The following is a 71504-nucleotide window of genomic DNA, read 5'->3' on the forward strand; positions in this document are numbered from 1 at the left end:
GCCCAAGTGTCCAATGATTGGTGAATGGATAAAGATGTGGCACATATATATAAAAGTATATTATTCGGCCATAAAAAAGAATGAAATCTTGCCATTTGCAACATGGATGGAGCTACAGAGCATAATGCTAAGCAAAATCAGAGAAAGACAATTATCATATGATTTCACTCATATGTGGACCTTAAGAAACAAAACAAACCAAGGAAAAATAAAAAAGAGCAAGAGAGACAAACCAAGAAAACAAACTCTTAACTACAGAGAAGAAACAGATGGTTACCAGAGGGGAGGTGGGTGGGGGACATATGAAAGAGGTGATGGGGATTAACAAGTACACTTATCATGATGAGCACTGGGTAATGTATAGAATTGTTTTTAAAAAAATTGTATATGCTGTGGACTCAGCTTATAGGTCATTTCCTTATCTCTCCATGTGTAACCAGAATTGACATAATAAATGGCAGGGCGCCCCACATGCATCTTTGGCCTGTAGGACACTGGCTATCCCAGAGGCCAAACAGAAGCCTTTGAAACTGCTGTGCCCTCCCTTCCCACACCCACTGGCCAAAACAGTATATAACGTGCTCCTTTCAGATTATAAGCAGTTCACATTCATATTTAGCAGACAACATTCATGTACAATTTTGCTCCAGGGCCATGTTAACTCTCCTGACCTCTGTCAAATTTGAGAGTTCTGGACATCTGGTCACTCCACAGAACATATATCAACACCTTTAAGCTTATCGAAATAAATGCGACAGAAGTGGCTAGCACAGTGGAGGCCCTAAGACACACTGTACCAGTGTCCAGTGTGGGAGAGAATATGTAAGAGTCGGTTTCCATTTCAATTCCTCCATAAAAGGGAAAAATGATTTTGAGGCTCACAGAGCACACTTAAAAGAAAACCAAGTAACAAAAACAAGGGAAAAAATGCACTAGTGGTCACCAGTGGAAGATAGTAGTGACATGACTGACTTTGAAACTTGCAAGGAATCATTTATCCTGTTTTTCCTCTGCAATTCTCTACTGCAACTAACAAATGAAAGCATCATCACATATTACTGCTATTCTGTAACCCCTAATAATTGGTGGATAAAGGCACTGATCATTAATGGCAAATAATAATCCAGGAAGAGAACAGACATTATGTGCCACCTGATGGAAGAATATCAGCATCTATGAAGCAATGCTGCACCTCTCTCCACAGAAAAGCTAAACCTGATGAAGTCTGTGGATCCAGGATAAATTTATAGGAAATATAAAGGACCAAGGAGTTAGTATCAAAGGAATGTGAACAGCAAAATTTGGTAAACTACCGAACAAAGAACCTGCTTTCCTTATGAACTAATTACAGGGGGAAAAATGAGAAAGAGAAATGAAGTGGATGCTACTGCAATATGGATTTTAATTGGATCTTGAGTCAAACAAATTGTTTATAAAATTGAATTTGTTTAGGGAATTATTCGTTTTTTTGGTGATAATGGTATCTGGTATTGTATGTTTTAAGGAGTATATACTTGAGAGAGTGTGGAAAATGGGAGAGGCAGAGAGAGAGAATCCCAAGCAGGCTCCACGTTCAGTCCACAGCCCCATGCAGGGCTCGTTCTCATGACTGTGAGATCACGACCTGAGCCAGTATCAAGTCAGATGCTTAACAGACTGAACCAACCAGGCACCGCTTAACGAGCATGTATTTTAATATGCATAATATACTGAAATTTTATGAAGAAATGCATATATCCAGGATTGCTTTAATGTATATATGGGGAGGGGGCACATGAGTGGGGGTTATGGATTAACAAAATTAGCCCTGAGTTGAAAATTGTTGAGGTACTTGGACGTTCATTATTTACTGTATGCTTTCATATGTAATTAAACATTTCTATTAAAGAATTTAATATTATACAACCCCGACACCCCCCCCCCCCAACAAAAAGCCAAATCACCACTAGAACTTAAGAACAGTCTTTTTTTTAGTTTTCTCCAGCTAGGCTTGAATGATCACTGAGGACCACCGAGTAAGCATTGAAAAACAAACACTTCTTACACAGGTTAATAAAACAATCAGGCTCAGATGAACAGAACCATGTAGGTAGGCTAAAGTAAAATAACATGGGTGAGACTGATTTCATTTCTGGCTCTGAAGTTTTCAGCCTACATATTTAATACCCACTGTCCAAAGAGTAAGTAATACATTAGGAAACAGAATATACATGAATATAATGACACATTAGTCACTATTCTGTCAAGACAAAAGGCCTCTTAGTCATATAAAATCAACCTAATACTTCATCAACTAAGTTTTAAGAAAGTTATTACATTTCAAAAAAATTTTCCTCTTTATTTAAACATAAAACACATTTACAGCATGCAGGTTAACTTAAAATTATATGGCGTCTTCCCAAACCAATGATCTTTTGAGTGTATCTTCAAGCACTAAAAATAAACCCACATACTCCACAGGTATACTCAAGACTCTTTTCTGTCACCTCATATCAAATTGAAAGTTACAAATAGTAGTTTAAGTTAGGCAAATAATTTAATTGCTCACCATGAATAAATATTATTCTTTTATTTCACTGAGTTTCTCTTCTGAACCATTTATCAATACCATTCAGAGGAACGTTGATATTGTCAAAAAAAAAAAAAAAAAAAAAAAAAAAAAAGACACCGCAAATTGAAATAAGCGTCAATGTTCCAGATGATCAGAAATTTTCATTTATAAGAGTAAATGCTGTTTAATGACCTACCGTAGCAAATAGAGCAGTTCACTGAAAACTAATTTATGAAATTCTTTGTACACTTTGTGAAAGTCTGAAATTATAAATAGAAAAGAACCATTTCAATATTAAAAAACCCTAACATTGTGTATTCTGAACCACATGCTAGTTACAATTGTTTGTTACACAGCACCAATACCCGTGATACATCTAACAAGAGTGAAACTACCATGTTCAGATAAAAGAGAAAAAAAAAAATCTGCTTCATTTAAGAGTACTGCCAAAGAAGCAAGCTTTCTTTTGAAAACAAAATATAAATGTCTATGTGAATGCAGCCAAATATTTCTCCATTTAGAAAACTATCATCATAAATAGGCTATAGCACTTTTTTTTTTTTTTTAAGTTAACTGTATTACTTCAATCTTGCTGCACACCAAGGTTTCATCTCAATTTCTGGAGTGTTTCTTTGATCAAAAGCAACACAATCATTTTAAAGGTTGCATACTACAACAGCAAGGATTTTTGACTGTTAAAAAAATAAATAAATAAATTTATCTTTTAAATCAAAACTATTATAAAAGTGGAAATTACAATAGTTAAATAGAAAAATAAGCCAATTATGATCTGAGTCTTCTGACTATGGCTCCAAATTTAATACAAATATCTGTGTATAAAACTTTTTCAAAAAGTTAATTCTGCCAGCCAGATCCTAACACAGAACTCTCCAACTTTCTTTACTGACTGAATAACCTTAAATCCTCATCCTCTGCAAATTTCTGCTAATATAGCTGTAGTCACCCCACGCACAGATGAAGCAAATATTGAAACCTCTTTCCTTATTACTTTTATAGCTTCTGAAAATAAACTTGACGTCGCCTAATCAGCTGAGAAGAATGGCAAAAACAGGTACACTTAGTACTAATTACAAAATTAGGGGCTATAGCCAACACAATAATTTGAGGATTAGTGACTTGCAGTTTATTATTTCTAGACTAAACAAGAAATTATAGTGTATGACTTGGTGTTAACAGATTAAAAACACCTCAAGGATTTCAGACCAAAATTAATCAACGTGTTTGTAAGTCCACCATATACTTGTCCTGTTCTTCCATACTTTTTCTCAATTTTCACAGGCTATAAATTTAGAATAATCGATACAGCACTAACAATATAAAATGCTGTTTATATTCGTGTAGTATCTTAATTCATTTCACTATATTAAGATGATAAATTAATCTGTCCAATTCTTATATTAATTAGCAGGCTCACCAGAATGAAGCAGGGTATTTTCATTCCATCAGGCCATATTGATTACAGAACTGGGAAGAGTCTCCAAACTCTCTTTCTTAAAGTGAGACTGCTTTTGATATAAAATATTTCTATTCAAGATAATTTAGCAACAGGCATTTCATGAGAGAATTAAGTAGCATTGCTCAGTCTCAAATGCCTACTTATGCAGTTTTAAGGTTTCAGTGCTCAAACAGTAGTTTTCAGAAGCAAACTTCAGAGACAATACAAATAATTTTAACTCTGAAATCATTTCAAGGGATTTTAAAGTACAGTACTGACTGGATATATTTTGTGGGCATGTAGTGTTTTAAGTGGTAAAATTTAAGACATTTAATCTAAATGTTCCATTTTCCCTAAATAAGGAAGACCTCGTAATAAGAAAAGCAAAATAAAAAGCAGTAGCAGCTAGGTAACTTAAACTGAGATTAAAAAATAAACACACACACAAAAAAAGTACAAAAAGCACAATCCTATATGGTACAGTTAGCTTGGCACAGTGAAGACTAAATTTAAGACACAAAAGACAAACTGTGTAATAAATAGGACCACAGTTGTAAACTGTCATTTTTTTCCCTCCTAAGACGCCAAAATTGCACTCTAGTTGTGTTGGGAAGCAGCAGAGTTTACAAGAAGAGTGGGTAGGAAACAGCTGTACAAGCCAGGTATAATTTATACATTAAAAAAAAGTTATAATTCTACAATTCCCAGGGGGTAGAGGTTATAGTCACTGAAAGACTCTGCTTGATATTATGTCCTCTTCATATTCAATTACTTTCAATGCCTGAAAATAGATGAAAAACAGAAAATATTTTTATTTATACAAAACTTGTTTCCAAACAATCATGAAAAAGATGGAAGTAAGTTCATAAAATACACCAATAGTTTAAAAACATTTTAGCCAACAGCTTAGACCACTTTCCCCCAAATTAAAAAGACTGGCAATATTAAATGATTTTATTCCTTTTCCTTTTACTTAAGTTTTAAACAGGGTAGTTTATAAGCAGTATAGTGCTTAAAAGGTCAGCCCTTTATTCTCCCCAAGAGAGTTATGAATGAGCAAATGAAGGAATTACATTTTTCTGTAAAAAGAAACAAATGGTTAATAAAATGGGAGCAGTATACGATATCCATGACATTTTTAAGCCAAGGATCATGAACTAGCAAAGTTTTATACATGGTAGCTGGAAAAGAAAAACAAAAAGTGGGGGTTGGGGACAGGAATAGGGATATACAAGAGATACATGGAGTGGGAAAAGTGACCTTAAAATAAACAATTCCAACTGCTGTTACCTGGAGGCATCTTGTATTAAACTACCTCTTTACCTATGTGTTTAGGAAAACACAACTTGTCGAAAGTATTATGCAAACTACAAGACCAGCCACGTAAAACTGGGTTCTAAAAGAATCAGTATTAATACACTGTTGTCTTTCCCAGAAGTAAATCCAGTGTCTCAAAATGTTTCTTAATAATTAAAAATTTCTCTACATATTATTTAATTTTTCAACACTTATCACTTATGAGACTTGTATACTCCTTAATCATGGTTTAAGACTGCAAGGCTTTAAAAAATAACAATCACTATCCTCTGGCTCAGCAATGAAACAAACCTGCAAACAACTACACTTTTCAAGTAACTTCAAGTCTTGCAAACCTCATCTGGACAGGTTAGCTATCTCCCTCATGTGCTAAACTGCTGTCATTACACTGGGATCACCATTCTACTTTCAAGCTAAAACTTAGTTATATTTAAGTAAGGCCATGGTCTATCTTGTCTATGAATGATAGTGCAAAGTTTACACATGAATTCTGATGTGAGGACAATACCCAAAAAGAATAAACTTTTATCTGTATGTATATATATGCTTTGAAAATCCCTTTGCCTACCTACACTTCCAGAAAAGGCAACTTGCATCTACTGTACAACTGTTGTGTACTAGGTAACACTTTAACTTGTAGAATTCTCAAGCATGACTTTCATTCTTGTGGCAAAGGGGCTTCAACAAGTTAATTACTCCAAATGGAGAAAAGCAGAGGCCACCTCTAATTGGCAGGAAAACCACTGTTTTACTGATGCAATATGATATTAATATTAAATTAATGCAATACAATATTAATATTAAACACATTATTACTTTATGTGGTAGTCTCATTAAGAATGGTTACTTATGCCCAATCTAATAAATGCTTTCATTACAACAAATAGAGGAACAAAGCTACTTACTATACATAGAAACAAACACACCCAGAGGTGGCATATGCTCAAGAGAACTAGCCTAGTCTCTTCAGTAAATCAATGTCATTAAAAAGGGGAGAATTTTTCTAGATTAAAAGAGACTAAGGAGGTCTAACTGAATGTAAACAGCAGTCATGGATTATACCCTGGTTTAGATAAACCAGCTATAAAGGACTTAGGAAAAAAATAACAATTAGAGAAATATGAATATGGACTGGTATTAGACAATGTTTAAAAATATTGTTAGGTGTGATACTATTGTGATTATAGAAGAAATGTTATGTTTACAGATACATTAGTTTTAGATCATAAACACATAATTTATTTTCATACTTAAGAAATTTAAAAGGAGTCAAAACAAGAAAGAAATTATATACAAAAAAAGTAACTTGTTGAAGTTCCTAAAAGTAGAAAACTCAGGATTCAAACTTAGATGGAACTCCGATGTCTGTACTCTTCACTATGTTACTCTCTTTTAAATCCTATACTTTGTGGACAAAAAATTTTTATGAGTTATTGGGATATTTGAATCCTTCAGACTATTGCTTAATTCTCTACTCAAACTGAGAACCATCCTTATCCAATGTGTCAAAGTAAAAATAAGCAAGATGCAAATAAGTGGACTTTAGTATTTGTCAGTAAGTGTTAATAGGTAACGTAATAATTTTAGTATTTTTAGTACCCAAAGCGTGTATACATCTGGGACTTTCTAAACAACAAAAATCTGTGTTTCTGCTAGATGATGACATACTAGGCAGCTTATTAACTAGTCAATCATGTTGTAGAAGAAAATGTTCAGAACACATTGCCAAGTTAAAGAAGGCTACAAAGAAACATGTACTAGAATAGGAGCAGTATGTTATTAGAGTATTTATCAATAGTTAGAAATTTTTAATCTAAAAACTAAAATATGTGGGCACCTAGTGGCTCAGTCAGTTTGACTTCAGCTCAGGCATGATCTCATGATTAGTGAGTTCAAGCCCCCCATTGGGCTGTCTGGTCTCAGCACAGAGCCCACTTCAAATCCTCTGTCTCCCTGTCTCTGCCCATCCCTGTTCATGCTTTCTCTCTCTCTCAAAAATAAATATTAAAAAATAATTATAATATGTAAAGAAAACACCAGAAAGATACACACAATAAATTGTGTGGTATCTCTGGATGAAATGTATCTTCTACTTTGTGAGAATTCTTTACTCTCCTATAAGGAACAGACATTACCTGTACAACTAGAAACAAATAAAAATCACTTGCAATAGGTAAATGGAAAAGGATACAGGAATAACGCAAAAAAAAAAGGGAAATATAAATGAGCCGGTAAATATATGAAAAAAATCCAACTTCTTAATAAATCAATGAGATGCTTATATTAAAACAGAAGTTTAAAAACTATTAATATTCAATACTGGCAAAGATGCAATAAAATAGACAGTATCCCTGGCTATGACGCAATTTGGCCTAGTCCTTCTAGACAGCAATGTACTAGTGTATGTATCAAGAACTTTAAAAATATGCATGCTTTCTTATAATTCCACTTCTGGGAATCTTCTGAAAATAATCTAAAAGGTAAGAGAACACAAAAAGATATTTCACATTTGAAATTTTCCAAACTGAAATTTCCGTATATGAAATTCAAAATGTGAGACATCTTTTTACAGTAAATATAGAAAAAGAATTAGCATGCTTAATTTAATTAAATGTCCCATAAAGGGAATAGTTATAAGCCATGGTATATCCATTAGACAAAATACAAGAGCTTTTAAAAATATTCCAGTATGTAAGGTTAAAGACGTTAGGAACACAAACTTGAATATAAAGTAGGAGATCTAAACTATGATAAAAGACTAGAAGGAATTATGCCAAGTTACTTTTATAATCACATACATAAAAAAAAAAAAAAACAAACCCAATATGGATATCCAAAAAAGCAGTATTTAACAACCAATGGCTGAATATTTCCATGTAGAGCTGTGACTCAAAGCCAGATATAAACTACAAACCTGTGGGTAATGTGTAGAGGTTACACTTGTTTGCCTCCTCCACCTCGAACTGCTACTGGCTGGCTGTTCTGAACAAATGCACCTCCTCCACGAATTGCACTTGGATGAGTTGGAGAAGCTGCTGGATGTTGCCCAGGACGAATAGGTTTAGCTAGTGTGAAAAACAAAAGCTGACTTTAGCATAAATCTTAACACATGACTCTTTATTCACAACAATTCCCAAATGTGGTTTTTCTTTGCCTTTTTGTTCCTCAGAGAATTCTTCTCTTTTTTTCCGTTATAGCCTTTTCTCCAGGACCTATACAATCCCTAGTCTCTTAAAGAACCTAATTCCCGTATCCATAATTATTCTAAAACATGTAATATTGTTGCTAAAAGACTGCATATTCCTGCAAGTCTCTCTGCTTTAAAAATGCTCTTTATAGAGGGGCGCTCAGTTGGTTAAGCTGAGGTCTCAGGTCATGATCTTGTGGTTTCTAAGTTCGAGCTCCGGGTCAGGCTCTGTGCTGACAGCTTAGAGCATGAAGCCTGCTTGGGATTCTGTGTCTCCCCCTCTCTCTGCTCCTTCCCTGCTTACGCTCTGTGCCTCTCTCTCTCTCTCTCAAAAATAAATAAACATTAAAAAAAAAAAATGCTCTTTTTATAGCTTCACCTCCTCCTGACCATTTTTGCATGCTAGTCTAGTTCTTATTTATCTTTTTTTCCTGTGAATGTGGCTATTCCTCAGTTTGCTCTTCATTCTCAACAATGCCACTCTTAGGTAAGTTAGAAATAAAGACAAGTACAACCATGACAACACAGAATCTCTCAATCAGATTACGTTTTCAAGTAAATAAAAACACTCAAAGTAAGCAAGGTTAAAAGGTTTTAATGTGTTCTACTAACCAATTTGTGCAGAATGTCCTCTTCTAGCCATATTCTTTGACCTGACTGCTTCCTTTATACGATCTACTTCTTGCTGATAGCGTTTGCGATCACGAGATGCATTTTCTTTGGCTTCTTTCAGTGCTGACTCCAAAGCTTTTACCCTCTCAGCTGTAGCTCTAAGTCGCTTTTCCAACTTAGGAAGTTCACAGCGAAGATCTGCATTATCACGTACCAACTAAAAGTACATAAAGTTGTATGGAAACCAATTTGACAATAAATTTCATATATTAATAAAAAATAAATAAATAAATAAATAAATAAAAAAGTACATAAAATAAGGATTTTAGCTTTAACAAGATGAATTGAAGAAATATGAATGTTTCATAACTTCTCGTTAGAAAAGAAAACTACATTTTATATTAATGTTTTCCATTTATCTAACAACTTAGGCAGCAATAAGCAAAGAATACATACATCCATACAGATCCATATGTGTGTCTCACAAAATATAACTTCATTTAATTTTGGGAGGGGTTGAGGGAAAGGGTTCTTTCTCCCCACTAGCCAATGACGGGAAATTGTAACATCTGGTAAATACCATGTTAAGTGTTAAAATCAAGTTTTGAAAGCAAAAAAAGGCTAAAATTCCCTTAACTTTGGTGCAAACATCAGGTCTACAATAACGACATGTACAATTGAGTGCACTAAGAAACTTTAAAAATAATTAAGTCACATATCAAGGCACAGAAAGCAAAACAATAAAAACCCACATAGTTTAGGTAACGTGAAAGCATTATTTAAAAAAAAAAAATGAACTGCCTCATTATTTTATTTATTTCACACTCTGGGGCGTTAAATGTAAAAAGACAAAAGACAAAAAAAATGTATTTGTAACTACAAAGACCTATCTATTGAAGATTTTTAAATTACCATGGGGGTGCCTAGGTGGCTCAGTTTACTTAAGCGGCTCTTGATTTTGGCTCAGGTCATGATCTCACAGTTTGTGAGTTTGAGCCCTGCATCAGGCTCTGTACTGACAGTGAAAAGCCTGCTTGGAATTCCTTCTTTTCCCCCTCCCCTGCTCGTGCACTAAGAAAATAATAAAACACCAAAAAAAAATTTAAAGGGCACCTGGGTGGCTAGGTTAAGCATCTGACTTCGGCTCAGGTCATGATCTTGCAGTTCATGGATTAGAGCCTCCTATCAGGCTCTGTGCTGATAGCTCAGAGCCTGGAGCCTGCCTAGGATTCTGTGTCTCCCTTTCTCTTTGCCCCTCTCCCATTCATGCTCTCTCTCTCAAAAATAAACATTAAAAAAAATTTATAAAAAAATGTTTCTTAATTACCATGAATAACTGAGAAAAACTGACAAGACTTAAAATCCTAGAAAAGAAATAATACCATTTTCAATGGCCTCTTGATAAAAGGGTTGTTAAAAATATTAAGTTCCCTAAAAACTGCTAGTGATTTATTTATATAATTGCTTGATTAAAATAATGGAACAGCTCAGGGTATGAAAATTCCTTAGTGCTCTGAAATATATAAACACTCCTCAATTTTTTTCTTAATTTGCAGCTACCATAAAATACACTCTCTATTACCTGTTTGTGCACTTTAGTGAGTTGTTCAAGATTATTTTCAAGGAAGGAGATCTTCTGCTTTTGAGCAGCACTGCCTCCAGTATCATCAGAATCAATCTCGGCACTCTAAGAAAAGAAGGTCAATGAATACTACAAAAACATTAAAGATTAAAAAAAATCTAACCTTAACTACACAGAAATTGTTTTGATAATATAAAATTATTTCACTTATGAACATAAATAATCATAGTAAACACCACTTATATAAATACCCACCTCAGCATTATTTTATTACCTTTTTAACTCTGGTGGCCAAGTCCTGAACAAAGAGCTTACGCAGGTTGTGTAAAGTCTGAAGTTCTTTTGCCTTGAATTAAGAACAGCAATGTTTTTGGAATTTGGTCTTTAACTTTAGTCATAAGCCAGGGGAAACCCATTAAACATCCCACTATCTTATTTATTTTCAAGTTTTTCTTACCACTGTCTCTTCCAAACCTTTCAAGTCTTGTCTTGCTTGTTCTCGTCTATCTTGCATGACTCTAACAGAAGAATATACATAATTTTCAAGTTGAATTTCATAAAGTCATAGTTTTATTTTCAAATAAATTTTTATGCCTTTTAATTTCCTTCTAAATCTATAGTTTATTAGGAAAAAAACCCCTCTTATAGCAGAAGAGATGAAATAAAATGCAGCAGAATTCAAAGAATAAGGAGTGGTTCTGATATTTTAGTGCCACATAGAACACACTGCTATTTATCCCAAATAATTCCTATTAAGTGGGAATTAGAGATTATGAATTATTGAAGACTAAAACATTTTATGTATTTTATATTAGAATTATTCTAAACAAAATTATGTTTGAGATTCGCTAGTTTTTATAAAACCAACTCTGAGTTGATCCTGATCTGTGACCATCCTAATAACAGCAGTTCCACTTACAAATCGTCTTTCATAAATTCAAGATAGGAAAAGTTATAATCATGTGTTTTGTATCTGCTCAGATTCTAGAAAAATAAGTACAGACTATATTTTTAGTATGTTAGGAAAAAAGTAAATGGTGAAAACCTCTGTTCAAGAGGCAAGGCTGAAACAATAATCGTCTTTTATGCAAAATCAAATCTGACAAAAATTCAATTTTTTTGGCAGACCCTGAAATCTTTGAAATGACTTAATGTCATATAAGGTATATTTTTACAATGGATCTTCAACTAATACGGTAGCACAGAAATCTGAATCTTGACTATCAGTGAGAAATACAGTATCTTGCCTTTGCTGAACTACAATAACATATATTATTGCCAAGTTTTAAGGTATAAATCAAACCAAATCAGAGGTTTAAGAAAAATACCCTTTAACCTATACAAACTGAAAAATGTATTCATTGGATATAGCAAGAATAATATCTGCAATCCTCTACTTTAGTTTTTATTTTTAAAAAATTTTTAAGTTTTAAAATTTATTTTGAGAGACAGCGTGCATACAGGGGAGGGGCAGAGAGAGGATCCCAAACAGGCTCCATGCTGTCAGCACAGAGCCTAACTTGGAGTTCGATTTTACAAACTATGAGATCATGACCTGAGCTGAAATAGAGTCAGACACTTAACCAACTGAGCCATCCAGATATCCCTCTAGTTTTCATCTTTTATTTTTTTTAATGTTTATTTATTTTTGAGAGCGAGAGCACGCAAGCAGGGGAGGGGCAGAGAGAGAGGGAGACACAGAATCCGAAGCAGGCTCCAGGCTCTGAGCTGTAGGCACAGAGCCTGATGCGGGGCTCGAACTCATGAGCTGTGAGATCATGACCTGAGCCAAAGTTAGCCGCTTAACCGACTTGAGCCACCCAGGCGCCCCTCTAGTTTTTATTTTTAAACTTGAATTAAAACATTTACTCACGTAAGTTCATGTAGTTTTCTGCTCTTTTCCTGATCTGTAGCTTTCAATTTCTCATGCTCTACTCTCAGACGTTCCTGTTCTAACATCATTTTCTGGTTTTGGCTAACAAAAGAAAAATACATAACACAGTATCAACAGCATTGTTTTCTGAATGGCACCATTAAAATGTTTTCATCAAATTCTTTAGTTCTATAATCTCATCACTGAAATACTCAAGACTACCTGTTATCCTGTCCTCACAGCAGGGAGAAAAGAAAGGAAGAGCACGTGGCTACTACTTTCAGTCATGTAATATTTTTCATATTTTGGTTTGAAATCATGACTCTCATTCTATATTCATCATTTCCCTGAACCCTTGTCCCTAAATCAATTAGGTATTAACATTAAGACCCACATGTCAAAATTTATCATTTTTTGTTAGTCACCTCTGGTTCTTACTCAAATCATGATTTGGTTGCAGACCTCCAATTTCTATAAATTCTAGGCTATATATGCATATGGCTATGGAAATAGGGAAAACCTCTTCTAGAAAAACTAAGATGACAACAACTATTAAAAAAAACTTATTGAATTAAAATAAAATAAAAACTTAAAAACTTCTAAACCTCACAATTTCCAATAAAGTTTTTTCTCTGTTAAGAAATTTTCAAAGAGGAAGTTAATTTTTAAAAACTTCATCTGGAACTTAGAAGCTATGCTCATAAGCTAAAAAAAAAATCTTTATCTTCAAGTCAAAATGACAGTATCAATGAAAAATGCAGGTTTCTAAAATGGACATACTGTCCATCAATAATTTATTATTGCCTCTTGCTAAATAGTCCATCTTTCTGTGTTACTTCTAATATCTTAGAGGGAAGAAAAGTTTACTTACTCTTGAAGATCAGTAATAAGTTTTTCTTTTGCCTCAACTTCATCTCTCAAACTACTAATTTGTTTTTGATGTGTTTCTCTGTGGCTCTGGATCTGCTGTTCAACAGCTTGCTAAAATTATTGGGGGAAAAGGATGTTAAGGTAAGATTAATCAACATAAGAATAACGAGTTCAAGTCATTAGAATCTAATGCTACATCAAACTTGCCTTAACTTCATTTGCAGTCTGAACTTTATTTAAGTGCTCCTTTTCCATTTCATGCACTTTCTCTGTTTGGGTAGAGAGAGAAAACAGGAGAAGAAATAAGCCTTAAAGTTCTTCCTATAAACCAAGGAGCAAATAGGTTTAATGAGGGATCTGTTGCTTAACAGTACTTGACTTTATCCAAATGCCATACAGTAAATCTTGCTCTTGAAGTTCAGAACATTTTGACTCTTAGTTATATCCATTGTGTTAGTATTATGGTTACGGTTTCTTTTATTTTCTTTGCCTAATCCTGGAACAGATGGGTTAGGGAATGGTAGGGAATGAGATAGCTTTCCACCACATCCCCTATATTATGATTTATACATATATATACAACCTCATGACTTTGTGGGAAATTCCTAGATTGACCACTTCCACATTCAAACACAATTTTGCAAAAATATGTGTCAAAGCCACATTAAAAGGTATTATTTGTTTCCTATTGCAAATTACCCATATTCCTACTATTTTCTATCAGTTTGAATATGTTTACTACAATTATACTAAGGGAAGAATACAGACAAGAAGTCATAAAACACTGAAAGCTAATACCTTGTGCACGAAGTTGGACTAGTTCTTCACTGAGGGAATCGACAGATTCCTCTAGCTGTCTTTTCTTTTGCTCCACATTTTGAAGGTATTCAGTCAATGATTTGATTTTGGCTTCATGCTTTTGGGAAAAAATATACTGATATGAATGAAGTGCAAAAAAATCTTACACGCACATTTTACAGATAAAGTTAACAGAAAGCAAGGTTTTATCTATGTATCTAAATATATATTGCAACAATAAAGAATTTAATCATTGAAATGGTCACCTGTTTAACTTATAACATTTGCACATTAAGGTACTGAAAGCTGACATATGAGATAATATTCTTACTATTATCTCCATCTAATACTACTCTCTTTCCCTCCTTACATAATTCCTATCTTGGTGAAGGACCTCATCCATTCAGTTGCCAAAGCCAGAAAACGGGTCTTGCAGTTTTGTCTACCCTAGAATTCTTCAATAGTCAAATCAGTTACAGCTTTCTAATAAATTTCTATACATGTCAATAAACATAACCCAGTTAAATTCATTCATGTTGCTATACTGCAGCAAACCTAGGAAAAAACTACTTGCATTACCCTTTTAATTGTTACCCAAAATAACCTATAAAAGGTCATTTTCCTTAAACTTTGTTCTATAATACATACTTGAGAGATACGAAGCTGGCATGCTGCTAACTCCTTTTCATTTTCTTCCATTTTTTTGTTGCTCTCAGTTTGTGTGCTTTCTAACTGTTTGCAGCGTTTTACCATTGTTTTTACTTCTGATTTCATTTTGCTAATGTAGAGCCTTGCAACAGTGAACTCTTCATCTATCATGCCAGTTCCCTCAGGCTGCTGTCAGAAAAAAAAAGAAAAATTAAAAACAATAATGTTTTTTAATGCTTGCTTGCTTGCTTGCTTTATTTATTTATTTACTTATTACATTTATTTATTTTTGAGAGATAAGAGTGAGAGCAGGAGCAAGGGAGGGGCAAAGAAAGAAGGAGACACAGAATCCAAAGCAGCCTCCAGGCTCTGAAGCAAGCAAGCAGTCAGCACAGAGCCTGATGCGGGGCTTGAACCCACGAACTGTGAGATCATGACCTGAACCAAAGTCGGATGCTCAACTGACTGAGCCACCCAGGCGCTCCTAACGTTTATTTATTTTTGAGAGAGAGAGAGAGAGAGAGAGAGAGAGAGAGAGAAGGAGGGAGAGAGAATGAGACTCGGAGGGAGGGGCAGAAAGAGAAAGAGACACAAAATCTGAAACAGGCTCCAGGCTCCGAGCTGTCAGCACAGAACTCCACACAGGGCTCAAACCCACGAACTGGGAGATCGTGACCTATGCCAAAGACAGACGCTTAACTGACTGAGCCACCCAGACGCCTCGCCTTCCTTATTTTGTTTTTTTAAAAAATGTTTTTAATGTTTATTCATTTTTTGAGAGAGAGAAAGAGACAGAGACAGAGGGTGAGCAGGGGAGGGGCGGAGAGGGAGAGGGAGACACAGAATCCAAAGCAGCCCCAGGCTCTGAGCTGTCAGCATGGAGCCTGACGTGGGGCTCAAACCCACAGACTGTGAGATCATGACCTGAGCCAAAGTCAGAGACTTAACCAACTGAGCCTCCCAAGGAGTCCCTTGCCTTCCTTATTTTCTAAAACTTAATGTTAATACATGCTTGCAAGAGAAAAAAAAAAAAATGCAACCTAAAAACAAACAAAACTGATGACACTTGCTTCTTTCTATTTTTGATTTCCTCTTCATTCCTAATCATATGTGAGTCCAAATTAAAACTTTACAAATACTGATGTGTAGGTGGCAGAGGAAGGATGACTCTTAAGCTCACCAAAAGAACTGTGGTAACTGTACATTCCTTAAGTTTCATTACAAAATTCCAGTACAATATTCAGTGTCAAAATTAAGTGGAGCTTGAAAAGGAAGAAATTAAAACTGACTTTGTTTGCAGATAGGATTGTTTAAAAAAAAAAAAAAAAAACTCCTAAAATAAACTATCATAGTAACATTGCAGAATACACGATTAACATACCAAAGTCACTTTCCTATATACCAGCAATGAACAAGGGAACTTGAAACTAAAAACACAGTGGCACTGACATTGCAATAAAAAGAAAAAAAGAATTATTTAGGCATAAATGTAATAGAATAGGTATAAAATCAATAGGACAAAAGAAATCAATGTAGAACTGAATAAATGGAAGATATTCTATATTCATGGAAAGAAAGACTCAAGATGTCCATTTTTCCTAACTTGATCTATAGATTTAACATAATCTTCATCAAAATTCCTGCAAGTTATTTTATGGCTATCAACAAATTTGACTCTAAAGTTTAAAGGGAAAGGCAAAAGACCTTGAATTGCCAACACAACACTAAAGAACAACAAAATCAAAGAACTGACACTACTTAACCTAAAGACTTACTAAAGCTACAGTAATCAAGATGGTGGGGTACTGACAAAAGGACAAGTAACTAAAACAAAAGAGAGCCCAGGAACAGACACACACAAATACAGTCAATTGATCTCTGACAAAGGGGCAAAAGCAATTCAATGGAGATTTTTTTTGAGAGCGACAGTGAGAACACAAGAGAACAAATGCACACACACGCGCGAGAGAGAGATAATCTTAAGCAGGCTCCACACTCAGTGCAGAGCCCACATCTCTAGACCATAAGATCATGACCTGAGTCAAAATCAAGAGTCAGACACTTAACCGAATGAACCACCCAGGTAAGCTGGAGATAGATCTTCAAGACTCAGTCCTAGAAAAACTATCCATCCACATGTAATACAATGAAGCTGGACAGACCCTTTTTATCTCACAGAAAAATTAATTCTAAATGGATCATAGACCTAAATGTAAGTATAAAACCAAAAAACCTCTAGAACATAGGAGAAAATCTAGATGACCTTGGGTTTGGAGATGAGTTTTTAGATACAATACCAAAAACACAATCCTGAAAGAAAAAATTTTCAAGTTGAACGTCATTAAAATTAAAGGGAATGAAAAGATAAAGCCAGACTTGGAGAAATATTTGCAAAACACATATCTGATAAAGGACTGTTACCCAAAATATAAAAACAACTCAAGATAAGAAAACATCCCAAATGCAAATTAAAACAAGATAACACTACACATCTCAAACCAAAAAACCAATACTTATGACACCAATACTTGTGAGGGTGTGAAGTAACAAGAACTCTCACTCACTGCTGGTTGGAATACAAAATGCTGTAGCCACCTTGGGAGTCTCTTACAAAGCTAACACTATCTTAACATATGATCTAGCAATCATGCTCCTAGGTATTACCCAACTGAATTGAAAAATTATGTCCACAGGAAAACGTGTACACAAGTTTATAGCAGCTTTATGTATAAGTGCCAAAGACTGGAAGTAACCAAGATGGCCCTCAATAGATGAATGGATAAACAAACTAGTACATCTATACAATGGAATATTTGGTGATATAAGAAATGAGCTATCACGCCACAAAACGACACGGAAGAACCTTAAATGCACATTGCTAAGAAAAATAAGCCAGTTTGAAAAGGACATTTACTGTCTAATTCCAACTATGTGATATTTTGGAAACAGCAAAACTGCACACAGAGTGAAAAGATCACTGGCTGCTAGAGGTTCAGGGCTGAGGCATGAATAGGGTAAAAAGGGATTTGTTAGGTAATCTACATTATTATATTGTAATGGTGGATCTGAATTATGTATTGTCAAAATCCACAAAATTGTACAACATAAGTGAACCGTAACGTAAAAAACACAAGCAGTACTTACTGGTGATGTTAAGAGGAAAAGAATTACATACAAATGACAAAAATATTGAGAATCCATACATTAAAAAAAAAAGAAGCTATTTGCAAGGCTGACTTGTTTTCAAAATGCTATAATGGTATAGTGAAAAAAGCAGTCTGGGAGTAAGGGAACCTGTATTCTATCACTGGCTCTACCACTGAACATAAGCCGAAATTTCTACTCTTATTTTCCCTATCTTTACCACCTTTTCATGTAAGATTAGTTGAACACAAAATGGGAAGATTTTTCTAAAAAGAAGCTGCAAATCTACAAAGCAAATTTTGAATACCATTCTAGTGTTTAGTGACATTAAGTAAATTTACTTTTCCATCCCAAAAGATTCCCACAGCTCTATCATCTCACATTAGATCACCCTAATGAATGACAGAAGCGAGTGATGAAGTGAGTGAAAAGACAAGCGAGTGAAGAGAGGGAACAAGTCAAGTCATCCAGTATTTAACAATAACATTTTTCCTCTGTTTCAACGGCGTGACAATGTTAAACAATAATATATGAGGAGAATGAATCCCTGCCTCCATCAACAAACAGCAAATTTGAATAACAATTGACAAAAGAAATGTGTGTTCCACATTGCAAACTTACTCATTTCAAGCTCTTGTTAAACTGGGCTTCTTATTCTTAGTAGGCTGTCACTATCAACCCTAGTTTGTTCTCTTTGTTACAAAATTAAGCTTTAATCAAGGAGATAAAATCCAAACAAATACCTAGCGCAACATACAAATCTTTCATATTATGTGCATGTGCTTGCAGCTAAGAGTCCTAGTGTGCTTTTCTGGTCTAAAACGTTTTTTTAGTTTTTTAGTTTTCTGGTCACTAAACGTTTTTTTTTTTACCACATGCCTACTGCTAACATAACCAATGTTAGTACCCTAAAAAAGATTATCAGAAAAAAGGAATAAAATAGGTGTGGCAAATTTTTGATAATAACTCTGAGGTTCACAGTATTATTCTCTCTACTGTTTAAAATTTTTTATAAAAAAACTTAAAAATATTAATAAGCATATCCATCTTTTATCTTTTCAAACATTTAAAACAAACCACAGGCCAATTCATTTACAAGTTTACTCCCTGAGCTAATCTTCACTGTTGTCCCAGTGACATACTTTCAAGTACTGTAACTAACATAATTCCTAAATGCAAACATACATAGTAAAGAACCAAACATGGGGTCCAAATAAATACTTACTGAATATACTTTCTGAGTGCCACTTATTCTTTTCTCACCTATTACCATCTACTATGCATTGCTGTTGTGCATGAGATAATGGGTATGAAAAGAAATTTGTAAAAAGTTAGTAGTAAACAGAAGTATGAGTGGTGTACAAATAATTATGCTTAATATTTGGTTATTATTACTTACCTTTACATCATTATTTCCTACAGCAATTCCTATTTCTGCAAGGTCTTTTAGTAAAGATGCCATCATCTCAGCTGCTCGTTTTTTCTGGTGGTTGGTCATTTCCTTAAGTTTCTGAAGTTCAGCATCTATACTTGCTAAAGTTGCCTAACATAATCCAAACAAAAGACACAGTTAAATCTATTAAATGAAATATTACTTCAAATATTGACACAGCCCAAGTTTTCACCTGGTACTTACAAAAGCATTATTTTCTAGTTCCGACTTTTTTTAAGACTTTAATTTTAAGTATTCTCTACGCCCAACGTGAGGCTCGAACTCACAACAATGAGATCAAGAGTCACACACTCCACCAGCTGAGCCAGCCAGGTGCCCCTCTACTTTCAGTTTTTTGAACTATTCTACTGAGTTCTGGGACAGCTCTCAGTTCAAACTTACAAAATATTTCAGACCTAATAGACTACGTAAAATAGCCATATTATGCTCCATTACGAGCAGGTAGTTTGTATCATTTCACTAATTTTTGAGACTGGGTAATATTTTCTGCCTAGAAATGGGAAATTTCCATATTAATTAGATTGAATTTTCTTTTACTTCCACAGTATAGCTTATATTTGGAAACAGAGTCTGACCAAATTAATGTTAGAACTGAATTTTCTAGATGGTTTGTAGGTTTTCTTTATATACTTTCTACATACACAGTCACTGGAAAGAATCCACCTGATAATTACTACTACTACATGATATAAAGTTATTTAGGAGATAGTGATGAAATAGTATTACTGAATTTAATTACTTTAAGTTTAAAATAATAGCTGGTTTATCAACAAGAAAGTCACCACAGCTTTGAAAAGTCCAACCATTTTGGCCACTTTAAAACTAATCATTATAGCACAAGTCAGATACTGACTAAAAGTAAGTTGCACTAAAAATAAATGAGTAAAGATGCCATCATTTCAGTTTTTTGTTTCTTATGGTCATTTCTTTAAGTTTCTGAATATCAGTAGTGTACTCACCCAATTTAATATAAAATACCAGGCATCTTTCAAGTCTCATAAGGTAGTATGCTTTATTTTTTTAATGTTTATTTATTTCTGAGACAGAGAGAGAGCATGCGTGGGGGGAGGGGCAGAGAGAGAGAGAGACACACACAGAATCAGAAGCAGGTTCCAGGCTCTGAGCTGTCAGCACAGAGCCTGACTCGGGGCTTGAACTCACAAACCGTGAGACCATGACCTGAGCCGAAGTCGGTCGCTCAACTGACTGAGCCACCCAGGAGCCCCAGGTAGTAAGCTTTAATGTTTAAATCACCAGGTATTTTCTCTAACAACTGAGCAGGAATATTGTACGCATATACAAAGATGCAGAACGCTATAAGGTTTCTAACTCCTATTACCAATACAGTGCTGACAGATTCAGCTTCGTAACTGGGACACAGACACAAATGTCTTAAAGACTGAAATAGGTGACCAAAGACCAACTTACAGCTTATAGAGATGTAAGAAATTCCTACTGCTCTTCCAAATGGTAATTAGGTTTGCTAATAATGCAACTCAGTAAGAGCTATAAAGGCACCTTGGTTTCCATGCTGTGAAATTGTAACTTCCAGCTTAACTGTAACTTTGGAGATTAGAAAGGGAAAATTAATTTATCAGGGGTATGAAAACTTTAGAAATAGTGTTGATTGCTTTCCTTTAGATAGATGAACATGGACAGGGAAGTAAGCAATGAACACTGATCCTGAGTCCAACTCTAGATGTGGTTTCTAGACAAGAAGTTAGCATTAGCAATAATAAATCCTTAATGAGAAAGCTCATCCACGGTGATGCTGGAAGTATAGCAGTCATTATCACAGCTATCTATTATCTTCAGCATCACTCCAGGAGGGTGGCAAATCCTGTTCTATAGCAATGATGACAAACAAAGATTCTTATCTACTGTAGAATGACAAGGAAGATGTGCCAGGTGGGCTCTGCTCCAGGGGCTGGGAATGTAACAGTGAACAAAACCCAAATTATATGAAGTTACATATTTTTCTTTTTCTCAATTTACAGTTTGAACAATCATCTAATAACTTTACTAGAAGTTATTCTAGCAACTAGAAGCTAACTTATTTCCCCTTTAACATCAGAATATTAAGAATAGTCAGCAAGTCTTAAAATGGCATTTTAATTACCCATTAATAGACTTTCAGGAACTAAAAAAACAGCCTTCTTCCTTTACCTCTAAGGCTTCATATAAAGGAGGAAGTGAAGTTGAGACCTGGAATTCCTTAAGAATTGATACCATCAGTCTTGGGCTTACATAGAAAGAAGTTACTGAGATAATTTCAATTAAGAATACTTGTATTAGGGGCGCCTGGGAGACTCAGCTGGTTAAGCATCCGACTCTTTATTTCGGCTCAGGTCATGATCTCATGGTTCTTGAGCCTGGCCCCCATGCCGGGCTCCGTGCTACAGTGTGGAGCCTACTTGGGATTTATTCTCTCTCTCTCTCTCTCTCTCTCACTCTCTCTTTCCCCACCCTTCCCACGCATGCATGTTTTCTCACTCTCAAAATAACAAGCATTAAAAAAATAATAAAGTATTAAGAAAACAAAATCATAGTTTACCGATTTCTGGTTTAGTTCATCACTAAGCAATTCATATTCCTTAGTTTTATCTTCGACTTCCTGAGACTTCTGATCATAATTGACAGCAAGCTCCTCTAAGGCTTGTAAAACTTCTTTTACTTCTTCTTTAGAGGCATCATTTTCTGCTTGAAGGCGATTCAGTTCAGCTTGCATATTATCTTGATCTCTTCTGGTCGATGCCAGAAGCTACATGAAAGAGTAAAAGTATACAGGTTTAAAAAAATCTATTTGCTTCATCATATGCTATATACAGTGAATAAAATATGGATGCAATTAGCTGTTAGTATTTATTCATTCAACAGATTTACTAACTACTATGTGCAGGCAATGTGCTAGACACTGTGGGAGACAGCAAGGAAATCAAATAATGACTCTGTCTTTGAGGAATCTAGTAGAAGAAACACAGGTACGTAAATAAACGCATGAGATAGAATGTTAAGAGCCATAAAAGAGGCAACAGGACATAACACGTAACAAAGTACTTGGTAGTATTTAAAACAGGAGGGTAGGTATTTCTGTAGGTTATTCACGAAGAAGGAGGCTAGAACAGGCATTTAAAAACTTTTTTTTTAATGTTTATTTTTTGAAAGCGTGCATGTGCATGCAAGTGAGGGAGGGGCAGAGAGAGAAGGAGACACAAACTGAAGCAGGCCCCAGACTCTGAGCTGTCAGCACAGAACCAGACATGGAGCTTGAACTCACGAACCGTGAGATCATGACCTGAGCCGAAATTGTAGGTTTACCCACTGAGCCACCCAGATGCCCCTAGAATAGGTATCTTAGTCATGTGTAAATGAATGTAATAGAAAGGAACAGGCATATTAGGTTCATGAATGGTGAGCATAGAAAAACAAGGAAATTCGTAGATGTTTAGAAGATTTCAGATTTTCTTTGGGCAACCACGGGTGACACCTAAATTATGTCCCAGGAAAATTTAGTATCAACAAAATTTGAACTGGAGAGAAACCAAGACACTAGTCTGGAGAACACTGTAATCATCCAGGGTCAGTGGCTTTAAAGAAGGGGTATTTGGAAATGTGTAGGAGTATTTCTAATGGGGCAGAATGCTAATGGCACTTAGAAGTAGGGACCAGGGGTACTAAATGTCCTATAACATACAAAACAGAATAATATAATGAAAAATTATGCAAATTACTAGTGCCCCTTTGAGAAAACATGCTATAATTTAAATAAGTGCAAAGATGACGTGACCAGGATTAAGTTGGTAGACAGTGGCTATCTTTTCCTTATTGAAGCTATACAGTTTTTGCCCACATTTCCAAAACAAACCTTAAATGATGTACCATTTTTCAATTATCCCCCTGCTCTCCCAGGTAAGATAAATTGACGGTCCAAACTAGGTGACAAACTAGAGAAGAGAAACTTGAAAGAAGGCAGAAATGAATGGGTTCAATGAGGGTAGACATGGTGAGAGAGGAGTCCCAAAGGATTTCATTGATTGATATTCTCATTCCCACAATAAGTCATACCTCGAATTATGCAATTATTAAAGACAGGTCAAAGTAATTCAGAAATCAGTATTTTCCTTCTTTAATCATCCCTTTAAACTCTGTGTGTTTAAGTGAATGATAATAAAACATGCTGTTTTTTTACATTCTTTCCTTCATTTCGTTGGGGAAATACTTTCCATGAAGGGAAGGAGAGTCTGAAGTTATCCCAGTCCAGTGTAGTAAGTCTTTCTCAAGAATCAGTAAGAAATGTTTTGGGGAGAATAAGGAGATAAAACAGCACCATATTTTAAGCAAGGAAAGAAGAAGACAGAGTTAAAAAGTCCATTAGAAATATGTTAAAGAATAATACTGAAAATTGTTATCTTCTCCCCTCCAGTTAGAACTCTAACTTAAAAAAAACAAAAAACAAAAAACAAATTCCTAGGGGTGTCTGGGTGGCTCAGTTGGTTAAGTGTCCAATTTCAGCTCAGGTCATGATCTCAAGGTTCACAAATTCGAGCCCTGCGTTGGGCTCTGTGCTGACAGCTTGGAGCCTGGAACCTGCTTCAGATTCTGTGTCTCCCTCTCTCTCTGCCCCTCCCCCCTCACACTGTGTCTCTCTCTTTTTCAAAAATAAACATTAAAAAAAAATAATAAAAACAAATACTTTAAGAGGAAATCAATCTTTGCTTCAACCCATATGACAGCACAGAGAGCACAACCCACAGAGAAGCAGTCACATTCAAAACATTTTTTTTTTTTAATTTTTTTTTTTTTCAACGTTTATTTATTTTTGGGACAGAGAGAGACAGAGCATGAACGGGGGAGGGGCAGAGAGAGAGGGAGACACAGAATCGGAAACAGGCTCCAGGCTCTGAGCCATCAGCCCAGAGCCTGACACGGGGCTCGAACTCACGGACCGCGAGATCGTGACCTGGCTGAAGTCGGACGCTTAACCGACTGCGCCACCCAGGCGCCCCTCAAAACATTTTTAAATGGACTCTAGTATATTTTGAGATCTGTAGGTTCATCTTTTATGTTCAAATAATAACGACAAATTATAAAGCTCTCCTGAAAGCAGTATGTAAAGTATTCAACTTACCTCTTCTTGATCCAACATTTGTGTCTTTAGTTTCTCTACCAACTGGCTCTGTTGATTAATTTCTTCATCCTAGAATTTTAAAGTACCAAGTTAACAAAGTAGCTCACAATCTGATTTTAATTATTTTCTAATACGAATTATAAGGTTACTATTCCCCCAATCAAGGTATTTCAAAACTGTTTCTCCAAGTCCAACATTGCTTATTTCAATCTCCTAAAAAAAATGTTGAAAGAGATGGAATGTCTTTCAATTAATAATTATAACACTTACCATGCAATTAAAAAAGCTTAAACTTATAAAACTTATTCATTAAATACTTTAAATGCTAAAAAATAATAAACATGTTTAAATTTATTATTGAAAATAATGGCCATTCACTAAAAAGGAGAATTACGGGCCAGCATCACTGATGAACATGGATGCAAAAATTCTCAACAAGATATTAGCAAATCGAACTCAACTGTACATCAAAAGATTATTCACCGTGATCAAGTGGGATTTATTTCTGGGCTGCAGGGCTGGTTCAGTATTCTCAAATCAATCAATGTGATAAAAAAAAGGATAAGAACCATATGATCCTTTCCATAGATGCAGAAAAAGTATTTGACAAAATACAGCATCTTGATAAAAACTCTCAAAAGAATAGGGAAAGAAGAAACATACTTTAACATCATAAGAGCCACATATGAAAGGCCCATAGCTAATATCATCCTCAATGGGGAAAAACTAAGAGCTTTCCCCCTAAGATCAGGAACACAACAGGGGTGCCCACTCTCAGCAGTGTTGTTCAACACAGTACTGGAAATCCTAGCCTCAGCAATCAGACACCAAAAAGAACAAAAGGTATCCAAACTGGCAAGGAAGAAGTCGAACTCTTACTCTTCACAGAGGACATGATAGTCTACATGGAAAACCTGAAAGACTCCACCAAAAAATTGCTAGAGTTGATACACAAATTCAGCAAAGTCACAGGATATAAAACCAATATACAGAAAATCTGGTGCATTTCTATACACCAATAATGAAGCAGCAGCAAAGAGCTATCAAGAAATCAATACCATTTACAACTGCACCAAAAACCGTAAAATACTTAGGAATAAACCTAACCATAGAGGTAAAAGATCTGTACACTGAAAACTATTTTCTACGCTCAGAGAAAGAAGAACAAATACTGTTAAAATGTCAATACTGCCCAAAGCAAGACACATTCAATGCAATCCCCATCAAAATAACACCAGCATTCTTCACAGAGCTAGAACAAACAATCCTAAAATTTGTATAGAACCAGAAAAGACCCCAAATAGCCGAAGTACCCTTGAAAAAGAAAACCAAAGCTGGAGGCATCAAAATCCCAGACTTTAAGCTGTATTACAAAGCTGTCATCAAGACAGTATGGTATTGGCACAAAAACAAACACACAGACCAATGGAACAGAGAACCCAGAAATGGGCCCACAAATATATGGCCAACTAATCTTCAACAAAACAAGAAAGACCATCCAATGGAAAAACAATCTCTTCAGCAAATGGTGCTGGAAAAACTGGAGAGCAAAATGCAAAAGAATGAAACTGGACCACTTTCTTAACACAATACACAAAAATAAACTCAAAATGGATGAAAGACCTAAATGTAAGACAGGAAACCATCAAAATCCTACAGGAGAAAACAGGCAACAACCTCTTAGACCTCGGCTGCAGCAACTTCTTACCTGACATGTCTCTGGAGGCAAGGGAAATAAAAGCAAACATGAACTATTGGGATGTCATGAAGATAAAAAAGCTTCTGCACAGTGAAGGAAATAATCAACAAAGCTAAAAGGCAAGGTATTTGCAAATGACACACTGGATAAAGGGTTAATATCTAAAATCTATAAACAACTTATCAAACTCAACACTCAAAATACAAATAATCCAGGGAAGAAATGGGCAGAAGATATGAATAGACATTTTCCCAAAGCAGACATGGAGATGGCTAAGAAACACACGAAAAGATGCTCAACATCACTGATCATCAGGGAAATACAAATCCAAACCACACTGAGATACCACCTCAACAGTCAGAGTGGCTACAATTAACAACTCAGGAAACAACAGATGTTGGCAAGGATGTAGAGAAAGGGGAACCCTTTTGCACTGTTGGTCGGAATGCAAACTGGTGCAGCCACTCTGGAAAATAGTATGGAGGTTCTTCAAAAAAGTAAAAATACAACTATTCTACAACCAAACAATTGCACTACTCAGTATTTATCCAAAGGATACAAAAATGCTGATTCGAAGGAGCACATACACCTCCACACCCCCATGTTTACAGCAGTGCTATCAACAATAGTCAAATTATGGAAAGAGCCCAAATGTTCACCAACTGATGAATGGATAAAGATGTGGTACACACACACACACACACACACACACACACACACACACACACACAATGGAATACTACTTGGTGATGAAAAAGAATGAAAATTTGCCATTTGCAACAAACTGGATAGGACTGGAGGGTATTATGCTAAGCAAAATCCATCAGTCAGAGATACACAGATTTATGATTTCACTCGTATGTGGAATTTGACAAACTCAACAGAGGAACACAGGGGAAGGGAAAGAAAAACAGATAAAAACAGAGAGGGAGGAAAGCCATAAGAGACTCTTAAACACAGAACAGAAGGCTGTTGGAGGGGAGGTGGGTGGGTGGATGGGTTAAATGGGTGATGGGCATTAAGCAGGGCACTTGTTGGGATAAGCATCAGGTGTTATATTAAGTGATGAATCATTGGGTTTTACTCCTAAACCAAGACTACACTATATGCTAACTAACTTGAATTTAAATAAGAAAGAAGGAAAGATAGATAGAAAGGCCACTCAGCTACTTCAAACTTGCCATATCTGCCTACAACACATATAAAATTCCACCTAAAAACAAAACCAGAACTATTTTCTTCTAGTCTCTTCACTGTTCTCGTTTTCCCTTTCCTATTTGCTTTGTAATTTGTTATTTTTCACACTTCTAATGGATATAATCAAAGCAGGAAAACACTATTACCACTTTATTCTGTTCCCTCTCTAATCTCTTGCATCACCTTTATTATTGAGTCCTTAGACCCCTGATTCTAAGAGATCATTTCATTAAGGCTCTCCAATGACCCAATGTTCAATTTCCTTCAGAAAATTAAAGAAGAGGGGGAAAAAATTAGGTCTCATACATAGTTTCTGCACAGAAACAGAAATTGTGATTTTATATTTTTTATTAAAACAGATGACCCTCGAACAATACAAGGGTTAGGGGTACTGACCCCTCCATGGAGTTGAAGATCCACATGTAACCTCTGACTTCCCCAAAACTTAAACTATTGGTAGTCTGCTGTTGAATAGAAGGTTTACCAATAATATAGACAATTAACATATTTTTTATGTTATATGTATGTATTATATATAGTATTTAAAGAAAATGTTATTAAAATCATAAAGAAAATACATTTATATTACTGTACTGTATCAAAAAAACCCACATCTAAGTGGACCCATGCAGTTCAAACCAGTGTTGTCTGAGGGTCAACTTTACGATTTTCAAAAGGTTAACAAATCAAGGAAAGATGTATACACAGGTCACCTGGACCCACAATATTAAAATTAGATAATAAAAATACCTGTATGTCATAACATTCTAAAACAAAATAGAACGTGAACAATACTTACCTTGTCATCAAGTTGTTTGTACAATTTAGCAATTTCTTCCTCACACTTTCTTCTCTCAGCATCAGTAAAGTTTCCAGTAACTCCAATCGTAGCTGCGGGTTTATCATTGGTGATGGTAATATCCTTATCCACTGCAAAAGCTTCCAAGTTGGCTTTCTCTTTGTCAAACTGTTCATCAATAGGCACTGTCTCTCCTAAAATAAGACAAGAGATAGTTAATAAACATCCACCTGTCTAAAACTAATGACAATTTTATTCAATTTCAGCAGCTCTCACCAACTGTATCTGTTCAGTCTGAGATTTAAAAAACTACAATTACTTTTCACTCACCCCCATCTTCTAAATCCAGTCACCAAATCTTGTAATTTTTATTGCTTCCACCCTAATCTAGGAAACTTGCCATCTGTGCCTTGATTGCTATAGCTCCCAAGATGGCCTTTATGCCTCTATTTATTATTTCAGGCAAAATCAGAATTTAAAAGACTGTAGTCATTTTTATTTGATGATCTCTAATACTTAAAAAATAAAAATGGATACGCTTTGCTATTCTTATTTATATTTGTGTCAGTCTCAAACTTATAAAACAGTTTTACATTCATATTCAACAAACTCAAAATGACAGATTTTATAAATTATTACCATTACGCCACCGGTTGAGTTCATTTTCAAGCCATTGAATGGTGTTCCGCAGGGTCTTATTTTTTTCCTTTTCTCTTTCATACTTCTTTTTCCACTGTTCTGCAGTTAATTCTACATTTACACAAACTGTGTTCTTAATTGTTTTGGCCCTAAAAGAAGTAATTGCAGGAAAAAAGTGTGACTAAAATTAACTATTTTCAATTACTATCTGTAGATCTCTGTTTTTTATATATATGTATGGCATATATGGCTGAGTAATTTGACTGTTTAATTATCTTTAGACTAAATACAAAGACCCATAATTACTACAGTGCTTCTTCAACAAGCTAAATAAATTTGGGTCAGTCCCCAAATCTGTGAATAGCTTAAAGACAAAAAAAATTAACCACCAGAGGAGGATAAAAAAAAAAGGGCCCATATTTTCCTAATTCTTTTGCAAGGCTGAATAAAAAAAAATTATTGTTGAAGGTCAAAAATAAAATCATCACTACTGACTTTCCTAGGTTAACCAATTCATATTATCTCATTATTTGAACCTGTCAACAGACTAACATAGAATTAGATTTGTCAAGCTTTTCTTTGTTATCTGACTCAAATGCTTATTTTCTTTAATGTTTAATTAAAGCTTCTCCTATAAATTTGACTGAATTTAACATTTGATTTCAATATGTACTAAAACTTAATTCAAATCTAGGCAGTTTTAAAAATGGACCTTGCTTGTATTATCTCTCAATTAAAAAGTTGTGTCATATTAACAATATGCACTGATTTGAATATCTACCTATATTTTCCTAGACTTAATAAACAAAAGACCTATCTACATTTAGACTTTGTATTTTCTTAACAACAAACCTTTGACCAAACAGGAGTGTAGATTTTGTTTCAGATTCGTTGTATGATGATGGAGAGCAGCAAATTACAATAGTGGTTCTACAGTTCCCACCTAATGAATCTTGAAGAATTCTTGTCATTTTACTATCGCGATATGGAACATATGTCTACAATACAAAAACAAAAGAAACAAAGACCGATGGGTTTCTACAGAATAAAATCTGTTTATAAATACTCTAAGTAAATTACAAAGGGATTTTGGCTATTTTAACTGATAATATTATGATGGGAACTGGAACATACATACTACTATAAATTCCTAAAGACAACTAATTTACACATACTGACTTAAAAACACCAGATGCCCGCTCCACCCTGGCCCCACAAACATCCGTGGATATACATACATTGATATTTAAGTAATTCCCCATAAGATAACCATAGGGAAAGAGAAGACATGTGTACTCACACTTCCCTCTGCCAAAGCAGAAATGACATTTCCAAGAGCAGAAAGTGACTTGTTGATGTTCTTAGCTTCATCCAGCACAGCACCTTCAGCTCCAGTTTTACTAACCTATGCATAAGATTTCAAAAGAATGAAAACAAAACTGTAAGTTTAAGAATTATTTTCTTTGAATTTTCTAAAAAGTTCAGAGGTCATCAATAACCAGCAAACAACAAAATGAAAAGCTTCATGATTTTGTCAATTATTTACTCTAAGCTATCACTACTTGAGTATTGGTCTTCTGACAACTGTAGGTCCATGACAAGAATGTGATTAAGGAGATCCCGAATTTTATTTTTAGTTTGTGCTCTTGAAAATAACAAATTTTCAGGTACATTTGCAATTTACTATTTGTTAATCCCCTTTGCTCCATTAAAGAGGAACCTTTTAAAATTTGCTAAATCATAAGGTTGATATTCTGTTATGTACTGAATTTAAATATATAAGCAAACCTGCTTTTAAAAAAGATATAAAATACATATGTTAAAGATAGGATAAAATAGTAGACTAGCAATGTCGGCTGAAGAAACAGCCTCTCAGAATACACAAAATTAAAGACAGGCTTTGAAGGATATGTTTAAGGCTTGAGTAAAAGGGAGTAGGTATGTCATTTTAATCAGAAGAAACAAATTAGTGAAACAGCAAAATGGTTGCAGAGATCAATATTAAAATATTTGAACTTATTTTGATTTTCACATAAATTATAATCAGATGATAGTCCACAGTAGAGTCTGTAATAATTAAATAATCATCCAAAGGAAAGAAAATAGGTACAACCAAACCAGAAAAGACTAATGGATAGTTATCAGTTTTCACAGGGAGCCCACTGCCAATATGGATAAAATAGATACCAAAAATTAGGAAAAGAATAACTAATAAAATTGATAACAATATGTGCTGAACTAATTCTCAATAAAAACATATACCCTAAGTAAAAGGTAACACCTATTGGTTGAACTGGACTATGGCACAAATGATAGTAACTTGCAACTGATTTTTCACTTTAAGTAGTCATTGGCAATGCATCAATGCTTTTAAACTCTCAAAAATACTACCAAATCCAATTTGATAAGTTTTCAAGATGTTAACAATGAATAATGCCTAAGTCCAAATTCAAGCTAAAGTTTATAAAAATGCTTAAATATCTACCAGAATATAAAGATTTTACCTTTTCACTACCAGCTAAATCAACCAGATAAAGTTTTCCACTCAGCTTTTGTTCCGTTTGCGTGTTCTCTTGTTTTACATTAATAAGAAATATACTGTGACTCCTAGAGCTATGTTCATTCATATCTGCAATGAAATTACACAAACAACTATAAACAAACATGGCTTTCCCTTACTAATAATTTCTAAAGCATCACTTTACATAAAAATCTTACAATTAACCAACTTGATAAAGATATTTTAAGGCAGCTCTGTACCTTAACTCGTGTTAATAAACATTCTACTTACTTGTAACTGCTACATGTCTGTTGGATTTTCCTTCATCAATGGTATCCATAACTTCATCTGGACTACATACAAAACGCTCTGTGCATCCCTATAAAATAATTTTTTTTAATATGTCAATAACCTTAAAAAATTTTCTTACAGGGTTTTTCTTTAAAAAAAAATTTTTTTAATGTTTATTTATTTTTGAGGCAGAGAGAGGAAGACAGAATCTGAAGCAGGCACCAGGCTCTGAGCTGTCAGCAGAGCCCAACGCAGGACTTAAACTCATGAACTTTGAAATCATGACCTGAGCCGAATCAGACGCTTAACCAACTGAGCCACCTAGGCGCCCCTACTACAGGATTTTTCTAAACAAGCATTCTGTATTATTTTATAAGTACCTTTACATAGGGAACTCGGTTTTTATCTTCATGAACGGAAAGGTTGGTCTTTGAAACTGAAAAAGACAAATAAATAATATCAGCAACATTCTCCTAAACTCTAACACTAGTCATGAAAGAGCTAATTCAATAGATTGTTTCCTTTCCCAAGCAGCCTAATAGGTAAATTTTATTTTATTTATTTATTTATTTATTTATTTTTTTAAATTTTTTTTCAACGTTTATTCATTTTTGGGACAGAGAGAGACAGAGCATGAACGGGGGAGGGGCAGAGAGAGAGGGAGACACAGAATCGGAAACAGGCTCCAGGCTCTGAGCCATCAGCCCAGAGCCTGATGCGAGGCTCGAACTCACGGACCGCGAGATCGTGACCTGGCTGAAGTCGGACGCCTAACCGACTGCGCCACCCAGGCGCCCCATAGGTAAATTTTAAAAATATGAACACATCACTATTAAAAAAGACTCTGCAGAAACAGTTAGAGGAGATCTGAATAGAAACTTAATGCAGCAATATAGAATTTTAGGTCCAATGCAACCTCTACCACCCACATTTTGGAAATAACAAGCCAGAGTGGTTGAACAGTTTGCCCAAGGGCAATGTATCTAACTGACAGCAGACTAGGACTCAGGACCTCTAACTACAATCCATTTCTCTAATTACTAAAGAAACACAAGCACCCATAAATATGTGCTTTAAATAAGTTATTCAATGTGTAAAAGAAATTCAACTAACTTTAAAAGAACTTTAAAATCGGTTTCTTGTAATTTAAGTCAATTTCATAGAGGTTACTTAGAAATGGTCTCACGCCTATTAAAAAAAGTAACATGTGCTATTTTAAAATGATAAAAGAGCAAGAATTTAACTTACCATCTAACAGGTCCCTTATCTTATCCAAATAAATTTCAAAATATGAAACCTGAAGGGCAAAGAAATAAAGTAAAAAAAGATCAACTAATTAAAATTATAAAATAATTTATTAGTAGTATAATAGTATACTACTATACTACTAGTACTATACTACTACTACTACTATACTACTAATATACTACTATTTTATACTACTATAGTAGTATAAAATAATTTATAATTAGTTCATTAAATTTATTGGGGTTTGAGTGCCAAGCACCATCTATACCAGAGGACAGAGTTAACAACTCAGCCACAGCTCATGTTCTAACAGGAATATCTAAATTCTCTAAACTGCTCATGTAACTAAAAAGCAATTTCTATTACATATCTCCATCTTCAATGAATTAGACTCATGAGAGCAGTAAGAACCTTTGAGTTCAGTAATAAACTCCATCATTTTACAGAGGAGGCTAAGACAAAAGAGACTTTATGACCTTGTTTAAGGTCATCTAATGGCAGATTAAGAACCCTCAGTTTACTAACTCTAATGATCTTTCTACTGTAACTGTCCATAAAATAACTAAAAATATTTTTAAAACAAAAGAGCATTTATTATTTCTTGGAATAAAATTATTCTAATATAAAACAAAATACCCCAAGGATTTTACCTTAATATGAAATTCCAAATTTTCATCCATAGAATAAATGTAATTAAAAATATCTTGCACTATTCTTGGAATAATGCCCATGCCTTCTGGATCATGAAGTTTACCCTAAACAGAGAATGAGACTTTAAGTATGAATTAAAAGTAGAAACTTCCAATCTACAATTTACAGCCAATAGAGGATAGAAATTGTAATTGTTGCCATTTTATTGTGAAATGGCTCTACAAATATGTAAAAAATCCAATTCAACTATTACATATATTTGTAAATTATACATAAATACTGCATGTCAACAACATGGGTTACCAACTGATCTTAGCCTTTTATTTAATCATTAGATTTAGATTGTCCATGCTTGTGAAATGAACATATTCTAAAGAAAGAGTTTTAGTTTGTTTCTTCCAATGTAAGTTCATACTGTTCCTTCAAGTTGAATCCACGCAAGTGCTAGAAATGTCCTTGTTCTCCGTAACTTTATGGAAACGAGTAATGTGAATTACACTAAAATACTCAGCCATTTATACAGAATGCTCAGATAAATGACAAAAGCAGATGCTTTGTAGCAGCAGCATAAGATATAGGATGTTTTCTAGAAGCAACGTTTGGGCAGATCCACATCTTATTATAATGGCAGCACCGACAATTGTGGACACATTCCTATTAAAGAAAAGTGGCAGGTATTTGGAGAGGAGAACGAATTGCTCTGAACAGAAATGAAAACATAAAACATTCAAGATTTCAAATTTCCATTATAAAGAAAATTCCTGTTAATTCTAAAATGTTTATAATTGTGTGGTTATGCTGTCAAAACAAAGCTAGATATGATTTCAAATATATAATTTCAAACTCCAGAACTGATTAGATTCCAACAGTGATGTTACCTATGTATTATTCATAAGAGAGTAAGCAATAGAATAAAGCTGTCTAAATACAGTAAAATCATTTCTCAAATAATGAATGAATGCACCTCTATTCTGCAAACCACATGCAAGTACAGATTATAAAATATTACCTCCATTGTATGTGTCTTCCCGGAGGATGTTTGTCCATATGCAAATATCGTTCCATTGTATCCCTCAAGTACATCTATGAGAAAACAAGAGATTTTGTACTTCAGGGGGTTTATTTTTCCCCTTAAGGAAGTTTCATGAGAAATTACTTAAGAATGTTAGAAAACACTGAAAAAATTCACATACATATTAACCCTGTTCCTCATCCATGCATAATCAAATCTGCACAGTAAAGGAAGGTTCAGATTTTCTTTATACTAATATGAAAGATACCATCACGAAGTTTAGTTCTTGAAAAATTTATAAAGACATTAAAGAAAAAAATAAGAATACATTAATAGTAATTTTCTTAGTAATGATCCACCTGAGTAGTTACTTTCTCTCCAGCCCAGATTACTTTCTGTGGTCAATAAAACACAAAATTTAAATTCCATTGCTTATACTCATTTCTTATATAAGTGTACATATATCTCAAATGTCATTATACCTGTATTCCAAAGATTTATGTGACCTAAAAGGAAAAAAATGTTCTGCAAATTTACATAGAGATTATGAATTCACTTTTACAACTAGGACTACTGATTAGTGGTTAACTGGTGGTTAAATCTCACAAACCCATACAACAGTCTCCCTTACACAAGCTTAATAAGCCCAGTTCTAACTCAAAAATAAATTCTCAGAAAGTCCCTATGAAATTAAGTATTTTCTAGCCCTGTATGTACTCCAAAATCTACCATTAACCTTAATTTAAATATCTTTCTTTACTAGGCTGAAGGGAAAAAAGAAAATTTAACAAGGTGACCTTTTTATTTTCAATTTTTAGGGATTTAGTTGTATTATTTTGGTGACGAAAAGGTACTAAGAGATTACACTGTATTCTAGAGGAAGCTAAAGTAAAAAGAGAAGACTCTGTTGGAAATAGCTGATGGCAACAGTGGTAAATCAGTAAGCAAGTCAATCCTTGTATTTTTTTTTTTAATTGGTTATTTAAAAAATAAAAAAAAGAACAATGCCAACATTGGGCTCAACTAACTAGATATTAACAGATTTCCTACAGAAACATCTATTAACAACAACAACAACAACAACAACAACAAAAGAAGGTATTTACTCCCCTGGGAAAATTTTAAGAGATCTTCTATCACATTTAAAATGGATGGCATTGCAGTATAATTTTGAGTAAGAAATTATCTAGAGAAAAAAGTACTAGACCCTTTCCAATTCACTTCCTTTACACATAATTGTTCTCAGTATGTCTATGTCACACCCTCTGCTTAGTATCTTTTAATCAAATCCAAATTTTTGATATATCTATTCATGATATGATCCAAATACCTAGCAACCACCAAAATAAATAATAAATACTGGTAAGTGAACAAGTGACTTTCTCAAGATCATATTTACTAGCATGTCTACAGAATATTACAGTATTATTTGTGGTTATGTGAAACTATGTATGTGAAGGGACCTAGGATAACAAATGTATACAATACATTTGTATTTGGGACTTCAAGCATAACTTAAAAAATTTCGTATGATTACAGAGATTATGGAATATTCAACATTCAAATATTTATTGGACACCTGCTAGGATCTAAGCTCTGCTCTGGGCGCAAGGGATAGAACAATGACTGATTAGAGGTGATTTCTAGACATACCACATTATAACTAAAGTAAGTTTATAAACTTACTTTATAGGTAGGAAAATAATTCTTGCCTACCTTCATATCCAGCCCTGACTTTGCTTTCTCTAGTGACTTACCCCCAACAAATCTAAACAAACAGAAAAAGTGAATACATTTTACAGGAACACTCCTATAACCACTAAAATCTGATCAGTTACATTTTATAATTTTACTGTTTAATCATGTATCTATCCATCCATCTCATTTTTTAATGCATTTCAAAGTAACCTGCAGACTTCAGTACACTTTCACCTAAAATACTTCACCATGCATATATCATTAACTAGGATTCTTTTTCCAGTTTCCATCCCTGAGGTAAAAAATTTATATACAATGAAATGTACCCATCCTGAGGATGAATCTTTAAAAAAATAAAAAATAACACTCATCTGTTTAAAAGTCCTGGAGAGCATACATTTGTAATCAGGTAAAATTAGGCTCTTTTTGACCTGGCTCGTTTGCTTTTTCAGCTCCACCTCCCATCATCCTTCCTCTCACAATGCTCTTTTGGTGGTCAAAATGATCAAATCTGACAAATTCACATGGTGCAACTTCAGTCATACCATAATGTATGTTGTTTCCCACATTCACGATGCTCTTCTCAGGTGGGTATGCCTTGATGCAATGTCACCTCTGCCCACAAGGCACCCCTCTTTCTCCTTCCTACTCTTTGTGCATCTTTTTTAAAAATGTTTTTATTTATTTTTGAGACAGAGACAGAGCATGAGCAGGGGGGCAGAGAGAGAGGGAGACTCAGAATCTGAAGCAGGCTCCAAGCTCTGAGCCGTCAGCACAGAGCCCGACGCAGGGCTCGAACTCACAGACTGTGAGATCATGACCTGAGCTGAAGTCGGATGCTTAACCAACTGAGCCACCCAGGCGCCCCTTTGTGCATCTTTTAAGACTAGCTTAGGCTTTACTTTTTTCTCCAACCCAACACCATAAATCACCCCAAATAAATTTGGATGAGCAGCTTATCCTATGTGTTCTTATAGCATCTACATTTAAAGATTATACTTATTACTGTATATTGCAACAGTCAATTAACTTGTCTGCCTTCCTCACCTGCTTGTAAACTCCTTGAAGCCAGGACTGTGTTTAACTCCTACTAGTAGTAGGTTCTACTAGTAGTAGTAGTCACTACTATTAAGTGACTGGCACTTAGTAGGGACTTGAATGCTTGCTGAATAATTGTTACCATTACAAACACACAGCATCTTTCTAATGCCTCCCTCACCCGTTAAAATACACTTTTGCTGTTCTTGTGAGAAACAGAGATGGACAACTATAGACAAGTATTACTTCTTTCATACTCTGTAAAAACGAAAAATATTTAGGGGCACCTGGGTGGCTCAGTCAGATGAGCATCTGACTTCGGCTCAGGCCATGATCTCACAGTTTGTGAGTTCCAGCCCTCATCAGACTCTCTGCTATCAGCTCAGAGCCCGCTTCTGATCTTGTCCCCACCCGCCCCCCCTCATTCACGTGCTATCCTTCTCAAAAATAAATAAAACGTTAAAAAAAGAAAGAAAAACATTTAGTAAGCAAGACAACAGCATAACACCTTCTAAAAGCCAATTCTCTCTCTGAACTTCAGGTTCCTCATCAGCAAAATGTCTGCTTAAGGAAGGCTATGAGAATTACAAATCAGAAAATTGTTAACATCTGAGAGCATAAAATGTGCCAGGCTCTAATAATTTTTCATACATTAATGTATTCAATTCTCACAAAACCCTGTGAAAGGTACTATTTTTAGTCCTACTTTACAGAGAACAAAACTGAGGAACAGAGATATTAATTTGCCCATACTTCCACAGCTAGTAAGATAGAGCTGGGATGCAAACCCAGACAGTCCTGGCTCTAAAGACATACTCTTGACCCCTGTACTGTATTATCAAGGAACACAGGAACTAAAATAAAAATATGGGAGGCCACATCTGGAAAAATTAAAAGTAAATGAAGTGGCAAACAGTTCAGGTCAGGAAGCTCCGGTAGGAAACAGAGAAATCTATTAAGGACTGGTAAGATGACTAGCATATAGCAAGTACTGAATAAATGACAACTACTTCATACAGAGAACTGAAGAGACATCCCTCAGATTTGGAATTCACGAGAGAATACAAGTGGGTAAACCTTGCTTGAAATAAAGAAAACCTATCTACTGAATCTATAGAAAGGAAAAGGTAATAACTTTGTACATAATAAAGTTGTACAAACATAAACTTGTACAGAAATTTATGAAACAATGCTTCAGTGAACCATCAGGAGCCCAAAGAGTACTAGCTGCTTTCAGGTCGTCCTTGGCAGCTTGCTCATCAAATCCACATCTCAGAAGAAATACCAATTCACCTATCATTTTGCTGACTATTGCCTACCAACAGTTTCTAACCATGGCCTTCCACCTGATCTGTGTGCCAATAACTGTCCCAAGGACAACCTGCCATGTATTTAAATTGGTTTCCTGTCCTCATACCTCCCCAGGCACTCACCACCTACCTCTACCTCATCTCTCTCCTTACATCTATGTATCTATCGTTAACTCTGCCACATTCATGTTCTCGCCCAGGACAAGTCCCACTACCTACTATCAATATCCAGCCTTCTCCAAAATGGTAGACAGCATTTGGGTGAAGATAAAAGGAGCAAGTCATAGCCAGGTGATACTTTCCTAATACAAATTACAAGCTGGCAAAGAAGCTGGAGAGAGACAGTGACAGAACTTTCTATTGTAATAGTTGCTTGAAGCCTAATTTTGTAGAGTGAAAATATTGTAGACTGAGTTACCCTAAGCACAATTATGATGATTAAATTAATAAAATAATTTCCTCTCTTAGAAGACAGAGGAAACAAACATCAGTTGATATCTGTTGTGTATTTGCTTCTCATACCAGGCCCTGGGTGAAGTTCTTTTTCTTGAATCTTTTTTTTTTTTTTAATTAATTTATTTTGAAAGAGAGAGCAGAGCATGCAGAGGGGTAGAGAGAGAGAAGTGAGAAACCCAAGCAGTCTCCACACTGTCATCACAGAGCTCAATTTGAGGCTTGATCCCATGGACTGCGTGAGATCACGACATGAGCCGAAACCAAGAACCAGACGCTTAACCAACTGGGCCACTCAGGCGTCCCTCCATGAATCATCTTTTTAAATATTCACAGTACCCTCATTTTACAGAACAGGAAATGGAGACTTAGAAAGGTTAGGTAACCTGTCTCTGTCTCTCAAAAATAAATAAATTATAAAAAAAAAATTTTAAATACATATATATAAAAAAGGGGTGCCCGGGTGGCTCAGTTGGTTGGGTGGCTGACTTCAGCTCAGGTCTTGATCTCGTAGCCCGTGAGTTCGAGCCCCGCGTCGGGCTCTGTGCTGACAGCTCAGAGCCTGGAGCCTGCTTTGGATTCTGTGTCTCTCTCTCTCTGTTCCTCCCTGCTTGTGTTCTCTCTCTCTCAAAAATAAATAAATGTTAAAAAAATTTTTTTTTTTAAAAAAGAAAGGTTAGGTAACTTGCCAAAAGTCGCACAGCTAGAAAGTGGCAGAGCCTGGATTTCAATCTAGGTCTGATTCCAAAGCCTGTGTTCTTAACCATAATGCAAACAAATGAACTGCTCTTCAGAATTCAGTTCTAAACAGTAAAACAGAAATTTGTTGTGAAGTAAAAGGGATCAAATTTTGAGAACAGGAGGGAAATTTCACTAAATGAATCATGTCATCTTAAAATTGTAAACAGTAATGAAAAAGAACAGAAGGTAATAGAAACATGTACCTCAGGACTTCAGATTACAAAGGGTTCTGAGAAAGGTAAGTATGAAACTATTATTAAGAGACTAATTAAGGATGTACAAAAGAGATAAAAATCACTAGAACAGCATGAGAAAAATAGAAGTCCATAATGAGTGAGTCTAATCAAAACAAAAAAGTTAAGGCCCTAAAAAGAGATTTTAAAATATTCAGAAAAAGACTAATATAATATGAGTAGACTTGCATAGCCCAGAGAATAAAATGTTAACAGATAATATAAGACAGAGGTATTCCCATTTTATTACCACCTTCTACACAATTATCCTCAAAATGGAACAACAAAATAAACACTGCCAAGAAAGACTTTAAGGCTGAAGTGGATAAGACATTCAGAGAATGGATTTAAATGAGCCCAGGTTTCTAGTTATAGGAGAAATACATTCCATGGATAAAAACTTCACAGCCACCAAGCTAATTTTTAAAAGCCATGGGGAATGAAAAGTTAACAGCAGATTATAACTTGTAAATGTTATACTCATTTTCAAAAAGGAAAAATGATAGATTATGGGAACTACAGACAAGTATACAAAATTTCACTAAGGAAAAGCTATGGTTGAACTAAACTCATTTCCTGTCTCGATACGGTCACCCAACTGATACTCTGGAGAAACACCAGCCTCATGTACCATGACTTCATAAAAGGATCCAAATTTTTCATCAAATTTTTGTTGGTATGTGACAAGCTAAGAACTAGGTAACTGTATAAGAGAATCTGAAGTCGGATGGATACCCAGTGTGATTTAATTAACTGCCAAAAACCTTTAGTTTTCAGAAGACTAGGCAAGGAACACAGCCCATTAAGCCTTTATTAAAACTTATTATACTTTGAGTGGGGGGAGAGGCAGAGCACTGGGCTCAATCCCACAAATCATGAGATCATGACCTGAGCCAAAACCAAAGTTGGACGCTTAACCAGCTGAGCCACTCAGGCGCCTCCCGTTAAGCATTTTATAAATGATTTAGAGTCATATTTTTCAAACAACACCTACAAAAAGTTTAAAAAAAAAATTCCAAGTCCCTGACATCATAACAGACTTATCAAATACGCTGACAGCCAACATATATCCCAATAAGATAACCATAAAAACAACACTCAAAATATAATCAAGAGCTAAAATGATAAGATGGAATCCACACTTTGAAAGCTGATAGTCAAATTTTATTTTATTTATTTTAATGTTTATTTAGGAGAGAAGGCGAGAGGGGGAGGGGGAGAGAGAGAGGGAGAGGGAGAGGGAGGGAGAGAGAGGGAGGGAGGGAGAGAGAGGGAGGGAGGGAGGGAGGGAGGGAGGGAGAGAGTGAGCGAGTGAGCAGGGAGAGGGGCAGAGAGGGAGACACATAATCAACCCAAAGCAGGCTCCAGGCTCTGAGCTGTCAGCACAGAGCCAAATGCGGGGCTCAAACTCACAAACCGTGAGATCATGACCCGAGCTGAAGTTGGACGCCCAACTGACTGAGCCACCCAGGCGCCCCTATAGTCAAATTTTAAAACTCCAATACTCAAGTGTGGAAGAGCGTTTAATGTTGGCCACAGGAGATGTGAAAAAGATCTGTACATTTAAGTTGCCCATGAGCTTATGAATCAATAACTTAGTAGTGAATGTGGGGCACCCGAGTGGCTCAGTCGGTTAAGCATCGACTCTTGATTTCAGCTCAGGTCATGACCTCAAAGGTTCATGAGTTCAAGCCCTGCATTGGGCTCTGTGCTGACAGTGCAGAGCTTGCCTGGGATTCTCAGTCTCCTCTCTCTGCCTCTCCCCACCCCCCCCCCCCACCCCATCAAAAATAAAGAAATAAACATTAAAAAAAAAAAAAAAAAACTCATGTAAAATCTTAGGCTGTACTGATTAAAAAAGTATGTTAAAATCAAAGAATGTAATGTAATTGTGTTCTATGACAGATTCATTTGGAAAATTACTTGATGCCTACAAACAAAAGAGGACACTGCCTGTTCCTCTTTGTTGTAATCATTTATAGAATCAAGTTAATTCTCCATCATTCTATGAAGATTTCAACATCCAGTCCACTGTCTCTCATCAATACTATTCCTGTTGTAATTCTTAGTGGTTCCAATGTCCATTTAGTAGATGATCCTATTAAAATACCCTGATCTCTCAGATCCTGGGCCTAGTTTTCTCCATGATCTCTTGTCCTTTACTCCTTCAGATGTCAATTCTACAGTTATATTCTAGACCTTTTATTTAATTACTAACTACACTGTTTCCCTAAGGCCAATTAAGTATCTACCCCCTATTGTTCCTTCTAGTACCCTGATTCCAACAAACCTTTGACCCCACAAAGACTATAATATACTAACCTTACCGCTTCTTTTCATGTCCCTCAAACCCATTCCTCCCACCTGTGCTCTCCTTCCCCTCACTCACCGTAGATTCCATGGTTCACTATTATCATCATTCTCTTGACTACAGCCTCAATTAATTCTCCTGCCTTTCTCTCCCTCTTTTGTACTCATCTAGTAAAACACCAACTAGGTAAATTCAACTCTTCTGGCTACTAACTTCAAGTGGGCCCTTAATGCTGCCTGGCAATACTGCCACATTTCCCTAATCCATTCACTTCTATTGCCAGACAACTTCATTCTTTTTCCTAGGACCCCCTCCCCCTCATCTTCATTCTGTGATGACTTTGCTCCCTGTATCACATACAAAATGGAATATGAAAAGATCTGCATTTTTCTTCCATCACACCTATAGACTTCTATCCAAAAACTCTACCTATTCTCCTGTTACTGGATGAATTTTCTGTGCTCCTACTTAACCCTAACCTGTCCACTTTTATACCGAATCCCATCCCCTCTATCCTAGTATTCACAGGGATATCACTCATACCCTCTCTCAACTCTAGGGTTCTATGGTTTTAGAAAATATAAACTTGGAAAATCTTAGTACAAATTAATAGTATTAACTGGAATGTACACACTTCCTCAAGCATTTTTCTGTTGAACACAAGAGAAGTCTTTGGGGAAGAAATAACAATGGAATGGAAGAATGATAGATTGCTACCATTTTCTACTATTTTTTAGAAACTTATCTATTTTGTATTCATTCTCATGCTGCTGTATTTCTATAACTGCTACCTTAGAAACTCTCCTGGGAATACCTAATAGAAATGCATCTTTTAGAATAAGTGTGTTAACACTAAAATTCTTATAATACCCTTCACTAGGTACTGTGTATGAATTAGATCATGGAATTTGAGCAACAGTGTGTTTACTAACTGTATGTTATCTTTTTTATTAAACTGTCTTCTACAATTAACTAAAAAAGGGGGGGGCAATTAAAATGAAAAACAAATGTTGGGTAAATGGAGAAGATCACAAACAAATTTTACTTATTGCTGGGACAACATAGCAATATATTTACCTTTAACAATCTTCTTTGCACAATCATTATATACTTGCTCTTGAGAGGTGTTTGACTGGAACACTCGGTCAAATGCATAAGGCTTGGACTGAAAAACAGAAACAAAGGTGTCAACATCACAAATTAAAGGTGAATGGACACTTCTAAGCTCCTTTAAAGATGTCATCATATATTTAACCTTTGAAATAGAGTACTTACTATGCATTACTTCATGTCATAGTATCTTTGTAGAAAGGACCTTAGGGATCACTAAGTACAAATTCACTAGAATAAACTTTACAAAACCAAAAATGTCTTTGTTAGATTTCCAGGGCCTAGCACTACTATGATAGTGAAATATTGTTGAGTGAATTTTTATTTAATGAGTGTCTACTCTGGCAAGTACTGAGGCTCTATTTTCAATAGTATCATTTTGCAGACAAGGAAACTAGAATCCTGAAAAGTATAAACGGTGTTAATGACAAAACTAAAATTTAAATCCAAATCTCCTTTCAGTTCAGAGCTCCTTCCACTACTCCCATTAGGCTTTTCATTTTACTGCAACAGCTTTCCAATCATTCATTCATTTAACAAATATTTATGGAATGCCTAATATACTAGACATCTTTTTTTTTTTTTTAATTTTTTTTTCAAAGTTTATTTATTTTTGGGACAGAGAGAGACAGAGCATGAACGGGGGAGGGGCAGAGAGAGAGGGAGACACAGAATCGAAAACAGGCTCCAGGCTCTGAGCCATCAGCCCAGAGCCCGACGCGGGGCTCGAACTCACGGACCGCGAGATCGTGACCTGGCTGAAGTCGGACGCTTAACCGACTGCGCCACCCAGGCGCCCCTAGACATCTTACTAGAATGATGACCAAGATAGATACACTCTCTACTTTAATGGAGCATAAGTAATAGTGGGGCAGGCATCAGACAAATAATTAAATGACTAGATATCTGACTCATGCAATGGAGTGCTGTGACAGCATACAAAAGAAGAACCCAAGTCTGGGAGAAAGCAGAAATATAGCAGGGAATGACTCTGGAGAAGGGATGTTTAAGAACTGAAGAATAGCTCACTACCTGTCTCTTCAATACTAGTCATGAGGGTGGGAAGTAGCCTAGCTAGGTACTGGGATGCTTAAAGATCCTACGGCAGAAAGAAGCTTGTAGAATGCAGAAGCCAAAAGAAGTTAAGTTGGAAGTTTAAGGAGCAAAGATCAAATGTAAATGACAACACAATGAAAAAGGCAAATAACATCTTAGTGTTATTTTGAAAATAGTTTTGACCTCCTGGGTCCCCTGAAAGGATCTTGGGGACTCATTTAGAACACTGCTGATATTGTCTGATGAATGAGCCACAGGGATGGAATGAAAAAAATCAGTGTCCATGCAAGTCAAGGAAGAATTATCAAGGAGGGACTGATTGTGTCAAACATAGCTGTGAGGTCAAGGCAAAACTGAAAAGTATCCAATGACAAAGGTCAGACTGGAAAGAGATTTAAAAAGTATTAGAAGTAACTGAATAGAGCAGAAATCAGGCTACAGGTCTAAAAAAATTTTTTTTAAAGATGGGTAAGACCTGAACAAGTTTAAATGCTGGCAGGAACAATCTAGTAATCAAGGAGAAAAAGTAAGCATGCACAGATAAGAGGAGGGCAAGGGGATTCTAAGTATTTGAAAGGAAGTGTATGCCTGCTTTCTACCTGCTCCTAAAGGAAAGGACAGACACTGGACCCTAAAATATAAAACAATCATGACTTCCCAAACAATCCTTAACATTACAGAAGACTTCTCAGGCCTTAGCATTAAAAAAAAAAAAACAAAAAAACAAACAAACAAACAAAAAAAAAAGACCTTACTTTTTAGAAACTACATCCCACAGTCTCCTTCCCCAAAGTCTGCAATAATATAATGAAAATTACAACGAAACAGACACTCTTAAAGGGCTATCCAAAGTCATTCCTAATTCCCCTTCCCCATGCCAGTTTCCACTACATACGTTGGGAAGCTAACCACCAGATAGCCTAGTCTCCTTGCAACTAGTGGACACGTGACCCAGTTCTGGATTCTGTAAATAAAGTGATGGTCTCCTGAAGGGTCTCGGGGAAACGGTTGTTTTCTGATAAAAAGGACCATCTCAGCTGAAGCTGCCCTTTCTCCTTTCTGGAATGATGGAGCTGTAGCATCCATCTTACAAACATCATGATAAATCAATTACCTTAAGGATGACAACAGATAACAGAGTCATTAAGTAGTAGCAGTAAGGGCCTATCTGTAGACTTTTTATATTTGAGAAAAATAACCTCGTATTTATTTAAACCACTATTAGTTGTTTTCCTTCTGCAGCTGAAAGCATTCCTAAAGGATATACTAAGATGACCTCACTTTGGTATTCAATTAAAAGTAGGCATCTCAATGTCTGATTATTCTTTGCCTAAATGTCCTTTCACTAAGGTTCTACAAAGACATTAACATTCAATTTTACAGGTGCAACTAAAAAAAAAAAAAAAATCTACTCTTTTACTGATTTTATAAGACATAATCGTGATTGAAAACAAACACATGTACAATCAAAATAACAATCCCCATCCACAGATAAACCATGCTAATTCTTCCTATGCAAAAAGAAAGTAACTTTTCCTCTGTATGTATCCAGCAAACATTTAGCACCTATCATCAGATATCGTAAACGATTAACAGAGTTTTAGAAATGTTATTTAACTAGTACAGACTGTAGAGTTCAAAGAACAGAGAATAAGGCTGGGTAGAATCTTGAACACTAAGGTAAGAAGCTGTATACTAAGATCTAATGTAAGTGGTCATGCAATGTTAACTGAATTGAAATGGAGTCAGCATCTGGCATTAAAGAACTCATGGTAAAGAGTCAAAAACAGACTGCAATTAGCCAAAATATACATTTAATAAAAAATGTATAAAAAATACTATGAAAACAAGAATTAAACAATGATTAATTCAAATTTTGCTTGCATGAAACAAACTAATCAACAGAAAATAGGTAATAGCATGAAGACAACTGCATCCTCCAAAGTCAGTCAAATAATACAATTTTATTGAAGTAAACATTTCGAAAATATAAAGAAGGGTGCCTGGGTGGCTCAGTTAGTTGAGCGTCAGACTCTCAATTTCAGCTCCGGTCACTGCTTCGCGGTTTGTGGGTTCAAGCCTCACATAGGGCTCTGCACTGACCATGCGGAGCCTGTTTGGAATTCGCTACTCCCCTCCCCATCCCCGCCCCGCCCCTGCTATGTCCCTATCCCACTTACACTCTCTCAAAATAAATAAACTTAAAATATTTTTTTAATAAAAATAAAAAATACAAAGAACAGGAGTGTCTGGGTGGCTCAGCTGGTTGAGTGTCTGATTCTTGGTTTCAACTCAGGTCAGGATCTCAGTTTCATGGGTTCAAGCCCCCTGTCGGGCTCTGCGCTGACAGTGTGGAGCCTGCTTGGGATCCTTTCTCTTTCTCTGTCTCTGTCTCTGTCTCTGTCTCTTTCCCTCCGTCTCCCCTGCTCACACTCTCTCAAAATAAACTTAAAAAATTATATATGTATATAAAGAACAAACATGACTGAGTTTTAAGTCATCTCCATTATCACATCAATAAAAACAGTGGTCTTAAACTTTCACTTAGTAAGAGATATACCCAAAATAATGGATAATAGTAAAACCTGCCTCAAAAGTACTTTTATACAGCTGTTTACTATAGCATTCCTTATCGCAAATACGCAAACTAAAAAATAAGCTAGGATCGAGTGATTTTTTTTTAGATGTTAGATCATTGTTAAATCAAAAATTAAGTACTTATAAGCATTAAGTTGACAAAAGTTTTACTTTAAATTCCAAAACTAAACTATAATTTTGTTAAATAAGGCAAATGTTTTGATTAGAGATCAAGACCTGACGTTACTAACTGACCATAGCTTCCTGTGATGAAAAACAAGATACATGAAACATAAAAACTTCTAATGGGTCTACAATTAAGGGACATCTCTTAATTAAAAATCTTTCAAATGAATTAAACAAAGGAACACTCACAATCTAGACATCTGTATCTTAAAAATCCTGGTTCTTCGCCTTGAAATGTACATTATACAGTCTTATTTCTATGAACCTTCAGAGATACCCCAAGTCATAAGATACATTCATATCTGACTTAGGCTTCAAGTGGACAAAACCAAATAGGAATGTTTATCTGAATTGCAACCATACCTCAGATTTCTTTGTCTTTTTTTTTTTTTTTTTTAAGATTTTAATTTTAGGTAGTTTCTACACCCAACATGGGGCTTGAACTCAAAATCCCAATATCAAGAGTTGCATGTTCCAGACTGAGCCAGCCAGGCACCCCATACCTCAGATTTCTTAGTGAAGTGGTTGCTGTTTGTATCTGCAGAACATCAAATCTGGTTATAAAGGACACCCTCCTAGCAGGCATATATACCTTTCTCTAAAATTTTGAGTAGTGGGCGCCTGGGTGGCACAGTCGGTTAAGCGTCCGACTTCAGCCAGGTCACGATCTCGCGGTCCGTGAGTTCGAGCCCCGCGTCGGGCTCTGGGCTGATGGCTCAGAGCCTGGAGCCTGTTTTCGATTCTGTGTCTCCCTCTCTCTCTGCCCCTCCCCCCGTTCATGCTCTGTCTCTCTCTGTCCCAAAAATAAATAAACGTTGAAAAAAAAAAAAAAAAAAAAAAAAACAATAAAATTTTGAGTAGTGATCCTCAGATCACATGGGATTACAGCTTATCCAGATTTTCCTTAGTTTGACAATGACTGTTAGCTAAGATTCCACAACTGTACAGGTGTGATGATGACTTCTTCTCTTTTAATGTTCACTCTTAAGGTAATTAGGATCAAACACCAAATCATTCACTTGAAAAGAGAAATCATGTTGAGCTATAAGCAAGGAACTGGACAAGATTATCTAATTAGGTTTTACTTTCCTCTAATTTCAATGAACTACAACAGCTGTTTTGACAGCCTCTACAGTATACCATATAAGGAACAATGATTAATAAAGATACTTAATGATACACATACGCATGTTCCACTTTTATGATGCATAAAGAAATAATGTTTTCTGTTGAGTTTTTTTTTCCTGGAGTTTTCGGCAGGCTCATTTCAACTAAATACGGTGTTTCCCTTGTCCTCCTTTTTTTGTGGATAACAAGTTCTCTTATTTAAAGCAAATACGTTCTATTTTTATCATTTAAAGGTTTTCCTTAAATAATCCATTTATTTCATTCAATATGTGATACTTATACCTCTTTAACAAGCACTTAATTACCAAAAAAATCTGTATGAAAGTTGCAAAACACAGAGAGACACTATAGGATTACAAGATTTGCCTGCCATGGGATATTATATTAAAATCACTGATGTAACAGAAAAAAGTTTGGACAATATATTGGAAATTGAACTTCAATGAAAATGAGAATCCTTAAAAATTATCTTCTAAAGGAGCACAGATTATACCTATAATTCAGTAACATTACTCTTTAAATCTTGATTTAACCAGAAGACTGTACAAAATGTGTTTAAAATCATGTTTAAAATAATTTAGTTTTAAATGACGCACTGCAGCAAGTCCTTCTTAAAACCATTTCTTTTGAATCAGGATCCAGTAAAATGAACAAAATAAACCAACACATGACTTTACCTAGAAATTTTTAAATTTCACTCTCTCAGCTATTCCTTAAAGATTCTCAACCTTTTAAAATATAAATTCATTTAAAAAATTGAGACCTCAGAGTAACCAATGACCCAGTAAATGCAGATTAATTCTTGAAAATAATGAACTAAACCTGTCCTCTTATATTTCTTAAGGCTCCAGGACTCCGTTGTATTTTTGCTTAAACTTAAAAAAAAAAAAAAAAAAAGACTAAAAATGCTTACCAGTTTACTTAAAGGCCAACTGTTATTGCAGATTCACAACTCAATCACCTATTCATTATTTCTATTATCATTTAAATTTATTTACATTGTTAAGGAACGTCCAAGAACTTTATTCAAAGGGAACAACCTAGAATACATGTGTGCTTCCAGTGGTAATTACTTGTTTTAACTGTCCTCATATTTTATGTCATATTTGGGCAGAAAGTTGCCTTCTCAATACATCTTGTGAATCCTAAATTCTATCATTCCAACAAATGAATCCTGGTAATACTTATAGATTTGTTTAAACACACACACAAAAATCTGCAGAAATGAGACATTCTTAATACAAATCAAAAAGGAAATAGCTTCAATGTGTCAACCACTGTTACTGCTGAGTAATCACAAAAACTCTGAGCAACTAGTAGCCAGTTTGTCAACAACCCAGGCCCTGCAAGCCTCCTCTGATTCCACAGAAGATACCATCCTAAAGGAAAAGGATGACTACTTCTGTGCTTAACTTCTTAGTCTCACCATGGTATCATTTAGTTTCTCTCATGAACTTGTTAACAAAAAGCCAGCCAGACAGTCTTTACACAGTAGTGGCTAGCAGTTGTTAGTAATCTAATGATTTGTTTGCCAAAAGCCTACCAAGCAACAAAGGGCTATGACACGACACTCATTACCTAGAGCTTAATTCTGCAAACTTTCACATAGAAACTCTTGAAGAAGTTCAGTCCTATCTCCTATGTCAATGCTCTTAATCATCAATGTCCCATCTCCTGTGACCCTTTGTCCTATTTCCAAATTAGGCTGTGCAAACAATATGCTAAATATGGAATGCCATTAGAGAAAAGATTAACATTAAGATTTTGTACCATGATAGCAATGTAGAAAAAAGTTCTGCCACAATCGCATTACCAAGAAAGATAAATTTAATTTTTAGTCACAATTAGGTATGTAATATTCTGCTACCCATTTTAATCTTCTTAACCTGGAAATTCTATTTCCAGAGGACCTTTTGATACCAGAGATCAGACCACAAAAAAATCAACCTTACATTCTGGTTTCCCTGACAATGATCAGCCAACTCTAGTTATGCTTTATATTTTATAGTACAAAGGACACTATTTCTCCGTCCTTAAGATTATCAAAATCAGTTTTTCTTCAAGGCAGAAGTAGAGATCTAATGCTAACAAGAAATCAATCCAGCTTACTGGTCAAATTTTAATTTTTTTTAAAAAGCTTACCTTTATAATTATAATACAAAAAGTTAACACTCTTTGCTATGCTCTTACCCCATAAGACCCAGTAAGAGATTACAGATTTTTCTGGGCACTTACTTGATCCAATCTGATCTGCTAGATCTACTATAAAATTGAACAAAATTGATTACTCCGATTTCAAAAGAAAACTCACTCTTTACAGTCCTCAATTTGTCATTTATAATAGTTAACATGAACGTTCATTCATCACTCAAAGGACGGGTGGGTGAACATTTGAGGTACAGGTATATTTGTAGTTGTTTGATAATTTTTGCTTCTCCCGTGAGGCAAACAATATGGTTCAGCAAATAGTTGTATCTTTATCTCCTATAAAACTAAGTATCTTCACTATTTAAGGTACAATAGGGCTAGTCTTAAAGCTCAACGTTCTTAGCTAAACTTTAATCTTGCACATGTTACAAATGGTAAACTTGGGGTAGTCCAAAACACCAACAGCATCAGTAACTGTGCGCGCGCGCGCGCACACACACACACACACACACACACACACAGGCAAATATGCACTAAACTTACACCCCGGACAGTTCCTCCAGTGCCCCAGGTGGGGGAGTGTCCCAGACAGAGACCAGGCGCCTCCCTTCTCTGGGCACTTAAGATCGGGGTAGGGGCGATCCAGGAACAGCCATGGAGCCGCGCAGTCTCCCTCCCCAGGGTTATCTGAACCGGCAAACTCTACTCGGGGGCGGGGTTGGGGTCATCACTGCTAGCTCTCAATTCTGCACCCCGCCACTTCCCCGAACTCGGGGCCCGGCCAGGCCCGAAGGAGCTAGACTGGGGGTAGGGGCGTTGGTCACTCACCGCGATCATGACCGTGTCTTCTCCCTGAAACTTGGCGATGTACTTATCGCCGCGGTTCACCTCAGACTCATTGAGAGGTCTGAAGCGACACATCACTTTGATGTTGCACTCGGCCGGGTCCGCCATCTTCCTCGCTGCCGGGGCCGGAGACCGGGAGCCACTCCCCGCCTCTCAGTCTGGAAGGAAGCAGGCCCGAGCTAAGGACAGGGGTCGTGAAGGCCGAGAGAGTCAGCAGTCTGGCGCGTCGCCCGCCCTTCCCGCGGCGGCGGTGGCCCGGGAACCCAGACTCGAAGCGCCGGCGCCGGTAGCAGTCGCCCTGAGGCTCACTTCCGATCCATCATGGCAGCCATGGCGGCGGCGGCACGGGTGGAGAGTCTGCGGCTCCTCAGTTTCTCCCTCGTCGGCCTGGGCAGGCTGCACGGGTCCGACGGGATTCTAGACACCGGAAAAATTGCCACGTTCCTCTTCCTCGGAGACAGCAGGCCGGCCCCGCCGTCCGCCGCCGGGCAGTCTGATCGCCGGCTTGCCGGCAGCCGCCCAAGCACTTCAGAGGCCGAAGACCGGCGACTGAGCGGCGGGATGGGCGGTGCGCGCGGAGCACGGCGCACGCGCGGCGGGTCCCAGCCGAAATGACCAATCCGCGTCCGCGCTGGGCCGCGCCGCCGCCCTGCAGCCACTCTTCACCCTGGGGTTGCCCGTTCGAGTTTTACTGGAAGCTGTCTTATAGAAGTACCTCTGGTTGCCCCGCCGCCTGGCCGGGCAATTCTCTGGCCGCAGAATTTCCCAGAGCGAAGGCAGACGCGCTTAGTTTTCTCTTCTTCAGGGGTCAAGGGATTTGTTAAAACTACCTTATGTTGTAGCTTGTTTAAATAAAATACTGTATTCCTAATAAGGAGGTGTTTGCCTTCTGTTTGGTCTGGAGATAAAATTGGTTCCTAGCCCACCTTTTTAGAGCAATTTCCCAGAGAAAGGAAGATTGGAAGGGAAGGGTGGGGCTTGGCTCTCTGGTTTAAGCGGTTACTCTTTACTGAGAGAGTGCGTTGGGGAGACAAGAAAGAAAAAGGACATTTCTCTTAAGGAATGCAGAAGATTGCTGAAGAAATGTGGAAGAGCAAGGTGGTTGGGGAGAAGGGCCTCAGTCAATCGGAGGTCCCGCTTCTCTGGTAATAAATACATGGAACTCGTCCATCTCAACACTGAAGGAATGACTGACCTGAGCCTAAAGATGGTCTTAAAAGACCTGGATAAATTTGTGGATTATATGTCAGCTAAAAAGCTGAAGTGGCTTTTCAGAAAGGTGGATACCATAATGACTCTCAACTGAAGTCTCTCTAAGGTGCTGTGGAAGAACTGCAAAGACAATCAGGAACCCTTTCTCTGGTTTGTAAAAATGAATGATTGGATTGTACAAACCTCCAGTGCTCAGTCTTCGCCCTACCATCCAAATGCCTCCAGAAATTAATCCAAACTTCAACAGACACAGCTTTGTTGATCCACAGCAATGAGGGAGAGTTCACACCTGAGTAACTCTGGGACATCTCGCCAAACAAAGGGAAAGATGGAGTTAAAGAGCTCTGGGGGAAGTGTGGCATTTAGGTAAAATTTTAATAAAGTTGTGTTTCAGTAGGCTCCAAACAAAGCAGAGATGTGACCTCAGGTCTAGAGTACAAGTGGACCCAAGGTCCTGTTTCCTTGGGGACTACAAAGTTAAGATAGATGTGGAAAGTTGTCTTCAGAAACCTCTGACCCAAATCTCTGCACCTGTCTTGGAAGTCAATCAAGGCAGCTTCTCTATGTCTTAGAGCCTCGAAGAAAGAGTAGGATGTTTTATTCTTACTGATATAATTTCAAACAATGATTCTGATAGTCTATAATTTTAGAGAACAAAATTTTCAGTGAAAGAGAGCAGCAATCACTCAAAGAAGGAGGTTGTTGTGGCAGGTGGGCCACTAGTTTTCCATCTTTTTAACAGGATTTCATGACAACCCTGTCCTCAGCACTCTGCTCTTTCTCTGAGCCCATGTCTTCAACAGTTGCTAGACTCTTATCTACAACCCTGACCTTTTCACTTGTGTGACATTCCCATTCCTCTAGCAGCTTATAGGCCACCTTGTTTAGGATGCATTACCTTAACATTACATTCGACATTCTAGAGACTAATTAATTATCCTCTGCTTCCTGCCAATACTCAGTTCAACTACTCAACTTTTCCAGTTTGATTACCAGTATCAGCATTCTTCCATACTCACAGGCTATGAAAAAGTTTCAGGTACCCCTAACTCCACTGTTTACTTCATCCTTTATACATGCAGAAGAGAAATCTGGTAGTTTGTGTCTGAAGTTCCTCAACTTCCACTCCACCATTCCGTTGTGTCTTCACCTCAGACCTGGGGAATGATTGTTCTAGAGCAGTGATTTTCAAAGTCTCCGTGGAGTAGGGGTTCCAAAAAGGTGACTCAGGTGACTCATGGGTGTGGGACGGGAAAGGAGGTTGATGGAAGGGCCAAGGAATTAAGCTCTGGAAACATCTGCTGTTTAAGGCACTTTGGTTGCAACTGTTGCCTCTTCCTTCCTCCTGCACAGCAGATTCTGGAAGCACAGGCTTTATGAAAACAAAATCCAGAAAGGGAAGTGTCTGCAAGAGCCTTCTGCTTTCAGATCTGACATTCACACTTTTTCTGGGCAAGGGAGCATAAAGAACCTGACTCTGCCTAGGAGCAGGAAGGAGATAAATGCTACTTGAAAAACAAAATATTTCTAAAAACGTGTCCTGTCACATCAGTGAGGAATAGTGGTATCAGGCAATAGGCTTTAAGAATTGTTTTCATAGTGAAACTAAAGATTGACTTTTTAAAAATTGGTTAATCCCAGTTTTTCTTCCAAATATGGAAAAGACTGGCATTATTCCACATTAGCAATGAAACAGGTTTCCTTGAGGACACAGTTTGAGACTCATTAATACAACTTTTTTCCGATGAAAATGTGAGTGGTACTTGTACCTATACAGATTGATTGAGATTTAATCTTTTTATTAATGCTAAAGTTTTAAAAAACTTTAAACAACGTTGGCACAGTAAAGACAGAGGCATTCCTTTTCTTTTCTTTTCTTTTCTTTTCTTTTCTTTTCTTTTCTCTTCTCTTCTTTTCTTTCTTTCTTTCTTTCTTTCTTTTTTTTTTTTTTTTTACCATGTTAAGTATAACTTTAATCCCCATTCCCCCACCTCTTCCCTTTGGTAACCATCATTTCTCTATAGTTAAGAGTTTGTTTCTTGGTTTGTGAATATCTTCCATAAAACACTAATAAAAGAAATTCATCCTCTTTGGTTAAGCTTATTCCTAGATATTTTATTGTTTTTGGTGTAGTTGTAAATGGAAAATGGAATTGTTTTCTTAATTTCACTTTCTGCTGCTTCATTATTAGTGTACAGGAATGCAACAGATTTCTGTACATTGTTTTTGTATCCCACGACTTTACTGAATTCATTTATCAGTTCTAGTAGTTTTTTGGTGGAGTCTTTCAGGTTTTCTATATATAGAATCATGTCATCTTCAAGTAGTGAGAGTTTTACTTCTTCCTTACCAATTTGGATGCCCTTTATTTCTTTTTGTTGTCTGGTTGCTGTGGCTAGGACTTCTAGTACTATGTTGGATAAAAGTGGTAAGAGTGGACATCCTTGTCTTATTCCTGACCTTAGGAGAAAAGCTCTCAATTTTTCTCCATTCAGTATGATGTTTGCTGTAGGATTATCACATAAGACCTTTATTACGTTAAGGTATGTTCCCTTTAGACCTACTTTGCAGAGGGTTTTTATTGTGATGGATGTTGTAATTTATCAAATGATTTTTCTGCATCTATTGAAATGATCATATGGTTTTTATCCTTTCTCTTATTGATGTGATGTATCATATTGATTGTTTTACGAATATTGAACCACCCTTGCATCCTGGGAATAAATCCCACTTGATCGTGGTGTATGATTTTTTCAATGTATCATTGGGTGTGTTTGCTAATATTTTTGTTGAGGATTTTTCCATCTGTATTCATGAAAGATATTGGCTTGTAGTTCTTTTTTTGTGGGGTCTTTATCTGGTTTTGGTATCAGGGTGATACTGGCCTCAGAGAATGAATTCAGAAGTTTTCCTTCCTCTTGTGTTTTTTGGAATAGTTTGAAAAGGATAGGAATGAAGTACCTATACAAACTTAGAACATTAAATCTCCATTGTGGAAGTTAGCCACCAAAGATGATCCTCCAACAAAGCAAACATCCCTGGGTTTAGGCCTCTCTCCTGGCCCTTTGACTTACTTGTAACCATATAATGTGGCAGAATTGTGATGCACTGCATGCTATCTAAGACTAAGTGGGAAGAAGTCTTGTAGCTTCCACTTAGATCTCTTGGAACACTCTTTCAGAGAAGTCTCAACTGCCACATAAAAAGATCAACTACCCTGCTAGAGACGCCATGTTTATGTAGGCATTCTAACCATAGTCCCAGCTTATCCCAGCCTTCCAGCTGTCCTTACCCAAGCTCCAGACTTGCAAAGGAGGCCACCTTGAACTGTCCAGACCAGTACACCCTGCAGATAAATATCAGTGAGTAATCTTAAGTGACACCCTTGGAACGGAAGAATCACCCAGCTGAGGCCTGCCCAGATTCCTCACCCACAAAATCATGAGATGTCATAAGATGGTTATTGTTTAAAGATGCTCAATTTTGAAAATTTATTAATGGCAATACACAACTGGTATGAAAACCCACAACTTGGAACTTAAAATTTATCTACCAGAAACGACCCTATTAAATGTTACTTAAGCATAATATATGTACTTAGATTGGACTATATTTTAGACTAATTATAGTTAGAGAGGGCTTAAGAATGTAACATTATTTATAACATTATTACTATGAGAAAATTTGTTTATATTTAATGTGAAATGACTTTTTAAATGGGCATTTAGAATAGGAAATTACAGTATTTCTTTTTTTGAAATGTGTACAAGAGGCACCTGTTCCTTTCCATTTCTATTATCCCTTCCTAGTCCCAAGCCTTACTACCACATGCCTGGATTACTAGGACAATGCCCAGCCTCTTTTCCATTTGATTATTCAGTAAGTATGGGTTGAGCTCCCACTACCAGTCAGGCACTGAGACAGGTTCTGGGGATACAATGGTGAAAGAAACCAAACAATTCCCTTCCATATCCACTATTTTACATACAATAATTTTCACATTAAATATCCTAAAACTTTTCTTTATTACATCATTGAATTGCTCGAGAACCTACAACAACTCCCTTTTTTCTTACTTAAGCAAGTTCAAATTCTTCTGCTTAGAGTCCAAAGCCTTCTATCATCTGACTTCCCCCTATTTATGTAAGATTTTCTCACTGTTCAACATCTTACTTTCTTGATTCCTGGCAACTGGCCTTTTCACTAACCCCTTATATTTTGCTAATTTCAAAGTCTTGTGATCTCGCCCTGAATTTTCCTTATGGCCACCAAACTCCATTCATCTTTCCCCAAATTCCACCTCCTGCAAATGGTTGTTCAGAATAGAATTCTTTCACAGTCAGATAGAAAACTCCTGCACTCTATTTAAGACCACAGTTTAATTCTTTAGAACATATTTTTAAAATGTTTTTTATCAAAATAGCACACATCCATTGTTTAAGAATAGAATTACGGGGCGCCTGGGTGGCTTAGTCGGTTAAGCATTGGACTCCTGATTTCGGCTCAGGTCATGATCTCACAGTTCATAAGCTTGAGCCCCATGTGGGATCTGAACTGATGGTGCAGAGCCTGCTTGGGATTCTGTCTCTCTCCCTCTGTCTACCCCTCTTCTGCTGTGTACTCTCCCTCTCCCTCTCAAAATAAACAAACTTAAAAAATAATTAAAGTAGAATTACAACAATGAACCACATAAATTCTTGCTCAACCCACTCCAGTCCTCATTTCTATTCTTCAAAGCTATCACTTTAACTCTTTAACAATTTTTCTGGTATTTATCTCCATGTCCTAAATAACATAACATTCCTTTATTGCTGCTTTTTGATTTATTATTATTATTATTATTATTATTAGGTAGGTTTCACACCTAGCACAGAGCCCAGCATGAGACTTCTACTCATGACCCACAGATCAAGACCTGAGCTGAGGTCAAGAGTTGGACGCTTAATTGACTCAGCCACCTGGGCGCCCCTGATTTATTATTCTTTTTAAAGGAAAATATAACTCTTTTATATCAGAGTTTATATATATTTTATTTATATTTTGCCCCTCATCTGACTCAACACACACATTTTCTTCCCCTTATCTTCCCAACATATTTCCATCACCATTTTTAGTTAATTATTGTACAGTGTTTACATTCTATCATTCACAGCTTAGCTAAATTGTGCATTATAATTATATTACCTAACTTGTATAGCTCTTTTTACCATCTTGCAGCTTCTGTTGTTGTTGTTGTTGTTGTTGTTGTTGAGAAGTCTGATTCATTCTGAGTCCTGATCATCTCTGTGTGATCTGCATTTTTCTTCCAGGCAGCTTTTTTAGTTTCTTTTTACCTATGCTTCTCTTGTCTTTCTTATTTTACATCTCTGGCTTTTGTGTGTCATGCTTATTTTTTTTAATGTTTATTTATTTTGACAGCAAGAGAGAGTGAGCACAAGCAGGGGATGGGCAGAGAGAGAGGGAGAGAGAATCCCAAACAGGCTCTACACTGTCAGCACTAAGCCCAATGTGGGACTTGATCCCACAAACCCATGAGATCATGACCTGACCTAACTAAGCCACCCAGGTGCCCCGTGTCATGTTTATTTTTAACTGTTATGTTGGCTTGTGTGTGTGTGTGTGTACACAAATATGTGATAACATTTCTTGGATATGCTAATGTTTTTGGTATGCTGATCCCAAACTGAAATAAACATATATAAACATATATATGTTTGTATATAAACATATATATGCTTTTCTAAATTTTTATTCTCTAAATGAATGGATTTCTTTTTAATTTTTTAAATTTATTTTTGAGAGGGGAGGGGAGGGGCAGAGAGAGAGGAAGAGAGAATCCCAAGCAGGCTCTGCACTGTCAGCATGGAGCCCAATGCAGGGCTTGATCTCACGAACTGTGAGATCATGACCTGAGCCAAAATCAAAAGTCAGGTGCTCAACCCACTGAGCCACTGTTTTTAGTAAGGCAACTCATCACAACTTCAGCTGTGTCTGGTGTCCCTGAATCCACAGTCTCTCTGGTTCAACTTCTTCAGAGAGTGTTTTCTTCCTTCTGTTGTGCTGAGGAATGGAGCAATCTTCTGGCACTTGAGTAGGAGGGGATTGCATTTTACTGCTCCCAATATAATCTTTCAACTAAACCTACCTATTTTCAGCTCTACCTTGCACCCCTGCCTCTTGGTGTCTACAATTCCTGAGGTTTTCTGCATTCTGTGTGAAGAATTGACTTACTTTCTGGCGTTCTGCCCTGCAAGCCTAGGTTTTAGCATTCTCCAGCCTATGTAGGCAGTTACACATTTTCAACATTTTGCTGAAATCCTGTTTGCTGATGATCTTTCAAGTTTTCTTTCCACTTGTAGCTTTAGGACTTTTGTGTTTCTTTACTGTTATCTTAGTGGAATGTCAGGGGGATCAAAGATAAATGTGAATATTCAACTTGCCATACTTAATTAGCCAGTCTAGCTGTTTAAATATGTTTAACCCCAAGAATATAATAAATTCTTTGAGGACAGTAAGTGTGACTCATTTTCTTCAACAATGTTTAGCTCAGTGCTCAGGATCTCATAAGTGCTAATAAATCCTATACTGATTGAAATTGAAATTCAATGAGTAATTATTAATTATGGTTGCTCTGCTCAAGAGATGGTGTAGGATACAAATGTGGATCATTTCTCAATGAGGAGGTCCTAGTCTAGTGGAGGAGTTAAAATAAACATAAATCACAGGGATAGGTCCTTTAAAAGTAGTGCCATGAGAGCATAAAGAATGGATATTTTGGAGAAACTTCCTGACATTTTGGAGATGAAATCAGGGATGACAGTCAAGATCTTGCCCCAAATCTGCCTCTCACATGCAAAACACTGGGTTGGATGTACCATGGTTTGACCAGGTACATTCCGGTCATGTCTTCAATGCCCAAGGTTTCATTCTTATTCTTATTCTTATTCTTATTCTTATTCTTATTCTATTCATTCTTATTCTTATTCCTAATATTAACAATTACATATAATAATATATGTCATATATATAAATACTAAATATATATTATGTTAACTATAATCATTATAAGGAGAATGCCCATAACTGAGAAAGTAGAAACTGAAGACATTCCTATTTATTCATGTATTTACTATGATTTGGCAAGCTTGTTAATTCTTTTTTTTTTAAACCAGACTTGTATATATTCTACAATTTGTAATTTTTTCAGACTCCTTTTTAAATAAACATATATACAACCATGTTTATATTTTTAGGAATAAGCAGACTGATGCACAGGAAAACCAGCAAGAATTTTACTGCAACCAGTCCATTTGCTCAAAACAAATTAATACAGTAATAATCTACAATGACATAAAAGTAGTTATTTTTTAAGTCTACAAAAACTTTTGCCATACGTCTTAGGTTGGGTTTGACAGGAAAAAGTCTCGAAGGCAGAGATTTGCTTGCAGGAGGCTCATTGGGATGTGCTCTCAGCAACACCACCTACAAGAAAATGAGCGAAGCAGCATTAAGCAGAGGAATGGCAGTGTGATGCGTTGTTGCCTCCAATGATTTTGTGGGAAAGCTCTGGAACAGGGATGGCCCATCAAAGTCGTTCTAATACAGATAAAAAGCTGGTCATTGGATGTTGGCTACCCCTGGGGAAGGGGCCTGATTTTAGGTGAGGCAGCTCCCTTCTGTGGAAGACGATTCCCAGGGAGACTGGGAGTCAACCACCAGCCTTCATCATAAATGGGGGATTTGGGAGCTTGGCTGACACATCACGAAATCCACCATACCACTATTGCAGAGCACTTAGGAAGTCTATACTGTGTATTCCTGCAAAGACTTGATTTGTAATAGTAAGAACTTCAGTCTATATTCTTCCTTCCACTGCTGTTTTCTTTACCAAAAATAAAATTGAAAGCAAATGCCTGAATAACTGAATTGAAAGGCAGACAAGTTAAAATTCATTTTTAGTGAACACTTACCCGGAAGTTCAGGTACTTCCTTCCAGCTTTTCTAACAGAGAGCCATAATAAACTCTTTCTAAGTGTTTGTCCTAATGCTGATGAACCTTTGAAAGCTTGAACCCGGATGTGCGTCACCACTGCCCACCTGCCTTTTGACTCTAGTCATTATTATCAATCCACAAGATTTGAAGTCAGGACAAAGCTTATTTAGAAAGTAATGAATAATTTTCTCTTATTTTGGAGGAGCTTAAGTATTATTGGCAATATAATTGTTAGCAATATGGTCTGATATTTTACCATAGGCATCTTAGGTATAGACAGGATTAAGGTAGGAGACTCTTGGGCCCTGGCTCAGTAGGTTAAGCACCCAACTCTTGATTTCAGCTCAGGTCCTGATCTCACGGTGGAGTTGGGCTCTGTGCTGGGGGTGGAGCCTGCTTAAGATTCTATCTCTCCCTCTGCCCCTCCCCCACCACTTGAACACAGGAGCACTCTCTTTCTCAAATAAATAATAAATAAAATGATAATAATAATAAAATAAACTAAAGCGGGAGACCCTTTTAGTTAAGAAGGTGAGCTTTCTCTCATCCTAATCCTAATCCTATTGTAACGTCCATTCCAGGTAAGCCTTCTGCAAGAAAGTACTACTTTAATCAGGATAACTACAGCCCCGCCTTTGGGTTTCAGCTGCACAAAAATGCAACATAATCAAGTTATTTACTATGTCAAAGCTATATAAACACAGCTGTTATAAGGGTTGTGGTCTTTTTCAAGATCCTGGAACTGCAAATATATCACTTATGGATAGTAATTAAATAGTGCTGGATCTCATCTGCTGGGTGAACCTATTAGGCATCGAACCTTCTATTCGCAGCATTAGAATGGATATAATTGCTCGATGTCTCTAAAAGTGGTTTGTATGCAGCACATTTGCAGTTGATAGATCTGATGTTCAGGAAAACAAAGAGCTGGCTTTACTATTGATGAGTGGGGGAACCACTAGAAAGAAAATGTGTTGTTATAATTGAGAAAAATTGAAGATCTGGACAAGTGGACAAGTTTTATTTGGGTTATTTCCCTGACTTTTAAGATTTGGTAGACTTATAAAAGTGTTAGACTCTGCTAGAATGTAAACACTATATTTGTGATAAAATGGAATCAAATACACTTTGATTGATTTAGCAAGTCAAAATGGAAACTCTAGGTAGGGTATCTATAATTCACAGGCAGCTTTTCCATTTTATCATTGGTATGCTGAGAATAAGCAAATGACTTGCCAGCATCAGAGTACAGTCTGTGTCCTGACTACAAAATCTTCAAATCAATATAGGAAAGTAGTTCAGAGTACCTTTTGCCAAATTTCACTCACTGTAAAATAACTTGCTCTCTGTTTTCAGGACTATAAGGAAAATGTGAGATCTAGCTAAGCTTAAATAGAATTCTTTGCTATCTCTTTATACACATACATATTCACATACATATATGCAACATATGTACATACATCTATAATACACATATCTGTGATATATACTTTGTATATATATAATCTGTAACTTTCATATTAAATCATTTATGTCTGCATTGTTATTTCCTCCTTGCTCCCCTCAACCCAAATCCTATTCGCCTGTCCCACTTATAATACCCTTAGGAAGAATAAATAGCCACAAGTTCCGTTCCTGCAAGTCTTTTTTTTTTTAAGTTTATGTATTTATTCTGAGAGAGAGAGAGAGAGAGCATGCGTGTGTGGGAGAGCTCTGGAGTGCAGGAGTGGAGGGACAGTGTGAGAGCAGGGACAGGGAGGGGTAGGGGGGAGATGAGAGTGGGAGGTGGGAGGGCGAAAGTGGAGGGGAGGGAGTGAGGGGGTGGAGGGTGCATAAGTGGGGGAGAGGCAGAAAGAGAGAGAGAGGGAGAGAGAGAATCCCAAGCAGGCTCTGCACTGTCAGCCCAGAGCCTGACACGGAGCTCAAACTCATGAAACTCACGACCTGAGCTAGAATCAAGAGTCAGACACCCCTGGTTTTGCAAAAACATGTTGATTGACTTTTTAGTAAAGATACTGTTTTGTAATAAAAAGATCCAAGAGGGGTGCCTAGGCAGCTCAGTCAATTAAGTGTTCGACTTTGGCTCAGGTCATGATCTCTTCATACATGAGATCTAGCCCTGCACTGGACTCTGTCCTGATGGCATGGAGCTTGCTTTGGATTCTGTCTCCTTCTCTCTCTGCCCCTCCCCCACGTGTTCTCTCTCTCTCTCTCTCTCTCTCAAAAATAAATAAACTTAAAAAAATGATTCTAGAAAATGAGCTATACTGTCCTCACTAATGTTTCCAACATTTGTCTTCATTGTGAGGGTTACATTGTTGCAAATTATTTCTTTCAGATAATGTTTCTTTCTTAAATATGGTTTTGCTCCTTCTGTCCTTGAAAATTATTGATTATTCATGAAGATTTATATAAACAAGGTATATTCTTGCTTAAACTAAGATCAAAGTACCTGGCACATAATAAGTATTCAATAAAAGTTAATTATTGTTAATAAAAATACTGGCCTTCCATATAGGATGGAGGCTTAGACTATTCATGTTTTGGCATCAAGGGAAGTGAGCTCTTGCAAGGCTGAGACAGTAGGCATATCTCAGTTATAGATTACTACAGAACATTATTGCCTTGGGTAATTATTGTGGTTATTAAGTTTTCCAGAGAAACGAATGATAACTAGCAGGAAATTATTGGTTGAGGATTCCTACTTGAGATTAAGCAGGTGGACAAAGGAAAGCTTTGAGAGGTGGACAGGAGGCAGGGAGGCAGAGGATTATGGGAGAAATATGGACCATCTCTGATTTCTCGCTCTTCCAGTTCCCAGTATGTCCTCTGCTTTCTTCACTCAGATGTTCAATCTTTCCCCCTCAAAAATCTCTCTTCGGTAGAGGTGTACACTTAGTCACAGGAAGGTACAAACTAGTGACAGAAGTATTAACCCCTGCCAGGGGCATTAGCATTTTAACTGGGCTTTGGTTTTAATTTAGCCCCTCTAGGGCTGCCTGCAAGTGGTTAGGTAGGTAACATAAATGAGCAAAACAGCATGGTCCTAGACAACAGGGTCTGGTGGGGGCTGTGCAAAAATTCAATTAAAAAATGTTTGTTTATCTAGTTTTTGAGAGAGAGAGAGAGAGAGAGTGAGCAAGCTGGAGAGGGGCAGAGAGTAGGAGAAAGAAATCCCAAGCAGGCTCCGCGCTTTCAGCGCAGAGCCCAACACGGGGCTTGAACTCATGAACTGTAAGATCATGACCTAAGTGGAAACCAAGAGTCGGAGGCTCAACGACTGAGCCACCCGGGCACCCCCAAAAATTCAATTTTTAAAAAATCACTTGCTAAACAAAACATATTGGAGGATCAGATTCAGCCTGTAAACTGCTGGTTTATAACTCACGAGTTAAAGAAAATCTAAATGTGAAATTATAATCATTATCCAGTGGAAGGTTGAAAATAGTAATATACATAGGGCCTTTTTTAATTTGTTTTTTAGAGGAAGCACCCAAAGGGTGGTAAAAGCAAAGAGTAATTTTTCCAGGTACACACACATGGTTCCTAGGTGGTTCTCTACTCTTTTTTTTTTTTTAATTTTTTTAACATCTATTTATTTTGAGAGAAAGAGACAGAGCATGAGTGGGAGAGGGTCAGCGAGAGAGGGAGACACAGAACTGGAAGCAGGCTCCAGGCTCTGAGCTTTCAGCACAGAGCCTGATATGGGGCTGGAACTCACGAACAGTGGGATCATGACCTAAGCCAAAGTCAGGTGCTTAACCGACTGAGCCACCCAGGCACCCTGTCTCTCTACTCTTAATCAGTGGAAAAGCCCACGTTTGCAGGTCTATGTACCTCTGGTTTCAAATTCCTGTTGGGTGTAGCCACTTACTTGTTGTAGAACCTTGAAGCTCTGTAGTTTACACATCTGTTTAATGAGAAAGATTCTTTAACATTTTTTTAAATGTTTTATTTATTTTTGAGAGAGAGAGAGACAGACAGACAGAGAGACAGAATATGAACAGGGAAGGGGCAGAGAGAGAGGGAGACACAGAGCCGAAGCAGGCTCCAAACAGGCTCTGAGCTATCAGCACAGAGCCGGACGCGGGGCTTGAACTCACAAACCACGAGATCATGACCTGAGTCGAAGTCGGAAGCTTAACTGACTGAGCCACCCAGGCGCCCCAATCAGAATGATTCTTACCCTTTGGGCTGGTGAGAGGGTTCACTGAGATAACACACAAAATCCCTTCCTCATTATGTAGTAACAAACACATTTAATCAATGGGTGTTTATTGATTCCTAAACCTGTCAGTGACCATGGCAAATAATGCAGACATTGCCCCTTCTAGTGAGGAATAAAGGCTTTAAAACAAATACTTGAATAAATAAGCATCCAGTAAATATTAGAGCCATTCCAGGTTCATATAATAAGTGGTCCCCTCAATCATGTGTGTGCACAGATACATTTTATTTGTCACCACATGTGAATGAAAATAAGCTCCATTTCCCTTGGGATGTTTCATTCATACAGTGTCATCTATTAAAAAAAATAATTTCTGTGGTTATTATTAAAGTCTGCTCCAGTGTGGGAAATGCCTTCATTTACCCCCAAATCACATAAATAAGACTCTAGTCAAGACAAACCAATCAAGGAATAATTATAGTACTTCAAGTAAGAATAGTGCACAGTGCTACCCACTATGGGGGATACAGAGAAGTGTGAACTCAATGACCTTCAGTTATCAGGTGTTTTTAAAAATAACCTGTTATTGGGGCACCGGGGTGGCTCAGTCGGTTGAGTGTCTTGCTTCGGCTCAGGTCATGATCTTGGGGTTCGTGAGTTCGAGCCCCACATTGGGTTCTCTCTGCGATCAGCCCAGAGCCCACATCAGATCCTCTCTCCCCCTCTCTCTCTGCCCCTCCCCTGCTCACTTGCACGCTCTTTCTCTCTCAAAAATAAATGAACATTAAAAAAATAAATAACCTGTTATTAATGTCTGACTTGGGCACATTTTGGTTTTCTTTTCCCTGAACGTAGATATGAGATGTGTTATTGATCTGGAGGTTGATATGCAATGTGCTATTAATCTCTGAGCTTTGTGGTCTATACATTTTATTTTATTTATTTTTTTGTGGCCTATAAATTTTAAAATGGAAGACAACGTGATAGCTAATACTGCTATATTTTATGTAGCTATCACCTTCCATAGCATAAACAAATATTATAACCAAGGACAATATTAAGACCTAAACATCAATTGCAGTGAACTCTAACAGGAAGAGAAGTGTCCTGATACCTGCCAGCAGCCCATTTGTGACATCTCTCCAAGCTCCTAGGATTTTCTTAACTTTTTTGGAGTCAATTCTTCTCTGTAAAGGAAGGATGATATCCTCTCCTTCTCAGGGGCTGGGAGAAAAGAGAAAACGTGTGTGAGCACTAGCTGTTTAAATTGCCATTGCTGTTCTCCAGTGCAGTTTGAAATCATCCATCTCAACCCACTAGCTCTTTGTTCAGACTCTGGCTTGTTCTTCTTGCCTGGGCTTCTGCAATTGCCTTGGTGCTGATCTCATCCCCAAAACATTCTCTATCCTGCTGCTAAAGTGATTTTCCACAACCACTTATACAACAACTTAAGAGACTTTTAACATCTTTCCATTACCTTTGTCTCTTTTATGAAGGTATTATTTACATACAATGGAATTCACACATTTTAAGGTGTTTGATGAATTTTCTTAATGGTGTACAATTCTGTAGCCACCACCATAATAGTCCCTCTACCCCCCACCAACTGCCCCTTTGCAGGTGATTCTCTCTCCCAAACGCCCCTCCTAGGCAACTACTGATGGCATTCCTGCCACTAGAGTGTCTTAGAATTTTATATATTGCTTCTCATTCTTTTTTAAAAATTAAACTTCAAGGGTGCCTGGGTGGTTTGGTCAGTTGAGCGTCAGACTCTTGGTTTCAGCTCAGGTTGTGATCTCAGCATCTGTGGGATCAAGCCCTGTGTCAGGCTCTGCACTGAGGGCACCGAGCCTGCTTGGGACTCTCTCTCTCTCCCTCTCTCTCTGCTCCTCCTCCATTTGCACCCTCTCTCTGTCTCTCTGTCTCTGTCTCTCTCAAAATAAATAAAAAAATTAAACTTCAAAGTTTTAGATTTACAGAAAAATTGTGAAGTTAATACAAAATGCTTTTGTGAATCCCACACCCATTGCCCATTTTTCCCTACTGCTAACATCTATCATTAATATGGTATTTTGATTACACTTAGCAAACAAATAGTGACACATTATTATCAACTAAAGTCCAAGCCTTATTCGGATATTCTTAGTTTTTACCTAATATCCTTTTTTCCCCTGGGATTTCATCTGGATACTACTTTACAGTTAATCATCATATTTCCTTAGGCTCCTCTTGCCTGTGACAATTCCTCAGACTTTCTTTGTTTGGGGGCACCTTGGCAGTTCTTCCCTTTTAAAAAAATTTCAGGTGAATCTTAATTTTAATTGTGGTCTATCAAGCCTCTAATAGCGTGCTAGTGCTGTTATAACAACATACCACAGACTGGGTGGCTTAAACAACAGAAATTTATTTTATCACGGTCTGGAGACTAGAAGTCCAGGATCAAGGTGTCAACAGAACGGGTTTCTTCTGAGGCCTCTCTCCTTGGCTTGCAGATGGTCACTTTCTCAACATATCTTCACATGGTCTTTCCTCCGAGGGTGCACATCCCTGATGTCTCTCTGTGTGCCAAATTTTCTCTTCTTATAAGGACACCAGTCAGATTAGATTAGGATCCACTCTAATGGCCTCATTTTACCTTACTCACCTCTCTAGAGACGCAATCTCCAAATACCATCACATTCTAAGGTATGGGACTGAGGCTTCATGTGTGAATTTGACACTCTGCCTCTAGCATTACCTGGTGGTCTTATCTTTTACGCCACATCTAGGCATGGCCCACATCCCTCACTCCCCTTCCCAGCAGTCATCTCCAAGTGCCCCATGTTTTAGCAGCTTTTCCACCATCTTATAGACCAATAAAGCTGATCTAGGGGGAAAATACATCACTTGTGCCCTGCTGCCACCACTAATCAGTGATGCTTAAGAAATGGCGTTGTTGAGGGGAGCTTGGGTGGCTCCGTTGGTTAAGTGGCCAGTTCTTGATTTTGGCTCATGTCATGATCTCTTGGTTTGTGGGATCCAGCCTCATGTTGAGCTCTATGCTGACAACTTGGAGGCTGCTTGGGACTCTCTCTCACTCCCTCTCTCTCTGCCCCTCCCCTGCTCATGCTTTCTCTCTCTCTCTCTCAAAATAAATAAATAAACATGAAACAATGACTTTGTTTATGTCTTTGTAAGAAGAGAAACTTCTGTATATGGAATTGCCGTTCTTCTTGGTTGCTAAGCCCTGAAAATGTAACCACCTATTCCCTTGAAAGTGTAACTTCCCAGTCTGCCTCCAGAGCAGAGAGAATAGGAAGTTGTGTGGGAAGTACGAAGCAGGGAAGATCCAGCACTGTCCAGGAGTGGGTGACGCCCACAGTGGGAGATCAGGGTAGTGATGTCGCCACGGTTACACATTTTCACTGCCACGCACACTCTGGCAACCGCATTCCCTGCTGAAGTGTCATCCAAGTTTCATCCTTTAGAGGAGGGGCTGGGAAGGGTAGATTCCCAGTTCTCCCTGTGACTCATCCCTGGCAGCCCACCTCAGGGCAACTGTCCCAGGTGCCTCATAGGAATTCCATCCTGACCAAGCCATTGGCTGCTTTCACAGCACAAGGGTCATGTCAGGCAGAAAGCATTTCTCTTTATTTTTTGGCAAGTTTTATTGAGAAATAATTGATGTACATCACTGCATAAGTTTAAGGCATACAGCATGACAGTTTGATTTACATGTATTGTGAACTGATGACTACAATAGATTCAGCTAACATATAGATACTGTAAAAAGAAAAGAAAGGAAAAGAATAAAGGGGAAAATTTTCTCTTTGTGTTGAGAACTCTTGGGATCACCTTTCTTGACTTTCCTATATGTCGCACAGCAGCAGTGGCTACAGTCATCATGCTCTACCGTACATCCCTAAGTTCTTAGTTGTCTTACAACCGGAAGTTTCTACCTTTGACCACCTTCCTCTAATTCCCCCAAATCCCAACCCCCAGCTTTACTCTTTAATTCATTAGTCCTTCGGTCCAGAAGCACAATCCCGGATCTGCTTCTCATATCTTCCTTCACTCAATTATGTTTGTCTGTATGCACACGTAAAATATATGTCCCTCTAAGTAGTACCGTGGTGTTCTCAGTACAGCTGGTGTAGTAATGCTGGCCCAGGGAACACCCAGGGCTGGAAATGTAATTTGGGGCGTTGGATTCCACAAGAGGTGGGGGGCGGGAAACAGAGAATATATGGAGCAAAGAGCAGAAAGTTGAAGGTTGCAACTTCCAAACTCTAGTTGTTTAAGAAACTATCTTCCTGGTTGCCTCAGACTTATGGCATTGAATGTAAACGTTAAGCTTTACTGGAGGAAAAAGGAGTTGGAAATCTGGAATAATGCAGTAACTGTTACAATGGTGTGTGTAGTAAAATGTATTCAAGGGTGACTTTTCTGAGGTTCTTTGAACCGTTGTGTTTTTCTGTCAAACATGGTTTGTGATGGGTTTTGCTCTCAAAGAACATTTTTAAACAGTTGCTTCTTTTAAACAAAAACTTAAATGACAATTTGCAATTGGTAGAATGAAGAAGGGTGTTTCAGTACTACAGAAGACTATCAACTGGATACAAATTTCTGTGATTTTGTTTCTTGATCTTTTGACCCTTTGAAATGTATATAGGCAGTCCTCACTTTGCACAGTAGGGCAGGACTGTAAAAATGACTGTGTAAGTTGGAAACATGCAGAACAATCTTAACTATTAGTGGGAAAAAATGACAATTGTTCTATGACCTTTAAATACTTTCTCAAAACGTTAAAAACTCTGTCAGTTATAAAGACATAGAAAAACAAACAAACAAACCTGGGGTGCCTGGTTGACTCACTTGGTAGAGCATGTGACTCTTGATCTCAGGATTGTGAGTTCAAGCCCCATGCTGGGCATACAGCCTACTTTAAATAAATAAGTAAATAAAAATTAAAAAATTAAAAAATAGTAGAACTGACATTTAGTACGTTATAAGTTAACACATTAGAAACATTAAAGATTAATGTGTTTAATTTCTTTGTTAAAAAGCTATCAATAATTTGGATAGCGCTTGCCTTCTTCTTGTCATGTAACTTGCAATATGGAACAAGCAACTTCTCTATGCTTAGTGAATTGTCACATTCCTAAGTTTCCGACATTTATCCTTTGTGCTTTCAATACGGTGTAGTGTCTCCGTGAGTTCCTTTAGTGTGAATTTTTTGCCAACCTCACTTCCTCTGGGATATCTTCATCCTTTCCCATCATGACCGCTTTCCCCATTTATGCCGATAAGTTGCCTTCACTGAATTCCTCTGGCTGTACCTCTAGAGGTGTCCACGGGAGCAGAGACATCGTTCCCACCGTTAGTTCTTCTAGAACTCATGTATTGTGTTCAAGTTTCACTGTTAGCTTTATCACTATTTGCTTCTTTGCTGCATTCTCATCTCTGTTGCCCAATTCCTTCTTTCTGTTACCCATTTTTGTAAAATTTCACGTGAGTTTATTGCTGGGAGACAAAAAGTCTACACAACTTCACACTTTGCTGTTTGTGCAAGAACTGAATAACAGATGTGCAACGGCCAATAACTGGTAGACCTGGAAAGAAGTGATGTGTTGGATGCCGATTGTATTGCACATCTGTTATTTACATAGAGATTTGTGGACTGAAGGCCTAGCAGCAATTACTGAATGCAGTTACTCCATACTGTCGAGTGTATGGTAACTGAAATTTGAACTATTGTTGGAGAACTAGTGTTGTTTACCTAAACCATGGTAACTGAAATTCAGGCACACAGGAACTATACAAAGTGGGGGCTGCTTGCATATACTACTATTGGAAAACCTTCCTCTTAGACACAAGTTATATTTAGGCACTTCATTGGAAGCTTCCGACTGAAATGTTAAGCACTATGTCATTGGAGGGTAAATGGATGCCATATGAGGAAAGGAAGCTCTAAAATGTTAGGGATTAGGCAGATCCTAATATGTTGCTGGATGCTCTGGAAACAATTGAAATAATGAAGATCTACTCTATGGAACTGCCACCAGTAATCCCTGTTATTGACCCAGCTGTCTTTCTAGGATTTGCCTGAGAATCAAAGACTGTGACATGTACAGGAATATCCAAAATATTGGTAATGCCAGAATAGTGGAAAGTGCTTAACATCAGAACACTCTGCATTTAAGGAGCTATTTCTAGAATCTTGTTTGTTCTGTTAATTTAATGAATGAATGATATAGAATCCCTAATGGAATGGTGATAATTCTCCCTTCTCCAGGGGTGAGGTTTAAATAATTAATTCAAAAAAATACTCCAAGATCTCAGTGGTAATTGGAAATTTTCTTTAGGAGATACGATGAACTTCAAAGCCACTAATTTCTCAAGGTCATTTTCTAGGTTGATTCTGAGGATCACACAGGCAGGAAGAATTGGGAAATAAAATCTAAATCCTTTTTTTAAAAACGGGTCTATTTCATCTTGAGAAATCCTTGACAGCTTTGCTGAATCTTCCTTGCACTATACAGTGGTCTAAGATGCCGCTGCCCAGCATTCTCTCTTCCTCCTTCACTTGGGGTCAGATTTGTGGGGCTGGTGAGTTCTCCCCAAATTTCCCTAGTTCCCCTCGTCCTGCCTCCACTTTCCCT

General features: G+C 36.9%; 1 protein-coding gene across 1 annotated transcript; it reads right to left on the reverse strand.

Moving 5' to 3' along the window:
• Nucleotides 1-1952: 1952 nt before the first annotated feature.
• Nucleotides 1953-52098, reverse strand: KIF5B (kinesin family member 5B). Its single transcript, XM_045466101.1, has 26 exons — nt 51473-52098; nt 43517-43604; nt 34653-34726; nt 33643-33747; nt 32993-33041; nt 32125-32180; nt 31745-31832; nt 31458-31582; nt 30254-30358; nt 29806-29951; nt 28954-29102; nt 28315-28508; nt 24620-24688; nt 22046-22252; nt 19438-19581; nt 14895-15083; nt 14247-14364; nt 13656-13717; nt 13450-13559; nt 12579-12680; nt 11163-11223; nt 10980-11051; nt 10706-10810; nt 9124-9340; nt 8239-8389; nt 1953-4788 (listed from the first exon to the last, which is right to left on the reverse strand). The coding sequence occupies exons 1-25, from the start codon at nt 51596-51598 to the stop codon at nt 8259-8261; spliced, it is 2892 nt and encodes a 963-aa protein (XP_045322057.1). The 5' UTR covers nt 51599-52098; the 3' UTR covers nt 1953-4788; nt 8239-8258.
• Nucleotides 52099-71504: the final 19406 nt, after the last annotated feature.

The sequence above is a fragment of the Leopardus geoffroyi genome, chromosome B4, assembly GCF_018350155.1.
Source record: "Leopardus geoffroyi isolate Oge1 chromosome B4, O.geoffroyi_Oge1_pat1.0, whole genome shotgun sequence".
Lineage (NCBI taxonomy): Eukaryota > Metazoa > Chordata > Mammalia > Carnivora > Felidae > Leopardus > Leopardus geoffroyi.

Coding starts and splice junctions, on each gene's coding strand:
- KIF5B (XM_045466101.1), bottom strand. CDS start 51,598: ATGGCGGACCCGGCCGAGTGCAACATCAAAGTGATGTGTCGCTTCAGA. Junction 13,718..14,246: donor AGTCCAACTTCGTGCACAAG/GTATTAGCTTTC, acceptor CTACCCAAACAG/AGAAAGTGCATGAAATGGAA. Junction 11,052..11,162: donor AAGGTTTGGAAGAGACAGTG/GTAAGAAAAACT, acceptor TCTTAATTCAAG/GCAAAAGAACTTCAGACTTT.